The sequence below is a fragment of the Polistes dominula genome, unplaced genomic scaffold (assembly GCF_049000335.1).
Source record: "Polistes dominula isolate Pdom_NZ unplaced genomic scaffold, Pdom_raw_medaka contig_78, whole genome shotgun sequence".
Lineage (NCBI taxonomy): Eukaryota > Metazoa > Arthropoda > Insecta > Hymenoptera > Vespidae > Polistes > Polistes dominula.
In genome coordinates this window covers 1,034,721-1,106,809 of record NW_028301042.1, presented here as the reverse complement: position 1 = coordinate 1,106,809, position 72,089 = coordinate 1,034,721, and the positions used below count along the sequence as shown (strand labels likewise).

The window sequence follows — 72,089 nt, the reverse complement described above, 5'->3', positions numbered from 1 at the left end:
GTTTAAGAGAAACAGAGATAATACCTAAAGAGAAAGAGAAAGAGAGATTTTTTGTCGTTACAACCCTTCCATCCAACAACACTTTCATTCCATCTCTCTCTTTCTAACACTTTTACCATTCCTATTCCCAGTTAGACTGCTTATTTGCCTAATTGCGCGAGTGGCTGACTGGCTGGTTGGTTGGTTGGTTGGTTGGTCCGATAAATTTCAACAAATCGTCGCTTTGTTTCACAAATTTTACATCAACGCAATCGTGAGTTAGTCAGTTAGCCAGGTAGCCTGAAAAAGGGTAACCCTGAGCTACCTGAAACATTTCTAAAACAAGTTCAAAGGAAGTGGACGAGACTGACAAAAGCTTCCAACTGATATCTGTTCCGCTAACTCTGACCTAAATTTATTCAACACACACATACATTTAAATACATGAGGAGGATAATAATTTCAAACGACTCCAACTACACTCTGACTCATTTTGTTGTTCACAGAAACGATTATTCGCAGCAGAATAAGAAGAAGAAGAAGAAGAAGAGGAACGTCATCATTGATCGTCGAGGAAAGAATAAATATGAAAAATAAAAAACAAGAATAAGGGGTGCAAGCAAACGTTTGTATTATCTGTTGTAGGTTATGTTCGAGGGACAATCAACCGGTAGAACACCGCCGATGCGAACCGCGTAAATTAAAAGGAATCGCGAGAGCGAACTAGAGGTGTGCTCGGTTGAAAAGAAAAATCGTTTTCAAATGGCACCAACCATTGCAATCCGATTCCTTAAAGAAACGAGTCTACCGTGAATCATTTTTAGCGAGTGAGACATGAACATCTGCCTTGTTTTTCACAATCTCTTTCATAAACCTGCTAAAAGACGATCTAAAGAATTAAAAAAAAAAAAAAAAGAAATACGACAAAGAGGTAACTGGTTGAGATTCTTGTAGGTTTTTTCCCTTCAATCTTCCTCAGTTTCGTTCATGGAGATCGGGAAGGGGCTCGTTAACGGGGATCACGACCAATGCTTGTGAGCTTTGTCACTGGTTTTCGTAATTTTATGGGATTCTCATAATAACAACGAGTCGAGCGTATCCAACATCAGCTTTTACGTTTCCTATATCGAATGATATGATACGAAAGAAAGAAGTAAAGAGTAAAAGGAAGAAGATGAGTAGGAAGAGGAGTAGCTAGAGGAAGGGGATGGGATCGGTGAAGTGGAGAGTGAGTTTCATGACGGGAGATCGTCTTGTTAAAAGTAGCCCGCCTCATTGCCTCCGATATTTGGTTGGTACTGCTCTTATGTCAGAAGACCTTGAGACCTCGAGTATCATCTCAATAGCCACTCAAAAGCTTCGACCGTGTGCCGTCTTGTTACGCGGGATCGAATATATGTTCAGGGCACGCGTTAGCAATGATCCCAAAAACTGTATTTGGAAATATGTTTTTTTTTTTTTTAATTCATTTATAATCTATATTTGTGTGTAAGTACAAATGTTCAACTAATATTTATCTGTAAAACATGATTGGATTATCAGAAGTATTATTATTTAGGTTCAGTTCAATGAATAGTTGATCAATTTCAAATGGGTTCGAATGTTTTTTTAAAATACCAACCTAATCTTAGCAGAAATCAAGAAAAGACGAAGTGGTGTAATAAATAGGACGATAATAGAGAGAAAAGGGAACAAATGATATTCTCGTAGCAAGGATTTATTTGTTCTCGCGGACCTCTTACATGCCAGGAACGTACGAATCTGATTCAACCGTAGTGGCCCGAAGGCGAGTAACTGCGGAACCAACCACCACCACCACCACCACCTGGGGATCCCCCAAGCGCAACTTACCGCTTAGATTTTATTCCTTTTTACATATGCCAACGGACTCTCAGCGATAAGAAAATGCCCCTGATATTTCACGTTTTTATATGCTCTCGTTTTGCCTTGAGGTGTTGGCTGGGCTACTCGCATCCTATACAATCCCTACCCTAACCTCAAAACCTCACACCATTCTCTATAGGAATGTTATGTACCACCACCGGAAACTCTCCAGTCCTGATATGCGAAATAAGTAGCCTCTGGCATTGGAATACTTGGGGAGAATGTCTCTCATTAACTCATCCTTTTAATCCTTTTTTTTATTTCTATCTAAAGATGCCTTCTTCAATTCTTAAGGATTATCTTGTAGGTAACTACCATCCAATTAAAAAATTCCTATAACAAGTTTAAGTACAAGAAGTAGTTTGCATTTGGTGATGTTTACTGTGTTAAATTTGGGTATGCAGTTCCAGAATATTGATCTGGAATAATCTCCAGGTATACCAAACTGAACATCACATATTATTTATCTTTAAATAATTGAAGATTGAATTAAAAAATGATTCTTCGTAGAAGTTGGATCGATTGCGTTAAAGGGTCTTTCTTTTAGAGAACATCGAACGGAACCTTACGAATGACTCCCCGGAGATCTCTGAAAGAGAAAAGTCAGCCTAGAAGTAACCCTCCCTTCCACTTCTACAACTACTACGAGCAACAGGGAACGTCTGCCAATGTTGAAAACATGTGTGGTGTTCAAGGATAGCGTAGATACAACAAGCAGACCAGGTTAGAATCGTCTGACCCATTTGCAACGTCACCGGGACAATTTCCAGCTAGCAAAGTTCCATCTTCGGGGCTTCAGGGCCAAGTAAGCGCAGGGAGCTCCCGTGATATTAGAACAAACGATTTCATCTTCTCGATTCCGCCTACTACACACGAAGACAAGATTCTCTCTTTCCTTTCCCCTATGTCCTACCGAAACATCCAAAATATACTTGCCGTTCTACTGGTTACCCTAGACTTCGAATGTTTCTTAGTGTTGAACAGGATTTCTATGTGTTTCGTTATATCTTTTCTTTCCTAGGGTTTGTGTGTGTAAACCCGTTTAGTCGATATCAAATTTTGTACCTAGATTTCTTCTCTAAATTAGCGATATTAAAGTTTAGTTATTGTTAATAAATTAATTCAATATCAGGATACGCAAATGTTCAAACGACTAGTTCTAAAAGTATTATTAAAAATAATAATTAAAGATACTAACATAATTGCGATACAAATGATATAATAAACGAGTAATAATAGGAATGAAACAACATTGGTTTCGTATAGATAAAGGGAGAAACTTAGGAGAGGGTTTGGAGAGAATACGTTAGTATGAATTTCTGGTTGAATGTATATAGTAACAGAACAAATCGTTGAGATTAAATACAACCCGCGTAGGTAGCTATCCACGATTACCTTTCCACGTGGCACTGGATAAATCGGAATTGCGTAATATCGTGCTTGCCCGAGTGCGCTCGCGCCGCCAGTAGAATTGCGTAAAGGCAAATATGCAATAGACTACCTGAACGTCCCGTATTGTACGATTGTCTCCGTTCTCCGCTCCCGTTTCGCGGGAAATGCAAGGCAGGCATTTCCCAGCATTATAACCACCCCGTCGAGTTCGGAGTATTGCCAGCCTCAACGTTTGAATTGCATTACCTATTATTGCTTATTGTTCACCGCTCGCTTCGCATCCTACGATCCTCGCGAACCTCCTTCCACCATCCTATACCATTCACCAATCCTACTTCCCAACCTACTCTCTGTCTCCCCACCATTGCTACTTCTTCTCCCACCATTACTTCTGCTTCCCCCACTTTCTGACTCTGCTTTATGTTCTCTATCTTTGTCTCTCTTTCGTAATTCGACAATGTGAATTATATTTACTATCTTTCTCTTTAATTCTTACGACATTTTAAAAGATTTTCTAATGGTAAATTGTTTAATTTATTTTCTTTTTCTATAATTATATATTACAAAATAAAGTCAATAGATTGTACAGTACTTTAGAATTAAAAAAAAAACAATATTAAAGATTACTGATAAATAATAAATTTCTACAGGATTAATTAAATGAATGAATATCTATTTTACAGTAATAAACTACTTGATTCCGATTTCGTAAAAGGCAAACTTTCGTTAGTTGGAAAGTCAGAAACCAGTGGTGGTTTTAACTCTAAAAGTAAATGACACGAGAAATATAATTCATGGTAGGTCGACCTTTGAACTGGAACGAGTTCTTACCTAAAACCGTGAATGTTTTAACCAATACACAAACTTCTTCACACACACACACACACACACATACTTACAAATCTACCCCATACACCTTTCTTATTCCAAATTCTCTTCACTTTGTCAGTTTTATTAAACATATGTCAATCTATTTGAACATTGTCTTACCGAAACAGTTGATAACTATGACGATACTTAAAACTAAGATCGGTTAAATTAATGAAAACTTATGAACGCGTGAATTTCGCGAAACTGAAGGAACGGTTTGAGGAAAGGAAGAAGTGGGGGAGGGTGGGAGTTAGGGGATCTAGAGAAAAGGGATGAAATTTGAAAGTGGAAACCGGATATTCCAGACGGTGTGCATTGGGATGAAGAAGCGACAAGGGGGTTCGGCTAATCGTGACAAATACTGATCCGGGATTGCCGAATTATAAACTAATGTCTCGAGGAAACTTGTAACTCTAAATGACTTTCTACCCCCTTACCTTTCTCGATTATTATACTTAAACCATCCCCCGTTTCTATGATCTTCGAACCTTGCTCATACATTTTCTACTTTATTATATCTTCTAACATTTTATGAACATTTTCTTATTACAAGTTCAATAACCTTCTTTTGGGTTATCATGAGTGAACTTCAAAACAAACAGGAATGAATATTTTTATAGTATTCTACTTTTGTTTCTTTTTTTTTTTGCAAAAATGTTTAAAATAAGTTTAACAAAGATTATCAAAGTAGAATGATTTTCAAATAACATTAGACTTTTCGTTTTTGACTAGAAAGAAAGAAAATTGGATGTTATTTTCCTCAACGATCAAATCTTATTGCCAATTAAAAGGAGTAAGGTTCGCGGTACGTTTACCTGGAAAAATCACCTGGACGTCGAAAAAGTCTTGGTAGAAACGAAAATGGCTAAGTTTTCTCTACCAACATATCCTAGAAAATGTACGAAATTCCTATATAAACAGTATTATCTTAAAACAAAATTAACTTGATGCTTGCTTGTTGAACAAATTCCAAATAAATAGATAAGAATCCTGAAAAAAAAAATATTAATCAAAAGATGAAAGAATAAGAGGCAAAAAGTAGAGGTGAGGGGTTGGAAGCTGAGAGAGAGAGAGAGAGAGAGAGAGAGAGAGAGAGATAGAGAAAAAAAAGGAAACATACCCAGACGTATAAAAGCAATCCAATTTCGATGGGCACACCCCTAAACTCATAATTTCATCTATCAGTATCCGCAAACGGATATATAAAAACACCCTGGTAGAAACCATCCCGAGAAGAAGATTTTCTACATGAAAATACACAAACACCCACACACACGTACAACTACCCATCTAACTTACACATTTTGATTCAAACACACGTTCACAGAGGAGACATGTACACGAGTAAAAGTATAAGATATAATGAGAGGACCCAGAAAAGCGTCAGCGGCGTCTAATGTCGAAAATTATAGCATATTGGCAATAAAATCCCAAGCAGGGTTTGCCCCAATAGCCAGCGCCGGTTAAGCATGCTTTTCTACTGTCCATTGGGGGTGACCACCATCACCACCACCAAGAGCAAGAAAAGGGGGATATTAGGGGGGTCACGATTGGTAGGAGGATTGGGGGTTTCAGGGGAGGGGATTGCTAGCTTATTGTAACGAACGTAGGAACCACGTTTTGCCATTACCGGTAATCTTGTCCCATGAGAATGTCCGATATTACGCTGATATCACCGATCGATAATCACCTTCTTTTCTCTCGCGATACCCCAACTCCTTATACGTGAAATTAAGTTAATAACAATATGTAGGGAATAAATAATTATATTTTTAAAATGATAGAAAATCTTTCAGATAACTAATAGATAAATTCGATTATTTTGTGTTGATTAAATTAACATTTGTTCGTGTTCAACGATAATTAGGGTTTTTTTCTCATTATTTTTATGATTTAATATAAATTGGACTACCATTATAAGATATTTATGAATATTATTGAAATCTGTTATTGTTTCTAAATATTTTCTAATTTAAATCTTTAAATTATTAATACATAACATATTTAATTGAAATATTTTAAAAATTGTAATTACTTTAGTTAACTAAATCCAACTGAACGGTTTCCTTTCATAAAAAAAAAAATAAACAAAAAACACATTGAAACTAAACGATTATTTTTTTCTAAATGAAGAAAAGAAAACAATAAAGAAAATTGGATAAATCATTCGGATTGTAATCCAGTTTCCTAATGAAAAATTATGAATCGGATATATCACTATCCTCCAAATGAAACTCTGAACAAGAAGGTAACACAGTTCTACCATCGATTCTTCTTATTCTCATCCATCCAGTCATTCTGTTTCTTTTGATCCTAAATGAATTCTCATCAGAATCCTCGGAATCGTAATAGTTCGTTTTCGTCGAACTTTCAGTTGTGGTATCAACACGGGAATCATACGACTCGTACGAATCTACGTCGCTTTCTGTCTGAAACGTTGGTATTAGTTATACAAAAATATATTAAATAATATTTCTAATGAACCCTTTGATTGATATTATTATCCAAACCCTAAAAGATAAATCATTAAAATTTTTGTGGCTTATTTAATATTCGTTTGACAAAACTAAATAAACAAACTAACATTTCACACTATTTTACATTAATATTGACAAACACGTGTATGAAACTTTAACAAAACGCATATTTGCGTTCATAACAATCAAAGGGTTAATTGTTAAAAGAAAAATATTAAATCATTACGTACTCGACTGGTTAACATTTGATCTTCATCAATTGGTAATTGACAAATCGATTCATTGTAACGTTTTAATTGCGGATTATTTTCCTTCATTGATTCTACAATAGTTTCGTTCGAGCTCGTAGCTCGTTTAACAGAAAAATTACTAGTCGATCCTAGGGATTTATCATCGATCGATTTTTTTCTCAAATAATTAGGTCTCCTCCAACTACCGTCAGAATTTCGACCAACTCGAGTTAATTTTTTCAATGATTCAGATACTTTGAATTTGTTTGATGTACGAACGACTGAACTGTTGCGATTGATTTCTTTTAATTCTGACGTCTCAAGACGCGACTGTTCTTTGAATTTTTCTATCTCATCTTGCAATTGTTTAACCAAATATTCATATCTCTTGATCGTCGAATCTCTGTTAGTTTTAAACCAATTCATTTCATCTTCTTTACGATTTAATTGACTTCTCATTTCAATCAATTCTTCATTCTTCTCATTCAAGTCTTCCACCGTTCGTGTTAATAAAATTGAATCGTTTTTATAAATTGTTAATTGATTTTTCAATTCATCTATTTGTTCATTCGATTTTTTATCGATTTCTATACGTTTTCTTTCTGAATCAATCAATTCTTCCTTAATGGAATTCAATCTCTCTTTTATTTCGATTATACGAAGACCCAAATCTTTAGATTTGTCATTGTTACCAGTATTATCTTGAAAAATCATCGTAATATTATCTTTCATATGTTTTATCTCATCTTCCTTAGCTTCCATCAATGTTACCAAATATTTCAATTTTGTTTCTAAACTCAATTGAATTTCTTTACGTTTTCTCAACTCGTCGTAAAGATCGTTGTTGTTTTTTTGAAAATCTGCAGTGACGATCATCAAATCGTTCAATCTTTTCATTAAATCTTGCAATTTGTTTAAATCACGATTAGCTAGTGAAATTTGTTCATTAGCTTGATCAATTTCTTGCGTTTTCAATGACAATTCTTTCCTCAATTCATCTAATTTCAATAAATGTTCCGTTTTGCAATATTCTTTTTGTAAATCACGTTTTTTCTTTATCCATTTCAATAAATCTTCCAAACATTGACATTTACATGTTAAAAATTCATAACATTTCATTCGAACAAATTCATTGTCATCGTTCAATTGGAAATTTTCTTTCAATTCGTTATCATTTTCTTCAAATTGAATTTCCTTTGACAAATGTGCGTTGATAAATTTTTCAATTTCATTGAATTCCTTTTTATCGCAAATACTTTTGTCCGAATTAATACTTGAATAACAATTTTTATTATCGAAAGATTCATCGATCATTATACCAGAATCATTTTTACTACTTGCATTACTCTGACGTAAATCATTACCAGAAATTTCCAAAATATTTTTAGTATCCATTTCCATAACGTTGGAACAATCCTTTCCAATAAAACCTTTTTTACCAATATTCTTGAATTTATTTTTTTTAATATCAACGTGTGCTTGAACTACAAATTCCTGTGGTTCGTTCGAATCGTCACAAAAAAATGAATTTTCCATAATAGATGACAATCTTAGATGATTCTTATCAATTTGACAATTAATTTTATCATCCAAGGGTGACGATGAAACTTCTTCTAAGTAAAACGGTGATTTTGGTTTTGTCAAATTTTTCCTATCACACTCCATTACTTTGATAACATTTTCTAAGGATTCAATTTTTTTTAACAAATTTAAATTTTTATTCTCAGCATCCTTCCAAGCATTATCCCTGTCATTTAATGTCCTTTCACAGGATTTCAATTGCAATTGTAATATCTCAACGTTCATCGTTTTTTCTGATAATTGTTTCTTCAATTCATTGATTTCATCTGAATTTAATATTTCAATCTCGTTTATCTTTTTATCATCTAAATTATATTTGAATTTATTTAAACATTCGTCATTTGTAACATTTAAATTAGAAATATCAGATTTGGTTTGATCAAAAAATTGATTGAATTCGTTCAAATCATTTGTCTTAGATTTTTCCGTAATAATTTCACATTTTAAATTATTATAAATCATGCTATCATTTTCTCTATAGGTTAGATCATTAATTGCACATTTTTTGTCATTCGTAAAGTCATGAATACTGTCATTACTGTCAATTCGATCATCAATGTTCAAATTAGTATTAAAACTTTCATCACGAATTGTAGAATTTTGTTCCAAACTATGAATCGTTTTAGTATCATTCAATGATTTTAATTCATGACGTATTTCGTTAGTTTCATTGGTTCTCGTAGTATGAACATTAAATTCTTTCAGTTTTTCTAATCTCTTTAAATGAAACGATATTTTTCTTGCTAACGTAGAAATATTTAAAATACTTTTAATTTCATTAATAAGTTCTGATGAAAAATCAATGTTAATGATAAAAGTTGAACGTTCATTTCCAGACAAAGTTTTTTGAAAGATTCTCGTCAACTTAGATTCACGAAATGGTCCAGCAACATTTTCATTCATTTGTTTCATTGATTGCATTTTTTCTACACACTTTAAACATCTACCCAATACCAATAAACTTTTATTAATATTTTTAGCTTCTTGCAATCTTTCGATATTTTCACCCAAACCCTTGGAACGTCCAGAACCAGCCAAGTCACAAAATGTCAGAGTACTTGCCTCAGTTTCGTGGGGTGCGTAAGCTTTTTGATACTTTAACAAACCTATCGTAAATATCGTATGAGACCTTGAACTTCTAGGATTTAAATTAGTAAATGACGAACTCATTCGTGATTGTCCAGCAATGAGAATTTGACAAGCTTCGAAAGGTGTTGTCACGTAAATTGTCGTCAATCCATGAACGTAAGCTTGACCATTCTTATCACCGATTAATTTCAATGGTCGACTTTTAACTGGTTCCTCAAAATCTAAAAGATCGTAAATGTTTTCGTTATAAATTTCAGCAAACGATAACCAAACTGCATACATTGATTCGCTTTTTAATTCATCGTCTTCATGTTTAATCGATTGTTCTGAATTTTCCAACGATTTTCTAGCATCCGTAAATTTGTCAACATTTATTATCGGTGATCTCAATAGTTTGACTTTTTTTTCAGATTCCTCCAATCTTTCTTTATCATCTAAACTTATCAATGTTTTATTTGGATTTAATTTGTACCATGGTACTAGGGTGCAATTTATTGATGAAAAAATATATTCAATGCTACGTGGTATCAAACCAGGTTGTTCTGGTGTACCATGAAGTGTATACGTTTTACCAGAATTCGTTGTACCAAAACTCATGATCGTTGAATTATGTCCATTTAAAAAATCATTAATACGTTGTTTCATAATTGTATCAAAAAATTCTGCTTGACTTGTATCAGATTGAAATATTTTTGTGAATACAAATCTTTCACAATTTTCATATTCCTCGTGACATTTATTATTTTTCATTAATCTCGATAGTTTAGAATTTTTTTTACAACCATTAGAATTGAATTTGGTAATTAAGGTTGTCGAATCGATTACTTCGTAATATTTGCTGTTATCGTGAAAAATGGAAATACCTTTTTTCGTGGATGGTTTTATTTTTAAAAATACTTCAAAACTTGGAACCGTATTATCTTGCAAACTTTCGGAAATTGAATCATCCTCGTAATCGATCGAACCAAATTCGGATTCTTCGATTGAAATATATTCGGTTGATCGTGCTATAGGTGATGTTGGTTTATCATCGGATATCATAATTAATCTTGTAACGTAACCGATCAAATGTAATGGAAATATTGTTAAAGAATCTAACGTTATCAATGAATCTTCAAATTCGTGTGAAGGCGTTACGCATATATTTTTAATCAATTCAATCAAATATTTGTCAAACATTAATTATAATATAACAACATTTATTATTTAGACAAAAAAAAACTATTATAATTGCAAACGTTTAATTATTAACTTTTATACGAATTGTTTTAACCTTATTCCCGTAAAAAAAATGATTTTTATGAATTTGGGTTAGAATTAAATTAATCCCTGCCCGATTTCACAAAACGATTGATGTGAAATTGATTAGATAAAACATAATCGATATATATGACTGTCGTTATTTTATTTATCTTGTCAAATTTATAAAATATAAAGGGTGGTGAGAAATACAATAAGATTTTTAATTGATTATTAAATAAATTTAAATGCAAGTATTATAATTAGAAATATAACTTAGAATTGATATACCATTAAATTATCTAGAATATTATAAACAAAAAATATTATTATTAATATACAAAAAATTATATTAATATAATTTAAAATATATATTTTATATTATATATATTTAAAAATTAATTGAGATAAATCTAATAAATCAATCCTAAATAATTTATAATTCTAAATAAAACAACAAAACATTGTTTCTCTCTCAATCATCTGCAATAATTATTATTTCCAATTTTTTCCATAAAATAAATAAATAATTTAAAAAATACCATTTATAGAAATAAATAAATTGAAATGAAGTCCAGTGAAGACCACCCAAATTGGTCAAGAATAAAAAGAACAAAAAAAAACACACACACACAAACCAAAAAAAAAAAAAAAGAAACGTATAAAATAAAAAGAAAGAGAAAGAGAGAGACAGTTAAAGGGTAAGTAGTCGGTGAGCTTTAACGATGTTCAAAAGCATAACCGACTTAAGTAAAAAGAAAGAGATAGGATATAACTGCGTGCGATGAGCCGATATACTATACCGCATGCGGTATATAAAGCGGCATAAACGAAAAGCGAAATCTTGCTAGAAAGACGGATGAGGGTTATGCAAAGAGAGAAAATATTACTATAAGTAAGTAAGAAAGACAGAAAGAGAAAGACAGAGAATATGAGATAGGAAGAAGAAGAAGATGATGATGATGATGATGATGATGACGACGAAGAAGAAGAAGAAGAAGAAGAAGAAGAAGAAGAAAGTTCGTCGATACAAGGAGTCGATTGTAGAACTTAAAGGCACCGCCAATTCTAGCCAGTCCTCTTAAGAAGTACAGTGGTTGACTTATGTTTGAGCATACACGATACGATTCCGATGTTGAGATTACCAAGGAAGAACATAACGGAGGAAACATAACGGACAGACGGACATAACATACCCTCCCTCCCCTGCCCCCTCCCCCATTCACCCTCACTGTCTTATTCGAAACTGTTCTGTGTAAAAGTGAAAGAGTGAGAGACACACACACATACTGTTTAAGTATGTTTAAGTGGATATAAATGTACAAGTGAATGTATGTTGGTTAAAAGTGTGGGTGGCTATTAGCTTCGGATTTGATTGGCTAAGTTTAATGAGCCAAGCGACACGCTTATAAATTGCCGCAGCGGAGAATCTTCTTTGAAGATATTTCAAGATTCTCTTTTAAGCAAGAATTGCTCGACAATTTTCTGGATTCAACATTGGTACGTATAGTAAGTTACCGTGGGAGATTCTTTACTTTTATTCGTTCAAATATTTCGTCTGGAATTATTTATTTTTTTTGGGGGGGGGGGTTGTTTTAGTGGGGTTTTTTTTTCTCTTTCTTTCTTTTTCTTTTTCTTTTGAATGTTATCAATCTTAATCTTTTTTTTTTTTTGTACTGGTAATTTGACGAGAACATTTTCAAGATAAAATTATTAAATGACATTTTTCTTATTTTTGGAGAAGGGGTTGGTTATTTAGTAATTTATTTAATTAAATTAATTTAATTAATTATTTATTATTTAGAAAGATACGAACTTTTGTATGAAATTGAGAAATTAATTTTAAAGATGTGATTAATTTGTAATAAAAATCTTTTTTAGAATTGGGATATTTATATTAATAATAAGTAATAAAAATAATATGTATTATTTTATAGTACATATTATTTTATTATTATAGGTATATTTATATAGTCATTTATATAGTTATACTTTATAGTTAATATATTACATACTATAAAATAATATATATTATATTTACAATAATAATTTTTAATTAATATAAATATAAATATATATATAATATACATATTATTATTTAAATAATATAATACGTATTAATAAAATAATATTAATAATAAAAGTAATATGTATTATTATACACCCATAAAATAATTGTATTCATTACAAATATTGTATAATTTTAATCTATTATAAAAAATAATACAACAAAATTCTATTCTTCAATTAAATTAAAGAACAATATAAATTTAAAAAATATAAAAAAAAAACGTTTATATTTATAACATTTCGTTATTATTTTATCAAGATTACCTTCAAGCATTTTACGTCATAATAGACACATCACAATTTGATCTACGACGTATGTCTGCGATACGGTATAACGTGTAGATCGTAAAAACCTTTTCTTCTTCTTCTTCTTCTTCTTCTTCTTCGAGAAAGGTACGAACGAAAGAGGATAAAGAATAAAATAAAAAGAAAGAAGTAGTCCTATCTCTCTCTCTCTCTCTCACTCTCATTCATTCTTTCTTTCTTACTCCCATTCACTCTCTCTCTCTTTCTTTCTCATTTCTCTTTGCTTTCGAGAGAAAGATCGTAAGATGGTGGTATAGGCTCTGCTCGTATATAAAACGTTGCCGTAGTATGAAAAATAACAGCAGTAGAGTATGGTACCTCGCCGCCCCTCTTATATCGGGCGTTAATGTTTTCTACGGTGGGATTGATGTTCCACCTTTATGGGTTATTTATTTAATACTGACAAATTTCGCCCAGTCCTCCTAACATTCTCTTCACCTCTTCTCACCTATCATCTTCATTCCTTTAGCCACCAATTCCGACTCCAACCTACGACTATAACAGACCGTCCTTTCTTTTATGGGATTATTTAATGGCATTGAAACAGTATTTCCTATTTCTGATTCACAAATATTCTTCTATTGTTTTCTATTTTTTTTTTTATTATATCTCAAATAATTTATCAAGTATTTCGTCAATTGTTCTATCCCAATTTGATTAATATACTATTAATCAAATATTATTAAGTTGTTTAGACCCGACTTACGAATATTAAGACAAATCGTTGAAGAAAATGATCCCCTTATATATATATTATTTATCATATCTGGATGAATCTTGCGGCAAAGTTGGTATCAAAAGATGAGAGAGTGTATACCGACCTATCTAAACTCGGAATCAGTCTGGCTCGAAGTTCGAGCTGTTAGTACCATTTATAACTCATCATTATTATTTGAGTTGATTGGAAAGACTTGCGATAGCTAATCTTCCTCTCTCTCTCTCTCTCTCTCTCTCTCTCTCTCTCTCTCTCTCTTTCACTTTCTCTTTCTGTTTCTTTTTGAACGAGTATGTAACTATACTCATAGTCGTAAATGTCATCATCATCATCATCAATTCTTATTTCTCCTATAAACTCACAAATCCAACAAGCTCGTCCTAACATTCATACGTTCATATTTTAAATATAACGATTAAATTATTTAAACAATATTTATTAAAATAATTAATAATTAAATATTTTATAAATAATACAACATTAATATTACCTACCCCTAAGATAATTGATACAGTAACAAAACATAATTAAATATCAAAAGCTAATATAAATTAAAACATAAATTGTCCACATTAAAATAAAATTGTTTAATAAATAAAAACAACATAATATATCCAATATTAATAAAATAATAATAATAACTATAAATAAATAAATAAAAAGATAAATCTAATGATGTAGCAAAGTTTATTGAGGACAGATGTTAGATAGAAAGAGAGTAGTTTGGACTGCAAGCTGCATTTGCTAAATTTAAGCGGAAATGACGCGTCGTAAAGGATGGATGGATGGATGGATGGATGGATAGATGTATGGACAGACAAACGGACGGATGGTTGCCGATGATGATCTCACAGAGATGATACGCAACGATAGGGATCACTCACTCTTACTATTTCATTCGTGTAATTATATATACTATACATGTGTTGTATGCAGTTCATGTGATGACGTGTGTGTATGAAATTGTTTTAAAAAAAACTAACGATAGATCTGTTGCATGGCAACTGAACGTCACCCTAATGACACCAACTGTCACTACACTGTCCGATGAAGGTTCCCTTCATTCACGTGTTCACTGATGCGTCTTAATTGTCCTTACTATTCCCTCTAGTTATTTAATACTTAAAGTACCAGTTACTTTACTAGAAATTACTAGGATCATAGTTTTCAATTCGACGTCTCATATTATCACATATACTCTACTAACATTTTTATAATTAATTTCAAATTAATTTTCTTTTCAATCATAAGAAAATAAATCATTTTTTATTGAACTCAAATTACAATCATTCAAGCAGTAATCTAAGATTTCTAACAAGAGAGAACCTAATATAAACCAATCCCTTCTGATCGATCATAAACGATCCACCCTCCTCCTCACCCAAAAAAAAACACATATCCTAATCTTAGCAACCCAATGTAAAAAAAAAATTAAAGGAAGTAAAGGATAGAATGATGCTTAAGAACACACATACATAGAAACGTATCTAAGAAGTCCAAGTTACAGGTAAACGTAAAGAATAAGTAAAATCCCTTTTTCAGTAGTAGTATAAGATTCTGGTAGAAAATGGTTAGGGTATCTCAAGAAGCTTCGCCTTTTCGCCTCGAAGATATTAGATTTATCCATTTGTTTGCCGAAAGTCTCATAAATATAAGCTCCCTTTGACGGGATCCCACGGGTCTTATCCGGCGTGGTGATCTCGCGTGCTTGGTCCTATCTCTCACTCCCTCTCTCTCTCTCTCTCTCTCTTACACTCACACTCACTCGTTTACTATAAAAGAGGAATAAGGAAGAAGGAAGAAGGACGAAAGGGCTGACTATGGAGTGACTGAATTTGAAAGACGAGGATAGCTTTTCAGCAACGATGGGAAACGAACGAGGATTGCAAGAGAGGATTGAAAGAGGACAGAAAGAAGAAGAAGAAGAAGAAGAAGAAGAAGAAGGAGAAGGAGGAAGGGAATATTGTGAGTATGGGGGTTAGGGGGGTGGGTTGGGTTGGGTTCAGGAAAGGAAGAGAACCCGGGAAAAGGATCGATCCTAGCGCTCTGCCATCAGTATTCCCAATTAACGAGATCCTTTCATCAACCGAGCGAATATACGAAGGGGAAAACGATGGCTGGGTTACGTTTATAAATATGATGATCGTAAAAGGAGGGCATTACCATCGATGAGACGTAGCAGATTTTCCAGACTTTCTTCTATCTTTCTTTATTTCTCTAATATTCTACGGACAAAGAGAGAAAGAAGAGAGGGTGGTTGATTCAGGGTGTGGGAAGAAATTGATGGCAACGTCACGTCACACAGGGTGAAGGATCTTTACTGATCGTACGAAACATAATCTAGAAGAAAGAATAATTGATGTTCATCTGTCTCATTCCTTTCATTCAGATTCTATCATAATCAACATTATGATAACTTTGAATCGTAATTAGTAATAATATATTTCTGATAAAAATAATGTTTTATATAATTATGTAAAATACGAGCTCCCTAATTTCAATTATATTAAGTATGCTACTTGTACACGTTACGAAACTTCAAATGAAAAAAATATTAAAATACATACTATAGTAAAAGGATATAGTTACATTATACAAAATGTCAATCTACAATATTTACAAATTTATTTCTAATACAAAACCCTAATTTAAATTTTACCAAATATAATACACGTGCATGTTACAAAACCTCAAATTACAAAAATATTAAAATAGATAGAATAATAAAATGGTATAGTTAAATACACCAAATATTGTTAATCTATTTAGAAATGTATTTCTAATACAAAATAGAAAAAAAATATTCATATAAATAGAATCCCTTTTATTTAAACCTATAAATCTTTTTATAAAATTTTCTAAAATAGATAAAAGATTCTCTTGATTCTCTTTCTACGTAACGATACACATAAATACAAATATCCATCTACACATGCACATGCATTCTATGTATATAAATATATACACATGGAAAGATAGATGTTGCACCAGGGATCGACGTTGGCGACATAATAGGGGTGTGTAGCGAGACCTGATCAAAGACGATGGAGCTTTGAGGAGGAAAATTGGTAAAGAGGGACGTGTTTCGCTACGAGTTTCTCTACGAACCTTTAGATAGAAAGAGAAAGAGAAATAAACAGATAGCAAGAGAGAGAGAGAGAGAGAGAGATAGGTGTATATATCCAAAACCCTCCTGCGTCGATCGTGTAAAGAGGGGTTGGAAGGAAGAAGGGATCGTTTGGTGATGCTCTAAAGGAAACAGGAAAGAGAGAGAGAGAGAGTGAATGAGAGAGGACAAGAGACAGCATCAAAACTAATACTCTGTTATATCAGGAGTTAGAGGTGTTAGCGAATTATGTCGTTTACTGGATAAAGCAACGACCTTAGGAGAAGAAAGATTTCTTCCAGGAACCTCTTCACTTTATTAACTTGATCTAAACCACTATTTTATATATATATATATATATATATATATATATATATTTTTGTTCTTTTTATTATTAATTATGGTATTTTATTAATATTTTAATTTTAACGTCGATTAGTATTTCGTATTTGATTTAGATTTTAATAGAAACTGATTGTGATTGTGTAATTCGGGTGTAGGGGATTTTTTATTGGGTAGCTGGGTATTTTTTTTTAAAGATTGTTATTTTTTTCAGAAAACTTTTGGCTAAGCTTACATTGATATTTGGGGTTTTATTTCTGACGAGTAATGCAAGGTTTTGTATACATGCATTTATACATTTGTTCTTAATATAAGACAACTTTAAAATGATTCCTGAGAAAGTATGTGATCTATAAAGTGAAACATTTTCTATAAAAGAACATTAATTAAAAATAATTGATAAGTTTGATGAAAACATATAGGAGTTCGGAATAGGTAAAGCTAATCATCGAAGAGAATCCGGCAAACGGTAATCAGTGTTCATTAGAAGTAGGAAAACGTGTGGACGAATTTCTCTCGGACATTCGGGTTCCCATCTCCCATGGGAAGATCTTTTCAATAACTCTTGGTCGGGTGGTAATTGGTGGTCGACGATATCTCTCCTCCTCCTCCTCCTTCTCCTCCTTCTCCACATTCTAGGTATTCTCCACTCACTCACTCCTTTTGGTTTTCTCCATCTTGGCCCTTGGGTCCTCCACAATGTCGTATATAACAATATCCTAGCCCTGTCCTGTCCTGAACGCTATAGATAGAGAAACATTAAGTACTACGGACACATAGAATACGCGTCACCCTTCTTCTACTGTTTCCTTTCTTTTTTGATCTTATTTCTTTTCTTTTTTTATTTTTTTTTTTTTTTTTTACCTTTTCTTCTACGTAATGAACATTGGTGGCTTGATTATTGGAAAAATACTTATTGGAATTATTTGTTACACCGTGTATTGTATTTCAAATATTTGCGACAATATTAGTTGGAAAAATAATTATTGGAATTATTTGTTACATCCTGTATTGTTACAAATATTTCTTAAAGTTTCTTCAATTTTATCCAAATATTTCTTATTTTGTATTACATTTTGTGTACAATTAATTTGTACATCAACGAATTGTTATTTGACAATTTGATTGGTAATAATAAAATGGGGACAGAGTTTAAGGGATTTTGTATCGTAGAAACAAGGTTTTTATACAGGTCTACTGGTAAAACGATGTAATCGAAAAAAAAAAGCATACAAATAAAGATCGTCTCTTTTCGTCTCTCTGTTTCTCTCTCTCTCATTTTTTGGCTACCGATGTTCACCCTTCTTTCATTTCATGTCTTATAGTAGATACTTTTCTGACAGTAGTTCTCAATCAACCATTCCAAATTTATTATCCACAAAAATCTCTAATCTCATTCGAACAATTATTTTCAACTTCAATTACAATTTATTAATCTAACCAATCAACTTGTTGCATAAAAATGCAACGAAATAAAAATAAAATTGCAATCATTTACATTTCTACAAAAAAAGAAATGCATAAATTATTCTTAAGATTTGTAATCATTTTTCTGAAGTCTAATTTGTTTTTATTGTTGAAAATAAGACTGGGAATTGTTTAGTTAGAAATAAAATTGTTATATAAAAATAAATTGAGAGCCTCTGTTCGAGAAAAGCAGTGAATGGAACACGAAGTCGCACAGTTAGGGCCACGACCGGACGCACATTGGGTCATAAACGTTTATATTGCGTTGAGTACCCCAGTAATGCCGATATTGGCAAGTTATTGGTTCACTACAACCCTCACCCAACACCGAACTGCGATCGTTTCTCTGCTATCTGTAAGCTAGCCGCAAGCTTGGAACGTATCGTATCGTATCGTATCGTATCTTCCGTTTAATCCGGAAAAGTATCTAACAGTTTTGGGACGGCAAAAGCTTAATTACAAATATTACATCTTAAATAAATGACATTTCCTAATCAACCAACACAACATTAATATCAACTGGTGTTACAATATAAGTGAATTTAATATCTTATATAATTATTTTTTAAAACAAAATACTATAAACATTATTCGAGTTAAATTTAAGCAACCTATCACATAGAAGGATATAAAAAAGAAACCCTAAAGTATTTATTAGAAAAAAATAGTACTTCCCATCACAGTTCACTAGTTTACTAAAGAAACAAAAAATAAAGCAGCAACAAAAAAAAAAGAGAAAAAAAAGAAAAAGCTTTCGGGAGCTTTTACTTTTCCCAAGGATAGTACTTCACAAGACCCAATCAACTGATATCGCGAGCTTAAGCCGCCCCAAGAGCCGCAACTCCTGATAATACCACGGGGTAGTTCGACGGTGGTTAGGTGCTCTGATCACGAGTTAGTGGTTTCGAGATGGCCGATGTTCAAGAGAAACAAGAATAGACCAAGAGGTTAAATAGAAAGGAGAAGATAGAATGAAAGGTGAGGATGAAAAGAAGCAAGGAAGAAAGTTAGTAAGGAAGGAAGCAAGAAATAAAGGAAGGAAAAGGGCCAAGCCGACTTTATGTCGGTACGTAAGCCGGTTATAGGCGCTGCCGATGTTATTTGATGGCCAAATGCACTCAAACAACGCGAACGTCTCTCTTTACTCTCTCTCCCAAGCTTCTTCTCCTATTTTCTATCCGATCTCTATCGTCGTCCGGTGAACATTTTCTGAGTAACACCCCAACAACCCCCACAACCTTCCCCACAACTCTCATTCCCTCATTTTCGTTCATCTTCAAAGTTCTAACTGAAGAAAAGCTTTCTCACCACCACCCCATACAACTCTTATCAACATTTTCTCTTTAAAACTAACTGTCAATACCACTGTTGGGTTTACAACTTATGGGATATTACATTTTCTTGAATTTACATCATTTTTATAATACACTATGACAAAACGTTCAAAGACTTATTGATAAGAATTTATAAAATAATATCAAAAATGGAAAAGAAACAAAAAGAAAGAGAGAGAGAGAGAGAAATAAAAAGGTATAAGCAAGTAAAGCCGTGCTTCTGGCGTGGAAGGGAGAACAGGAAAAGGGATGGTAGAAGGTAGAGGGGTTAAAAAAAAGGGGTGGCTGAGAAAAGAGATCCACCTCCTTCACCTGCCTCTCCAACGCACCCTGCCTCGTGCTTAGCCGAGCACAAAACGTGCACTGCGTTTTCCACTTCTATCCTCCCTTCCTCTCTCTCTCTCTTTCTCACTCACTCTCACGAATCCAACCCGACAGCCCTTTCGCGTATTAATACCTAACCGCGTGCCGTAATACTTAATGAATTCTTTGCCGAGATCAAAAAAAATTCTCCGCCACGCCGTCGATCTCGTTCATCGTCATCGTCATCGTCATCGTAATCGTCATCGTCACGACGATGCAATTGAGGAATTATTTCTTTTTTCTTTTTTAATACGTGCCAAGTAAAATTGAACGACGATATTTTCTGCTACGATTTAACGATGACGCTCCACTCACCCCCCCCCCTAAACTCTTCTTTTTTTCTAGTTTTTTTTTCTTCTCTTCTCTTCTCTTCTCTTTCTTGTCTTCTTTCGTTTCACTCACCTCCCTCCTCCTCACATGTTCTTCCTTCCATCATTTCTCTTAACGAGGCACGTTCAGCAATGTTCCCTATCTGTGTCTCTTTTTATTTTCTGTTTCTTTCTTTTTTATTATACCAAGAGCGTGAGTGAGAGAAAAAGGGGGTTGGGGATGTGCACATATGTGTGCTTGTGTGTGCTTGCATATTACGAAACATCGATTCATTTTATTTTAAAACAAAATATTATCAATGATCAAATGTTTCTATGAAAAACTTGTGTAATTGGGCTATCATTTTAAGGTTGCTAAAATTTACTGTATAATATATAAAATGATGAGAGAGAGATGATTAATAAAATTGTTTAAGTATTACAATTTGTTAAAAAAAAAAATAAATAGAAAGATAATGAAGACACACACACACAATTTCTGTTTTTAATTAGAAAAATTCATCGTGATTTGTTGGACACTGTAATGAGGTTTAAGAATACTGGAAAAAACTGGAACAGAAGAAATGTTCTTTTCGTCAAAGAGAAAAGAAGAATAGTAGAATAGAGTAGTATAGTATACCGGGTGTAAGGGAATATACTAGGTAGAATTGGCTGCGACTGCATGCCTTAGGGTGATTGGAAGTTATGACTCCTAAACTGTGCTCCAGGGTGTTGGAAAGACTTGACACAGGTCAGATACCAGCCTCGTAAAATGTTATGAGAATTAATGTCACCCCTCTGTCCGTTCACGTCCTGCATTACCTTTCCTACCAACCATCTTATAACATCTTAAACTTCCCTTCTATTTCTAATATCTTTTTTTTGTTTCTTCTAATCAGGGATTGATCCCAATTATGACATCGATTTTAAAGTGTTTTGTTTAAATATTAAATAAAAGAATTATTTATAATATGTTGAAATTGTTCTGAATTTTATTGGCTCTGTTTTTATTGGCAATGTTGTTTTTTCAACAAAATTGTAAAAAAAAATATTACAACACTCTACTCTTATTTAATATAAAATATATATTATTATATTATAGTTAATTATATATAGTAATTATATATTATAGATAATGGATACTATTACATTATATAATTATTATATTATAATAACACAATAAATATATATTTAATATTTATCATATAATATAATAAATATATTGCAACAACACAAATTCAATACATTCTAAATAAAATATTTTCACTTAAATCATTCCTAAATATACTCAAAGTTTCTATATTTAAATCAGTAATAGAGTAATCATTCAATCCTATTCAATATCGTTCGATTATATAATACATATAGATATAATACATGTAATAGATATTAACACTATCATTGAGTATGTTAAATTTAAAAGAATACATCATGTTTGCTAGTACGGTTGATAAGTACGATCACGAAAATTGATTCGATCATCGTCAAACGCGTAGAAATGCTCGCGAGACGGTCTATAAATAGTGGCACCGATGATGGAAGGTTATAAACGAGATGATATGGCCTCTGATCGACCCAATCAATGCATCCACTAAATCATCGTCTAAACTGACGGCCGCAACACGTCGTTGTTAATACATACACACATGCTTATTGAACGTTGGTGGGTGACCGGAAGAATCCACTCATCCAACGATTGCCGATTCATTGCGTCTTTATGAACCTAACTTTACTTAACTCATTTTCTTTCTCTCTCTCTCTCTCTCTCTCTTTCTGTTTATCTTATTTGCTGTTGAATATCTTCGAGAATACACTGACGGTGATATTTTGTATTTGTTACAAATAAAGATAAATAGTTTTCGATTATATAACAGTCATTAGATAAAAAAAAAAGTTTCTAATTAGCAATCGGAAAGTATCGTAAGTGGAATTCAGTAGCTCATTCGTTACCAATTAATTAGCACATGTAGTGAGAATCGATGCCGACACCCTTCGAACGACCGACCCCCTTAACTGGGAGTGAGAAAAGAGTAACACCCTCGCAGAAAAAGAAAGAGGAAAAAAAAGAAATACGAGAAAGAGAGAAAGAGAGAGAAAGAAAAAGTTCAAACAACGATGTGGTCTACTCACCAAGGGATCGGAAGGGCAAAGAAGGGCTGGAACGCGCCGCGACGATCCAACTGATTGCGCAGGGAGAGAACGAGCAATTTAATTAGTTGAAAAACAAAGGTTACGACCACCTATCGGTATCAGCACCGTCGTTTTATTTTTTATTTTTATTTTTTATTCCTCATACGTAACTTTTAAATAAATCTAACCTTCACCCAATCACCCTTTTACTTATTTGACAAATTTTATAGGTATATTATTATAAATAATATTTTTTTCTATTTTTTTTATTAACGTTCCAGTTAATGTTTTATTAACTTATAATTACTATATGTTATTATATTATTAATATTATTATTTTGTTCATACATAACAATAAGCATAATAAAAATTAATTGATAACTAAATACATAATTATATAAACCTAATAATTAAATAAAACCTTTAATTTATAAAGTTATTTTTTAATGTTTATTTCTTTAACAACATTGTTTCCTTCTTTGTCCTATCAAGTTCTTTTCGATACCCTTTTTATCATTTTCTTTTTTTAATTTTTTGCCTAACACACACACACACACACACACACACACACACACACACACACACAAGAGTCTCGAGCAACGAAGGGGTGGAAAGGGGTTCGTCCAATATTTTCAAATTAGCGCGAGAATGATTTTTTTCTTTATTCCTATCCCTTTTTTTTTATTATTATTACTATTATTATTATTTTTCCTATGCTTCCTTTTTTCTTTCCTTTTATATTTTCTTTTTTCTTTTTTTTTTTTTGACGATGAAACAAAGCGTTCCTCACCTCCCGCCGTTCCACATTTTAATCAATATACCATTCTCCTCTCTATCTCGTATTTCTCTCCCTCTTCTTTTCGAACCCGCGTCACTAAACCCCCACCCCACGCCCTATATGAACGCTGTTTTTCGACTACAACCCCTCTCTTCACCCTTCTGATATTTCTCCTCTCTCTCTCTCTTTTTATCACGTTCTGCCTTTCGGTCTCGATAAAAATTAATATTAGGATCCGTGTTTCTTCATACAGAAAATATTCGATGCCTCCTTTCGATTTTTCTGCACTACGTGGTATTGTCCCCTTTTATTGGCCCTTCCAAACACCCCTTCTCTTGCCTCACAACCTTTAGTAACACCCCCACACTACTCTTATACTTTGGTCTACGTGCATTCGACTATTATTTTTCACCCTGATGCAACCCTGTTTTATTCGCATCTTCTATCTATCTCGCTCTCTCTCTCTCATTTTATTTTTATTTCGCTGTACTTTTGAATAACACCCCCATATTTCTATTTAGATACCTTTGTTAAGCTGTTTTCTATTTAATTATTTGTAAACAATGATGATTTAACATTAATATGAATTATAATTTTTAATTTAATCCTAGTATTGCAAAGGTTGACCTATTGTTCACATCTATCTGTCTCTCTTTCTCTCTCATTTTTATTTTTTTTCTACTATACATTTCGAATAACACCCCCATATTTTTATTTAAATACCTTTGTTAAGATGTTTTCTACTCAATTATTTTAACCAATGACGATTTAACATTAATATAAATTATAATTCTTAATTTAATCTTAGTATTGCGAGGGTGAATTAAAAAAAGAAAGATAAAGTTGACGTTTAAATAGAAGGAAAATGGTTTCATCTTTTAAAAAAAGAAACACAAAATATCCGAACTCGATATTCCAAACTCGTCTTCGTCCTTTGGCTCAACTCAACCCTGGAATTATCCACCGAAGGGTAGGTTTTATCTCTCTTTCTCTCTCTCTCTCTCTTTCTCTATCTTTCTTTCTTTTTCTACGTTGGAAAGAATTAAGGCTTCTTGCGGCATAAAAAATCTGTGTAATCAATTATCGAACCTTTTACCCCATATTTCACGGCCAATGAGTCGGCACCCTCCCTCTACCACCCCATCTACCCCACCCTACACCCCAGTCTACTCCTTTAAACGTTTCTCCACGCCGACTATACGAACCCTCCCTCGACACTTTTTACTCGTGATCTCTTTCCACCCCTCTTCCCTTCTCTCCACCACTCTTTATTCTCCTTCATCCCCCGTTTATATCGTTCTATCCTTGTCTCTCTTTCTTTCATTCTTTCTTTCTTTCTTTCTTTCTTTCTTTAATCCCTTGTTTCGTCTTTATCTCGATCCCTTCGTTCTTTTTTCTTATTTTCTTTTTTTCTTTTGGGTAACAAAGAATGGCTGATATATACGCCAATTGAAATTGAGTATTTGATTATTTATTAATTAAATTTATTTATATTGTTTTCTTTTATATTTTGATAATGTTACTTTTTAATTCTTTAAAATGTTAATTAATAATTGTAATGATGCAATAAAATGTTAGAGAATTTTAGTGGAATTTTAAATGTTCTAAGAAATTTGAATCAATTATAAATAATTATTGTAACAATTGCAAAAACAATAGTATATATTTTTAATTTATTAAATTATTAATATATTATATTAACCCTTAACGCTCCGATATTAATTTGTGATTATCTACCGGCAACTCCAACTTGTTGTACAATTGAAATAAAGCGCCGTACGTCGATGGTGCCTGAGAGGCACCCTTGGAGTAGAACTCTGCTCGTTGATGGTGCCTAAGATGCACACTAAGAGCGTTAAGGGTTAATTAATATAATTAATAAAAGAAATATTAAATTAGAAAATTTTAAATAATTTCTAACATATACAAAAACATCGTGAAAATAAGTGGATGATTTCTGCTCGACTACTTGGTTTCTTTAAAAAAAAAAAAAAGAAATAAAACAAGAGGGGTTGTTTTGGGGGGAGGGGCTAAAGAGAAAGATACGAAAAAGAATGAGAATGAAGATGGAAGATCGAAGAGATAAGAGTTGCTTGTTGTGGGGGTAAAAGAAGAGAAAAGCGAAGATGGGAATGGTAGTAAGGGATGAGTTTGTAAGAAATGTCGAAATGAATGAAAGAAAAAGATGGAAGCAAATGCGGCCAATAATCGTTGATAATTTATTAAGGGAAAAGAATACTCGCGGATTCGTCCCCCTCCCCCTTTACAGTAGGAATACTCTGCGTTATTTAAGAAAATAAATATTTGATATAGAAAACACAAAGACTTCTTTCACCCACCCACTTCATGGGAAACGGGGGTTGTTGTATTCTTCTTTTTTTTTTTTCTTTCTTTCTTTCTTTGACTAAAGTCAAAAAGAAATGGTTGAAGTATACAAGAAAGAAAATGTATTGGTTCAAGATATTAAGTAAATAATTAATATGTTAAAAAAGAAAAAATATTTTTTAAAATAAATGAATCATAAATTGGACAGAAAGTGCGAGACGTTAAAAAAGAATAAAAAAAAAAAAAAAAAAAACATATAAAAAGGGAGAGAGAGAGAGAGAAAGAGAGACAGACTATAAACGAAAAATAAATATAAGTAAAGAAAGTGGCTAGGTTGTGTCGGGGAAGACGAAAAAAAGAAAAGATAGAGACGAAGACAGATTTACAGAAAACAAAAAGAGAGAGAGAAAGAGAAGAGGTTAAAGAGTAAAAGAAAAAGAAAATGAAAGAAAGAAAGAAAGATGAAGAAGAAGAAGAAGAAGAAGAAGGGTTTAGGTAAAGCGCGGAGTTTCCCACAGTTTTTAAAAAACTACTAAGCATTCCGCGTGTTTGTTTGAACGCTCACAATACCATTAGAAGTGCCTTTTAACCCCGTCAGTTGTTGTCGTCATAGTCTGCGTCGTCTACCAACGTCGTCGTAATCGTCGTAGTCGTCGTCGTCGTCGAGACCAACCAACCACCACCCACCCTTATCCAAAACTCCCCCCAACAATCCCACTCTTCTTCTGCATCCTCCTACTCCTCATCCCTTGTTCTCTCGTAATCCTCCTGTACACCCCCTGGACCAGGTTCACTACGAGCACCTAGTCTCTTTCTATTTCTCATTCTCTTATTTTTCTTTCATTCTTTTTCTTTTTGTATGTGTGTGTGTGCGTGTGTGTATGTGTTTTTTTTTTCTTTTCTTCCTTTATTTTTTTTTTTCTTTGCAAAAGCTCGGTTCGGGCTCTTCTCACGATGGAAAACTCAGTCGGGTAAAGCACAACTCGGCAAAACGCATTCCTATACTTTCCCGTGGTCTTTCGCACACCATCAAATTCTTACACACATACTAATACACATACACATACACAGTTTAGCAACGATTCCAGATTTTTTTACCAAGTAAAAGTAAACATGGAGTAAAGCTCAGTGAGAGTAGTTACGTTACACGCGTATAACTGGAATACATAAAAAACACAACCTGCGACCTACTACCACTCTATTACTTTACACATATATACATATATGTATTTATATATAAATATAATTTCGTACTAACTTTATACTCAACACGTTCATCATCCGTACCACCAAACCCTCTCGTCTCGACCGTTAAGTCATAACGTTTGTTTTCATGCTTACTTTGCGTTCGCCGAACGAAAAAAATCTAACAAGTACCTCTCCTTAGAGTCCCGTGACGTACGGGGAATAGACTAAGGGGTTGGTTATGGTTGTGACCCTGTCGACATGGGAGGTTTAACTCTTGTTAGAATTGTCGAGTCATTTCTTCTATTTTTTGTATTTTCTTTTATTTGATTTATTTTTCACCCATTTCCCATAATTTATTTTTTATCATTTATTTATCATTTTTACATATACACAAATGTTCAGGTGTGTGTGTGTGTGTGTGTTTGTGTGTTACATTTTATTTGTTAAATTTTTTATATTTATATTTAATTTTTTAATTACATTTAGAAAATTCCCCATACTTGTCAACCAACATTAAAATATCAACCCCTTGTTCAAAGTTTTATTTTTCAAACAAATTAAATAAATAAATAAATAAATAAATAAATAAAATAATAGAAAAAGAAGAATGGTTTGAATGATAAATAATGAAAAAAGAGACACGTAGAAAAAAGTAAATTGATGGTAGGAATCCAAAAAGCAAGAAGTCTTTAGGGTGGTGGGTGCTTTCCGCAATGCAAAGGAACCGCGGAATCTCTCATCCCATCATGACTGAAACGTTTCTCAAAACTTTGCTAAATTTTTGGTTGAAGTTCCCATACTCAAATCCTCTACCCATAGAAATGTATCCCCACCTCAACAAAAACCCCAACATCTAACCCACCCCAATCCAAACCTAACTCTAACTCCTATCTATATTTCTATACATGCACGATTACATACATGAATACAAATATGTATAACACGTGTATGAACACGAGAAATTTACGTGTATATAAACGTGTATGTGTATGTATGGTCGTGTGTGTGTGTGTGTGTGATTCCAATGGAAAAGTAGGATGAAAAGGGGGGACGATATATTTACGTATGTGTATATGTACGTGTACCTATACATTTATATGTTTCAAACAAAATACAAAAAAAAAAGAAATCTTTGAGAAAAGGAAAGAACGAACTAAGGTGTGGGTGGGGAGAAGGGGGAGGGGAGGGGAGAAAAGAAAGAAAGAAAGAAAGAAAAAAAAATAAAATAAAATATAAACGTCACGCGAAAAGCTCGATGAAACTTTCAAACGAGTTTTTCTTCTTCTCCACCTCAGTCCTTTCCTTGCCAACTTCTTCTTCTTCTTCTTCTTCTTCTTCTTTTTAGTTTTTTTTTTTTTTTTTTTTTTAGTTTTTTTTTATTATCTTATTTTTTCTGTAAATATATATTTCGTCGTCAACCGTTGTATATTCTTTTTACACATGCCAAAGAGATTTTGTTTTCTATCTGTTACGTAGAAATAAACAAATCTCAAAGTTTCTTACTCGATGATGATTTTCCTTTTCTTCAAATTTTTTTGTTGTTCTTACTCGTCAGATTGTTTAAAAAAAAAAAAATAAATAAAAAAAAAAATAAAAAAAATTCAAAAAGAAAAGTAGAAAGAAGAAACGAGACAAAAAAATAAAAAAACGCGGAAAAGAAAAACTATGGGGAGAAAACGAAACAAACAAAAACAAAAAAAAACACCACAAGAATTATACCAGACGAGGTTACCAAAAAAAAAAAAAAATAGAATGAGAAAAGAAGAGAGAGAGAGAGAAAAGGGTTTGGAAGAGGAGGGGAGAAGGGGGAAGGGGAGAGAGAGGAGAAGAGAAGGGGAAATGGGAAAAGGGGTAGATTTCTTTTTTTACTTGGCTTCGTCGTTTACAGGATTCCATGTAATTAATTAGAATTTTTATAAGAGGAATAAAGATAGAAAGAAATGAAAGAAAGAAGTGAAAGAAAGAAAGAAAGAAAGAAAGAAAAAGAGATAGAGACAGTGGTAAACTCGCAACTCGCGTAGGAAACGTACGAGTGTTGTTTATATAAAAATGAATCATATTTTATAATTCGAAAGAGCACCAGAAAATAAAGAATTAAAAAAAGGAAAGATGAAAAAATGGTGAGAGGAGAAGTGGTACAAAAAAAAAACGGTGGGAGGAGAGTAGGAGGCAGTGATGAGGGGGTAAGGTGGGGGCCGGTGGTAAAAAGAAAGAAAACGAACGAACGTGAAACGAAAAGTAGAAGATATTTGTGAAAAAAAGAATGGTCAGGGGAAGAAGATGGGTCCTGAGGAGAGGTGGTGGGGGGGGGAGAGAGGAAATGTGAGGTACGAGAGACGAAAAGGTAAGAGTTAGAGAAGGGCAAATGGTTGGTTGAGGGGTTGGGACGGACGGAAGAAGATGAAGATGAAGGGTAGGAAGGAAAATAGCCAACGCAAAGTAGAAACTCTAACAAACAAACAGAAAAAAAAAAAAACAAAAAATAAAAAAATAGAAAAAAATTCGCAGAGAAAAACAAAGCGTAACCCGTCAGAGAATTAAGAACGATATTTTAACGCTCGACTTAATTGTATTAAATTACGAATATAAGGGTGGTAGTGATGGTGATTGTTATGACGGTGGTTGAACGTTTGAGAATGAGGATGAGAAACAAGTAACAGAGAAATGATGAAGAAAATATGAGGAGAAATGGAAAGATGAAAAATTATTACATAAAATCATGAAGATATTATGTATATAAATGTGTATGTGTGTGGGCTTGTGTGTGGGTGTGGATGTGGGTGTGTACGTTTGTTCAATTTCAACGAGGTTATTTTATTTTTGGTGTGCACAGTGGAAAAATATTTCAACGTATTCACTTGGCGTTTGATTTTTCTTCTATATTTTTTTTTTGTTTTTTTTTTTTTTTGATTTTTTTTTTCTATTGTTCTTATTAATTTATAACAATTAATAGTAAAGAAATAATTACAATTACAATTGATACAATATAGTCGAAAAGAAAATAATATTATTAATAATAATAATCGGTGGTTGGGTCAAATTGTCACTGGAGTGTTTGTTTGTTTTTTTGGGTTTTTTATTTTTCATATATTTTGAAAGAAAATATATGACAGTAAAATGAATAATTATTTTTATTTATTGAAATAATAAAATAATTATATTATTATATTATTTTAATAAATAAAAAGATGGAATACAGTTTTTTTTTTTTTTAGAATAATTCGATATTGGTTTACTTTTCTTTTCTTTTCTTTTTTTTCTCTCATTTTTTTTTTTTTTTTTTAATTAATTGATTTCGTGATCGATGAAATCGTTGAAACAAATCAAATAGAAAAAAAATTAATGGAAAAATGAAAAGAATATTGTGCGACAAATATGTGATTAGATTTGTAATGAATAACGCGAAAACAAACATTGAAAAAAGTTAACATCTTATAAATGTATAATTAATATAATAATTAATCAGCGTGATGAAACTTTTTATGATTATCCAAAGTAACTTGACCTTTGAAATATTTGTCACAATCCTCGCAATAAAAACGTAATTTGTTTTCGTGACACTTCAAATGTTTGTTAAGAAGATCCTTTCTGGCAAATGTCTTTTCACATGACGTGCATGGAAACTTATCAGGATTCACGTGAAACGTATTATGACGCGTTAGATTGTCCATTCTAGTGTATTTTTTCGTACAAATGTCGCACGTAAATTTGTTCTTTTCCAAATGTGATTTTTGATGATGACGCAAATACTTCTTACGTGAAAATATTCTTTTACATGCGCAACACGTTATTTCTGTAGTAGTAGTAGTAGTAGTAGTTGTTGTTTCTGAATTAATCTTACCATCCATGTGTTCGCTCAAAATTAAATAATTGGAAAATTCCTCATGACAAAATGGACAAATTGGTTTTTTCGGTTGCAATTGTTGTTGCCTCTGTTGTTGTTGTTGTTGTTGTTGTTCCAATTGTTTTTGTTGCTGTTGTTGTTGCAACTGTTGTTTCTTATTTTTTTGTATATTTTCTAAAAAGGTCGGATCTGTCATGATTTTATAAAGAAACGTGTCTTTCAATTTGTCAGCAGGATCTATCGATGATTGATGATACGTCGTCGTTGATTCGTCAACGTTTTTATCCAAACTTTCTTTCTGTTCCTCAACAATATCACTTTCTTTAACTTTAACTTTGGTTACCGATTGAAGATTACAATCACGAATTGATAAATCTATTACTTCTAAATTATTTTTATTATCGTCTATGGGATATGATTTTGATTCTTCTATGGTATACCATTTGAAACATTTGCAGGTCGATGGTCCAGCAACTGCATCCACGAAAAATTTCTCCTTTTCCTTCTAAAATATATATATATATATTTTTTTTTTAATTAATCAATTCAACCAAAAAATAAGATCAATTAATTTTACGTACATAAATCAACTTCAAATATTATTATTAAATATTAAAAATTAGAAAAAGATATTAAATTATAATTGACAATAATCAAAAAAAAATAATGAAATTAAACTGATGGAAAGAACTGTCAAAATTTGCGAACTAATTTGAACTTTTGTCTCTTAAAATGAAATATGTAGAAAAACATTGACGCCTGTGTGTATGTGTTTGAGTTGGACGTTTACATCGATAATGTGAAACGTGTACAAGTTTCTTATAAACGTATATCATTGAAAGGACACCAATATAACCTTACATATATATATATATTTATAGACGTTTAATAAGGTGAATCTAAAATCGTATAAAGTAATATAAACCTGTGTTATAGCTGTCAAACGAAATTTCAATCCTACCTCTCTCAATTCTGTTACGTCTTTCATTATTAACGAATTATTAGAAATAACTTTTTCCTCATGGTGATTATTATTAATATTATTGTTATCCTTTTTATTCAATGTATTAGAATTTTCCGTGTTTGATGCGGTAGCACCTATGTCATTTTGAACGATCATGTGTCTCGGTACAGTTTTCACTCTCATCTTAATTAATATATATTTTTTTCTTATCTATTTAATTCAACGTAAACGTTATGTTATTACATAAAACAATATATAAAAATATAATTATTTATAATAATAATAATAATAATAATTTTTAATAAAAATTAAATGTTACCTTGATGAATCCGAAACTATCGTTCGTTTTTTGTTGAAAAAACTTTTATGCAAAGATGAAAAATCTTCAACTGAAAGTTATGTTTTTGTTGTTATTTTCTATTAATTATTATTCACACACTTAAAGATATATTTTAATTATGATGCACCATTTAATGAATATTTTAACGTAATAAATATAATATAATATTTAATAATTATTCCGATAATAATGTAATCATATTGTTAAGTGTTATTATTCGTGATAAATAAGATAGGAAATATAAGAAGACCCATCGACACGACTGACGAAGATCAACTGACATTCCATACTTGACTTATGATGTCCTTCGTTTCAAATGACAACAAAGATCTTTCCGAATTCAATGTCCTTATTGATATGAGGTTATTTATCAAAGAGATTATTTACTTTTTCTGTAACGCTCTCGTATACCTGTATATACACGTTCCTGTTTTGTCTACACAATACATACACACTATGCTATATATAATAAGTAAGTTTGTATATGTACATACATGTATGTTTATATGTTTGTATGTGTATACACTGAGGAATATACTGTGTGTATATTATAATAGTATATATCAGACATAATATTACTTTATTCTCTTTTCTGTTCACACACACAAAAAAAAAAAGATTCAACAATATTTTCAATATTGATTTATATATTAATGTAATATAAATAAATGCAATTATGTTTAAAGTTTAGTATTTTTATTTTTATTTTTATTAATAATTGATGATTCAGTTTTAAGGATTTTTCTTTAAAAATAATAATTAGTATTTTATATATATATATATATATATATATTTTTTTTTAATTTTTGTTATGATGATTAACAAATTTGTTTTTTCTTCAAAATTAACTTTATTACAATATTTTTTATAATATTTTATTTATAATAATTATTATTCACTTAATTAATTAAATACCAAAAATAATTTTATTATAATATTTATTATAATATTATAATTAATATATAATATTATTTACTTAAATAATTAAATACCAACTTATCCCATAATTATTAGAACACCGCACATATTAGCTAATAAAACTAAAAAAAAATAAATAACAAAATCAAACATAAGAATAATTTCAAAATATTTCACACACAAAAAATAAATAAATTATACAAGTTTTGATAAAAAAAAAAAAAAAAGGAAAAAAGGTTTGATAATAAAGAATTGGTATGGGTGTGGTCTTTGATAATTTTTATTTTTTTTTTTTTTTATTTTTTCGGAGGAAGTGAGTTTGGTCTTTTTTTCCACCATTTGTCCCCCAGTATTTTTTTCTTTCTATTTTCATTTGGTCGTTAATACGGCATAAGAAGAAGAGGTATGGGGGTTAAAGCGAGGGTTCAAGCAAGGATTTTTAATTGTAGTTCACTCGGTATAAGCTTTTAGCTCGTGCCTTAGCCAGCAACCGTAGTAGCACCAGTACCAGTACCAGTACCAACGCACCAGTACCAGTATCAGCAATAGGAGCAAAAGCAGAAGCAGTAGCAGTCGGTATTGTCATACCGAGCACCGCTTTTTCTTTATTTCCCCAGTGGCTGGATGAGGTTATACATTTTTTTTTAACTACGGCAATGCCTCCGTCTTCTTATTAGCAAAGCTAATTGGAAATACAAATGGTTATTCACGGTAGTAAGATGGAAGGTCGCTGCGCGAGAAGATCGGTGCTCCTGAAGTTAGGGAAAAAGAAAAAGAAAAAGAGAAACGAAACGAAACGAAACAGAAAAGAAAGAAAAGAAAAGACAAGAAAAAAAGAAATAAAAATAAAAATGAATGAGTGAATGTGAGACAGATAGATAGATAGATAGATGGACAGACAGACAGGCAGACAGACAGACAGAAAGAAGGAAGATCAGTGAGGTAAGGGTGGAGAGGAGGGGTTGCTGCTGCTACTACTGCTGCTGCTTGGCGCACACTTGTGCGTATTAAGCTTGTATTTGCCCCGGATAATTAGGACTTTTTTCCCGGCCAATTCGAATGAATAATTGATTTTCTTCTTTCCCGTAGTCGTACCTAAACGAAAGTCCGAATACCCGTCGACTCTTCCAATGACAATCACACAAAAAATAAGAAAAAAAGCACAAGACGACGAAGAAGAAGATGATAAAGAGAAGAAGAAAGGAAAGGGGATGTAAAAATAAAACGAACGTGAAAAAACGAACTCAAAAAGATAAAGTAGAATCTTTAATATGAAATATTCAATGCAAAACCCCATACCCAAACTACCCCATCTCAATCGTGTTGTTGATGATGCATCTGTATTGGGGTGTGTTCTGAAAAGGTTCTTATTCGAATGTTGTTCAAGTATTATTGTTCTTAATAATAATTTAATTGGAAATCAATAAAGGTTAGTTTTAATTTTACTGTTGTTCGATAACATGCCAGTCAAAATCTTCAAAAAAAAAAAAAAAATACTAGTATTAGTAACAGTTTTAGTAGTAGTAGTAGTAGTAGTAGTAGTAGTAGTAATCCTCTAAGGAACAACCTTTTTTCTGTTTCCTTTCCTTTTCTATTTTCTCTCTCTCTCTCTCTCTCTCTCTCTTTAACTTCGTCGCGAAAAGAAAAGAAAAAAAAAAAGAAAGAAAAAAAGAGAAAAATGTAAAAGTGCCCGCGGCGGACCTGCTAACTTTTTTTCATCAGCATTTTACGGTTATACCCGAGCATTAATAATGCACATGCTTAATATAAAGGAGAGAAGCAAGCCCGCGAGTCTTCGTCTAATAAACTGGAAGAATGCTTTATAACCAGGCCGCGGTTTCGGCACGAGAAGGTAGTTCGAAGAACGAAGAGGAGTTACGAAAAGGGGGTAGGAAAGAAGAACTGTCGAAGAAGGGTGATGCTAGTGGTGGTGGTGGTTGCTTCCTTCGTTCCTTTATATCCCACAAAATAGCCAATCTTTCCACAGCTCGCGTCGAAGGAAAGTGGCCAAACTTCTTCAGACGCAACTAGACGGTGAACTCGTTCTGCAAAATTTTCTCTTTCATCTAACCGCCCCACCCCACAACCCCCATATTCTCTCCTACTCCCTTCCAATCCACCGTTTTTAACATTAACCAACACCACCCCTTTTTTTTTTACCGATGGAATATTATCATGGATCTTCATACCAAAATACTTTGATGAAACTAATCGTGAAAGGGGTAATATTTTTTAAATAATTTTCTACCCTTATATATATATATATATATATTTTTTGGTTAATTAATTTTGTAATTTGTCGTGCATTTAGGTATAATTTTCAAGTAATATTTTATTATTATATTTATTTGAAATATTATACTTGAAATGTAAGCAAAAATTAATTGCATTATTTAAGATAACCTAAATATGTGTCATTTAATAAAAATTATGTCATCCCTTTGAATAATAAATAAAATCAAAATACGTGTATTGATTTAATCAAATGAATTATTTCGTTCATCATACAAAACAAAATGAAGAATAAGAAAACGATGGATGAGGAGGAGAAGAAAGGTGGAAGAGGGGTGTTAGAGTTTGGTGGTGCGAGATAGAATAGGTGAGAGTGTAATGTTTTCTTTTTTCTTCTTTCTTTTTGAAAAATATGAGTTTAATAAAGAAGGAAAGTATGATGTATGGGCCTCGTGCCAAGGGAAAAAAGAACGAACCAGGATCAACCGACTTCGATACACAGATATTGTATACGTAATATAAGTAGATGGTAGTAGAGAAGGGGAGAGGAAAAAGAATACTGTGTGATGTACTGGGTGTCGAAAAGTCTCGTGGGACGTTCGACGGCCTTTTCATGCTCGAACAAAATTGCCATAAGTTTTTATTAAACCAACCAAAGAGGACGACGAAACTTGATAACTGCGTATCTTCTTTTATTTATTTTTTTTTTTTTTTACTTTTTCCTTTAACCCCCTCCCAATCTACCCTTATTATCTTTTTTTTCGGTCTAATCTCGAATGCATTTCAGTATACAAAAAAATCATCTAAGCCTTTGCATTCATCTCGGTTTTGTAATCTGTGTGTGTGTTTTTTTTCTTTCTTTTTTCATAAAATATGATTTTCGTTTGAACTTAAAGTAAGAAATTTTTTAATAATTATTAAATAGAATTATTGATTATTTTTATTATTAATTTAGAAACAATTCTATCTTATTTAACAAAATATAATATACGTTTGAATAGAAACAAATCCTCTTTCGTTTAATATTCATTCACATTAAATATCTCTCATTGAAATCTTAAATTCTCTGTTAAGATTAATACCCATAGAAATATAATATTTCTATGGAAATTTTGTGACACCCTCGACAAATAGGAAGATAGTAGAATGACCTAACTTTCAATGAAGTTCTCGAAGTACAAGAGAATAAAATATCTTTGAGTTATCTTCCAATATCCATTTCAACCCCCTTTAAAAAGTATTCAAATAAATATCAAGAAAAATAATCAAAGTATACATACATCTACATACAATAAAGAAAACTACTAGATACACACATTCATAAATATTTGTCTGTGTGTGTGTGTGTTTAATAAACTAAAATATAATCTAATTATTATTTCAATAAGGATAAGACATCATCAATGTTAGTTTAATGCAACTAAGGCGTCATCTCGATCTTATTTATCACACGTGTTGCCAAAGTCGAAGTACAGGCATCTCTCTCACCCTTTAAACTCACCCCCCTTTTTACCCTCCTTACGCTTTACTCCGTCAATAGCGCTTCTTAGCTTATGCATAAAGCTCTTTCCTCGTGGCTCACTTCCGAAACTTCCCAGCTCGATCTTTCCTATCCTCCTCCCATGGTTCAGCTCTCGCGATTTCCAAGCACCCTCCGACGTCTTCTCTGGAGGTTTTATCGAGACTTCAACCCCTTCTTCGACCGGTAGTAGTAACAGGGCGTATTTCACGTTCCTTCGTTCGGTTCGTTCGGTTCGTTCGTTCGTTCGTTCGTTCGTTCGTTTGCGAGTGTTTCCGCCAGGATGTATCTCGAAATCTATACGAAAGGTGGTGGGTTTGTAGGGGGTGGTAGCGAGGGGTTGAATCCGAGGAAGAGACTCGATGCCGATGCGGAGGGCAGGGTGGTTCGAGAGAAGGGTGAGCCCCGTCACATTTCACTACAGACTAATAACTTCTGAATATTCATTTCGTGTTTCTCCTTGCCTGCTTGCGAACCCGTAAGCAAAGCTAATGCGACGCTCACAACGCGTGCCATAACAGATTCGAGAAGGTATCTTGTGATTGTTTGCTAGCTGCTAACACCCCCTACAATCTACCTCCCCTCCCAACCCCCATAAACCTTCAAGCATTGATTTAACATTTTAACTTAACCCCTTTCTATTTTACATCACCCATTTCATCCATTCTTTTATCATTGTTTAATTTTCTTTTACTTATCGTTGCAATTATTTGATATTTATTGTTGTATCAGAAATTATAATTATTTATGGTTTTTTTTAATAATTTTATTAATATTTGTAAGTTTTGTTTAGAACAATTTTATGTGATCTGAGTGTAAGAATTTTTCTAAGGGTTGCATCTGTTTCATTTTTTAATGATTGGTTTATTAGATGAATTTCATGTTGGAATTTTTGATTGTTCAATGTTTAAATATTTTAAATAATTTGTTATTTAGTTATAATTATAGGGAAGTTAATGTTTACGAAGTCAAATTTTTCGTAGATTCGATTTAGTGTGAAAAGAGCTTAAGAGGTACGTATTTTCCTTCATCGAAGCGAGAAAAACGGAGCAACAAGGGAAGCAAGGGAAAACTGAGAGACAGTCTCCATGGTAACTATGAATTAAGTAATCAATGAATTATTATTGACATTGATGTCAGTTCTCTTCTTCTCCCATTTCTCCATCTTTCTATCTTTATCTTTTTATTTTCTACCTTATATACCTTAGCAAGTTACTTAGATAGCATTTTAATATATTCACGTTTTCGATATTAAGAGAAATGAGTTTGATTTTGTTACATGAAATTATTAATGGATAATATTTTATTGCATTTGTTTTTTTGTACTTGGATCTTACGATGGAAAAACATACGAAATTTTTTTGTCATTGGTAATTCGATAGGATTTCTCGTAGAAAATACGATAGAAATAAAAGAAAGATATCTCTGATATGGGGGTAAGGGGGGGGGAGTTTACGTTGAAGGAAAAAGAAATGTTCATGGACCAATTGAAGGGACATTGTGCCAACTTCAATTTCGCGATGTCTAACACAAATTAACTTGGACGATATTTCACCCTCCTGCAACACATAGACACACATACAAACTTCGAAGTATTTTCTATTATTGTCTGAAACGATATCTAACAAAATGGTAAAAATAAAATAATACTTTCAATCAAATATTTATTAAATTAAATCAAATAATTAATTATAAATATTTCTATGATGTAAAAACAATTCCTGATGAAGAATTTCAATCAGATAAACTCACCCTGTCTCTAAAGTAAAATATTTTAAATTAAATTAAATTAATTTTGATGACAAAAAAACGTGGTCATTTTTTGATGTATTATTTTATTTACATGTTTGAAATTTTTGTGTACATAGATGACTATTCGTTGGCACCCCCTAACAAAGACCCTGCATAGCTAAATGAGTAAAGCAGTCGTCCAGGAATCGAAAGATCGTGGGTTCGAGTCCTCCCAGGGTCTCTCTCGAAAATAAAAATTTTTACTAGGATGACGTGATGTACGAAGAGGGTGGCACGTTATCGTGCCACCCCCTGGTATATCTTATACTCCTGTTAACAATATTTTTTTTTTGAAAAAAAATCATTACAAAAAAATTATTACAATTTTATAAAAATAAGATTGTTCACGATGAACAGAAATAAGGGTTGTTTGTCAACACATATCAAATACAATTTTTTGAACATGCACCAATTAACCATGCGAATTTTTACATTCTCCAATTTAATTGACAACAACACGGTGACATGTTCACAATCTTTTCTTTTATTCTCATTGAAACAAAAATATTCTATAAATAAATTTATATTAAATAAACATGTACAGATACAACGATAATAATCGAAAATGTAAAAAGATAAAAATGGTGTCTCAGTCGAATCTGAACATAATACATAATGTAATCCTCCGGAGAAAGAATAGATGACAGTGGAAGGGACATGGTGTACACCAGCGTCTCTTCTATTGTCTCTCCTACAAACCATCCCAACGGTTAGGAAGCGTGTGATAATAAATATAGAGAAAATGAAAAATTATTAAAAACTTCCTTTTTAGCCTTGGTAATCCTCGTCGTCCCCAAGAGATGGCGCATTAAAAATCTCTCCCATCCCTATTTTGTTTTTTTTTCTCCAACCTCATCTTCCCTCCGTGCTAAACCCTCCAACCCACCCTCTTCGTCCTTCTTCTCTTCCTCATCCAACAGCAGCAGCAGCAGCAGCAGCATCACCACCACAACTACCACCACCACCACCACCACCACCCTTCACTAGCTAGCGTCTCCGTTTGTCTCTCTGTTTCTGTTTCTCTTTATCTTTCTCTGTTCTTCGTTCAACAACCAACTAGTACAACCCGAGGTCGAGGTTCAAGGGAGTTGGGAGACCGGACACGCGAATTATTTATACGCGGGAGTCTCTCTGACGACATTACCACCGTGTTAGCATTAGATCATAATGTACGACCAAGCGTTACGAGCTAACCCGTGATTTGACCTTACGCACTTTCCCACGTTTTCCCACCAATCTCTCAGTTCATATAACCACTGATGCGACTAACTAAAATTATTCCGACATTAAAGTATGACTTATTTTTGTTTTCATACTAAGTATTTATATTCATCTAAAATAATTATCAAACTAAAAGTAATAATCAAATTAATGGCATGGAAAACAAATGAAAATGTAGATTGCTCAGTGTTGTACACACATAACCTCAAAAAATAATTATAATAAATGGAAGGAAGAATCGACCAATCGATGAGCATTCAACGAACATAATGATCGATAAAAAGTAAAAAAAAAAAAATGGTAAAGAAAGTGGATGAGGATATTAGGTGGAAAACGAGGCACTAAATATTCTTCCTCAGTGTACCATATAAACCATGATCTTTTTTATTTTAGTCAGATGCATCAACTCTTTTCTCCGGACGGTTATCGGTGAAAGAAGATCGAATAACCTATTCAGAATCACCGTCATTAATGTCGTTATCGCCCGTAGACGGGATCGTGGTAAAAGCAAGTTACCTCTTCCTATTGGTGATGCTGATGGTGATGGTTGTTGAAGGTGAAGTTAAAGGTATAGAAGTAGTAGTGGTGTTTAAAGGGTAGTGGTTTGTGATGGTGAAGGTGGTGAAGGTGATGCTGATGGTAGTTGTGGTGGTTGTACGCGGATTAGCGAGGAAAATGGAAATCGTTGAGTTGATGCTCGCACGTTCACGAATGTAGTATGCGAGACTCGTATCGTCGCTTTCATCCTCTCTTCGCGCAACTTAGCGTACTACCGAGATATATAAAGGGATATAAACCGCATCTCCCGCGGCACTGTCGACGATTGGATTCGCCAATTAATCAGTGAACGGGGTGAGGAGAAAAGGAATTAGAAAGGGGTGGATGAGGAGATGGTTCAGAGAAGGGATTGCAATAGACAGAGTATAAAAGGAAAGAAAAGGAACATTCAAATGAAAGAGAAAGATACTGAATGTTATATATGTACATATGAGTATGTATGTGTATTGTAGAAATGGTTGGTAGATCTGAGGGCAGCTTTGGCAGCAATGACGACTCGCCGGAGCGTGGATGAAAGAATAACGATGCGGAAACGAAACGAAATTTAAATATTCTCGCGCTTCCGCGAGTAGTATCGCCAGGGCATTCCTCTTCCTAGCAGCAGTAGCAGCAGACCACCACCACCACCGCCACCACCACCCAACTACCCTTTCTACGATGAACGAGGAGAAAGGGTGCCCAACTCGGTGTAATTGCAAAATTGCGTTAGCTTTGTGTTCTTCCGCCGTTCGTCCAGACGTAAGAGATACCACCGCCCCTACTGTGCGTTGAGTTCACGTGTGTGCCTACCATATGATGATTTATATATATATATATATATGTATATCTCTTTTTATGTATTCTTTTTTTCATCTACCTATCGTTCAAGTAACAACTACTCTTTAACATTCCTACAAACTGTATACGACAATTTTTTATCAACCGCATTATTTTACTGTAATATTTTATTTCTATAAAATTGAATTTTTTGTATATTATAATAAATTAACTAGAAAACGTTGTTGAATTTGTTCTTTTAATAAAAAAATTCGTTACTAAAAGTATTTAATACGTGCTGACAATTCTCCATGCGAATCTTGACATTCTCCAATTTCGGTTTTCTACAGTAACATAGAAAAATCTCGAAAGAATATAATATTTTCTCGTGGTCGAGTAAAAAAGAACAGAGATAGATATGAAAAGATAGATATAAAGGTTAGGTAGATATAGAGGTACGAGTAAGAGGTGGGGTTGGTGAGGGGGGGTGGAAAAGGGAGGAAGGAGGGTATACGCGGTTCGTCCCCGCTGTATTAGATTTGCTTTCTAGGACACTTTAATCAGAATGTACCTATGTAAATTTTTGAATACACATCCCTTCTCTCTCTTTTTCACTCTCTCTCTCTCTCTCTCTCACTCTCTCACTCTCTTTCTCTCGTCATCGTCTCCCTCGCGATGTTTGTATAGGTCAGGCAAAGGTATTTTCCTGGCGATGGTGAGGAGGACTGTAGAAAGAGAGGAGGAAACTCAGAGAGCCGTCGGCATCGCGTACCGTGAATTAAAGAATTTGCAATTCTGAATTTCAGGTGATCGCATACATACACACATACCATACACGTATACATATACAACTACTAACTTATACCTTTTTCAAAACTTTATCTCGGACCATCGTTCTTCTATCTACGAGGACAGTTTCTAACAATTCGTCTTTCCTGTATCAACCTTCTTTAATCAACTATATATATACTTTTTTCATAATAAAAACAATATAATTATCATATGTACATATTTGTTAATATAATATTTATGACAATGTATTTAAATTGCAAATATTATACTTTAGAATGTCTAACCGATTGATTGCAAGAAAATATTATCAATAGGGTTATAAGAATTACTGATTAAAAACAATTTCAATTCCATTACTAGAAAAATGTTTAAAGAGAAAGAAAATGAGGCGCCTGGAACGCAGTATGATGGGGGTTTAAGGGGGTGAGTTTGTCGGCACTGAACCGTTGTTGAAGCTTCGCGACGAAGCTTCTTTCGCTAGGCACGAATTTCAAGATTCATTCCGACGGACAATTACGACATTTTAATTGCACAATACCCCGGGGCCACGCGGATAGCGTCGAACAGGCAAGCAGGGTAGGCAGGGCAGTTCAGGGCAGGGTAAAGCGAGGTGATGCAAGTAAACTGAGGCGAGGGGCGTGGATCGTGAAGAACATACACCGGGGGGTGGTGGGGTAGTTAGAAGGGTTTCATATGTGAGAGGAAAGGAAGGAAGGAAGGGATAGGTGTATAGCGAGAAAGAGAATGAAAAAAAAAGAAAATTCTTGCAAAGGGAAAACGCGCTCGAGCGAAAGAAAGAAATAAAGAAATAAAGAAATAAAGAAAGAACGAAAGAGTGTGTGTGTATGAGAGAGAGGGAGAGAGAGAGAGACAGATAGTTGAATAGGGTGCAAAAGAGTTAGAAAGAGTTTCGGTGAGAAAGAGGAAAAAGATGAGAGATACTCGGGAATGAGGAAGGGGTTAGTAGAACCGGCAATAGGGGTGGGGTTAGAAATGGGTGGGGGTGGTTAAAGGGGGAATGGACGGGCCAGAAGAAATGACCGAGCGAGCACACACGCGTATAATTATAATAACATTACTTGACAGAGATGGCGGCGAGAGGCGAGTCCAGCAACCGTTCTCTCTGCGTTGCCTCACCTCTACTCAGCTCAGCTCAGCTCTGCTCAGCTCTGTTCTACCCTGGCTTGGCTTGGCCTGGCCTGGCCTGGCCAAGCTTCTACGGGCCGAGCATTGAAATATTATACCTACCAAAGAGAAAATAATTAAAATTCAACCCTTGCGCTTGCTCGCTCACTCGCTCGCTCGTTCGCTCACTGAGGCGAGCTGAACGAGTGAGTGAGTGAGTGAACGAACCTGTCTGTCTTTCTCTTTTTCTTTTTACCTCTCTTTCTTTCTCTCTTTCACTCGATACTCGTGCGAGAGTGCAACGTATAAATGTGTTTATGTAAGTGTGTGTGTGTGTGTGTATATGCGCGTACGTCGTTCGCTTTTCTACTTTCTGCGTATCGTACGAGCGAGGCGGTAACTACCCACCCTACCCCACCCAACCACCACCTCCTCCTCCTCCTCCTCCTCCTCCTCCTCCTCGCCTTTTTCCTTCTCCGAAGGACGGCTTTTCCCATATTTTTTCCAACCCCGTAGGTAGCAGGTATTCCAGAAACGTTTGTTCGTTACGTACGTGCTTCTGAACGGCAAAGTATATACGTATTCGTCTATCTACGTGTCTGTGTCTATGTTTATGGGTATGTGTAAAAGTATGGATGTATGGTAGTTCGGTGCACGAGGAGAAAGCATTTTCGCGAAAGCTTTCCTAGTGTTCTGGGATTTACAGGTCGAATGAAAATCGAGAATCCTATTTGTTTTCTTTCCAATTGCTGTTGTTTGTGATTGGTGAAGTATCGAGGTACTTCAGATATATTTCAATAAATTATGATCCTACTCTAATGGCATTTGACAGCTATGCTAAAACTTGCTGTCCCTCATTGCAAAAAAAAAAACGAAGAAAATCGTCGAAGGGACATTTCACAAGGGGTGGGTGGATGTTGTACTTGAACGATCTCTTACTTTTCTCTTGCATTTTCTCGCACTTTGGATTCCATTAATTCCTTTGTTTCGTCATCCCGTCGCGGTTAAGGGACGGCTGATTTTCAAGAACCTTTTTACAATGAGACCCATTAAAATATCAATTAAAACGTTCATCCTATAGCTTCTCATTCCGTAACCCAATCGATTCCAACCCCATTCCATCGTCCAACCCAACAACCACTTTGCTTTTCTTCTTTACCATTGTTATGACAAAATCGTCTTCATTCACTTCTGGATTTTATCTTTCATGGAATTCAAGGTGTTCGAATATTTTGCAGGGACACTTTTATTGGATTAATCAATTAAAAAAAAAAAGAGGGGGGGATGATAATATAGCTATTGAGATTGCATATAAAAATAAATTTATAAATACACTATTAGATAGAAATAATAAAAACTTAAATTCAATTTGACTTGCAATTAAATTTAAAGATAATTATGAAATATTGGGTTGGCAATTGAGTCATTGGTTATTTTAGAAAGCCACCTATCGACAAAATCTGCAATTATTTACTTGCCAACCCAATAAAGTAAAAAACTAATAAAAGATAAATAAAGATTGTTACTTAGATATTTGTCTTTGAATTTGATTTAATTTAAAATTAAACATAAAGATAATTATCAAATAAAATAGAAAACATTTTCTATGAAAATAGAAGATAGGAAATTTCGTCGCATTGCTATCACGATCGATAGTATCACCAAAGCCATCGAACCTTAAATGGAAAGCTTTCGTAGTAAGAGGGTGCTCGAAGGAGAATGTAGAAGAGAAAAGGAGGAACAAGGGTGAATCAGGGGGTTAGTGGGGGGAGGGAGGAGGATTCGAGTAGAGGCGTTGCCGCAAAAGCTGAATTGCGAGAACGGTATCGTTGTCGTTTCTACGAACGTTATTTGTACTTGCTATCGAGCAAAGATCCCTTTCCCTTTTCCTTTCCTTGTGTATCTCTCTTTCGCGATTCAATGTCGCCATTTCCCCTTCTCGTTTCGTTTCCTCGTTTCGTCTTCCGACAAATAAGCAACGTTCAAATCGAATAAGGGATGCTACTTCGAGACAACATCTTATTCTTTTATATGCGACGATCTAACCACCCCCTACCCCTAAAAAAAGAAGAAACAAAATTGAAGTCGTGCACAAACGTTTGGTTCTACTTTTGTTTAGTGAATACTAGAAATTCCCTATACCTAGTGTTTCTTATTTTTTGGTTATGCATTTATTTATGTCATAGGTTTATTAATAAATTAATTTATAAATTTTTACTGATGTCGTTTCCTTTAAAGAACTTTTGCTAAGATTATGTAAAAAGTAGGATCTTCCATTAAATTTATATTCCATAGAAACCATAATCCAACATATGTATACATGATTTGTGTTTAAAATATATTACAAATTTCATTACATTCACAATTATAGACTACTTCAAATGAAAAATATCGAAACGTCGCGTGTTGGGTTTTTAATTAGAAAACTTTCGAAAAAACCAGATTCTATTTTTTATATGAACACACACACACACACAGATACAAACATATACATACATAAATATGTATAATGTAACACGTTGGTAGATATAAACGAGAGGAATAAAAGTTTCGAGGGGCTTTATTTAACGGGACGATGTCTTTTCAGAAATATATCTGCCCATACAGATATACACGCACACATTTATATATAAAATATACTAACACATATATGAATACACCTATACAACACTGTAATGTGAAGGATAAAGGGTGAAGAAAAGAAACAAAAATATGGAAAAAGTTGTTTCGAACGTTGGATCCATTCGTGGAGTCTCACGAGTCCTAGCAAGTACAGGATATGCTAATGCTCTATGGGGTTTTTATGGGAAAACTGGGCTCCCTACACTCTAAAGAACAAACAAAGGTTTCTATAGGTTACATGGTTTGAGAATCAAACTTTAAATCTAAATTAATAAATCATATTTTTATCCAATTCAAAATGAGTATTAAAATTTAACAGCCCTTAATAAAAAATTGTTTAAATTTAATTACAAATGACAAATATGAATAATTTTTTTTTATCCTGGACAGATCGATTGCAAATTAATTGAAATCAATTTTTGGTTGGTTGAACTATTTTAACCATTGACCCTCAGAAAAAGATTTCATCTTTTAACCTCGTCAACCACTGTCATCACCAACCCTAAACCTTTTCTTCTTTCCCTTTTGCTTCTCTGTCTTTTTCTGGGTGCTTCTAAACTCGAAGTACCGATCTATACTTGCCTGAGCATTCCCGTTTTATCCTTTAAAATCGTTAACCCTCCTATCCTGGCAGACATCAAGGGGAATGCGAATTAGCTCATGCCTCCTTTTACTTGCGACGATAAAAATGACGATGAAAAAAAAAAAAAAAAAAGAAAAGAAAAGAAAAGCCGCTGGTCGTTTCGTTATCATATTCCTTCATCCATCCCTTTAAAGATCATTCCACCCTACCCGCCACCCCTCCACCCTCCATTTTCCAGCCCGTTCTACTCGCTTTCTTATTCTTCATTTTCTTCCACCTTGACGCACTAAACACCGCTTTGTTAAAAACTCACTCGATCGATTCGGTACCTTCAGTTACCTTACCCCTACCTCTTCCTACCCCTCCAACAATTTTTCCTTTTTTTCATCTTATATTTATCCCTTACTAAAGGTAATAATTTTCTACGTAATCTCATTTGTGAGGATATTTTTGATGATCACGAACGATAAGATTAAGAAAATAAAGAACCTTAAAGCAAAAAGGGTTACCAAAATAAGAATAGAAGGAAGGAAGGAAGGAAGGAAGGAAGGAAAGAATGAAGGTTGCAAGCATGATCGATTATGCATTATAGACTGGAACCTGACACCCGGTGATAGATCGTCGTAATTAAATAACTCCTAGCGATATCAACCAAGCTCGGAGATTTCCTAGATGGTATACAATCCCTTCCATACCCTTCAATGTCCTCACGCAACCTTCCTATATAATAGCAAGGTATAAACTGTATCGAGGATATATAATAGGTGGGACTGAGGGGGTTGAAAAGGTTTTAGCAGCATGTGCACGTCGGACTTTAGACGGGTTGTAATTGACAAGGCAATTGATAATCGCCGCCAGCTTGACATCATCTCTTAGAATGAACCCTTAACCATATTCCCATATTGAGCACACATATCTTAATCCATAACACAGCTCAATTTAAAGGTGTGTGTGTGTTTTTTAAAAGAGAATGAATGTATACAGCATTATAAAACATTACCTGATAAATACCTTAGGCAATTTATGAAATAAAAATGTACAATATGGAATATATAAATGAGAACTAAATTTTGAACATATGGGAGGACTGAAAAATCTCGAGTCTGTGAAAACATTTTAAGTAACAGATTGACTATGCATCATAGTTTGTACATAGTTTGACCCTTCTTATAGAATCATAAGAATGAACAATGAAATAAAACTATTCATGAACAAGGACCTAGCCGATTAATAATCGCAACGGTTGCACGCTTGAACTCTCTACTGCTCGAGTACCGAGCAACTTCGAGTCGCCAGTTGAGTCAAGTTGAGTTGAGTTAGAGTCGAGTTGAGTCGAGTTGGAGTCAGGTCGAGGTCGAGTCGAGTCGCGGTCCAGCGTAGTTTAATTATTTCGACGTGAAATATGTATGGCGTACAGTCTGTAGAAAGGCGTTAGAGGAATAAAGAAAGAAAGAAAGAAAGAAAGAAAGAAGAGAAGACGAAGTTAAAGTGAGTGTAAGAGAGAGAGAGAGAGAGAGAGAGAGAGAGAGAGAGAGAGTGACGGGTGAGGGTATGGGTGGTGGAAACGGGGGTTTCACGGTGCGACCGAGCAACCTTATTCGCCATTGTCGGCTCGAGGAGTAGTTAGTACGAAGGGTAGTAGTAGTAGGAAAAGGGGTAGGGAAAAAAAAAAGAGAAAGATAGAAAGAGAGATAGAAAAAGAGAGAAAAATGGGAGAGCAAGGGAAAGAGTGAGGAGTAGAGGGTGGTTTGAAGGTGGTCGTGAGAAGTAAGGGGTTACGGGACGAAGAGGGTAGGGTATGGTAGGGTAGGGTGGAAGGGGGACGTTGTAGGCGGCGCGCGGTGCAAAAAATACTGCCTTCTGTTTAATTTCATTTTTAACTTGAGGCTATATTTAATTAAGAAATATCACGAAACGGAGAATATATACGTCGTGGCAGACGAACGGGGTTAACCTACCCCCGAGGTTGGTTGGTTGGTTGGTAGGAAGGAAGGAAGGAAGGAAGGAAGGAAGGAAGGAAGGAAGGAAGGTTGCAGGAAGGTAGTAGGTTGTAGGTTGTAGGTTGTACGGGCACGGGTTCGGTCGTCGTCGGTTGCGTCAGAGAAAGAGTGCGGAAGGAAGGCGGTTGGTTGCAGCGCAGGCCGAGTGTAAATTAAAAAACCCACGGCCAATTTGCGCGGGACAATCTCTCGAGCTTCGAAGAGAGGAATGAACGAATGAGAGAGAGAGAAAGAGAGAATATAAATATACGATAGTAAAAGAGAGAGAGGGAGGGAAATAAAGTAAAGAAGGCGCGACAGAAATAAGAGGTAAAGGGGTAGGGGAAAAGAAAGTTCTGAGGACTACGACGGCGACGATGATGAATGGAAAAAACAACGGGGGTGGATTTTTATGGCTATGTATACGTGTGCATCTAAGTTTGTGTGTGCTTTGTGTACTACATACGTAGTACTAGCAAAGATCCTCTGACCCCAATGCGCCAGTCATTTCTACTTCCTCCTATAAATCCGTTTGTATTTTTTTATTGTTGTTGTTTTTCTTGTTTTTTTATTTAAGATTCCTGAACTATTTTTAGATTTATATGAAACTTCTAAATATAATATTTGACTTTGGGTTACCTCCACAAGGAACTTGTCCCATAAAATTGTACTTTATTAATGAACAATATAATGGTTATAAATTTAATTAAATAATTAACAATAAATTCTATATGTTTTACCAATATTTTCCAATTTTTAGCCAACACAATTTTTTTGTAGAATCATCGATATTATCCTCACGTAGGTGACGCCTCAAAAGTACCCCAAGAAAGCTTTTCTTATCCGAAGGGGTAACTTTTGAACGAGGACGACAAGAAGTGGCGGTGGTGGTTGTGCACCTTACCCTTCGACTGGGTGGGGGATTGAGGAGCAATTTTCACGGCGGCAGTGACGACGATGGTAAGGGGTTAGGGGGTTGAGGGTGGGGATTGGATATATCCGGAGATCTTATAGTACCGAAGGGTTGGCGGCAAAGATCACAAGTAATTGAATGGGGGAGAGGGGTGTAACGCTTCGGGGCCAACCCCCGTGAGTGTTCAACCAATTAATCCACTTCAATCCCTAAGGCAACCGCGCGAACATCGAGAAAGGATATCTTTTTCTTTCTATATTACGTTCCAGACTCAACTAAGACGTATTGAGATCGAAAGACTTTTACCTTTGGGATTTAAAATAACCCAACTCTGTCTGTCTCTGTGTCTGTGTGTTTTTTCCTTCTATTATTCTGATACTATTTTCTCATTTTACTTTTCTTTCCATTTTATTTCGATTTTTTCTTTCTTCCCCAATAATTTCTTGACTTATTTTACCATCGCAAGGAATCCTTGGAAATTGACAGAAATATTAGCCATGAACAATGGTATAGGAAATTACAAGATATTAGGGGTTAGTTTTGAACTTTTATTTGGGTTAAGATTGAATTCCTGATAATTGAATTTTCTTACAAATATACTAAATATAATATTTAATTTTTAGTTAAGGATATACAATACATATATGATTCCTTGGGGTTATAGAAGCTTAAAGTAATTTAGCAACAAAATAAAAATCATTCATTGAAAGCTACGAATTGAAGAATAATCTGAAATGAATCTGTTATTAGTAGGATTACTTTTAGATACGTATGTGTACGACTTGATAGAAACGGTAGCCAATCTTTGGATTCGAATTCGTGCTAGATTGGAAATCTGAAATAGGAGGAGTTCGACGGACGGTAGAGCAAGTGGAAACGGCAAGCTGGCGTATCAAAGCGATCTCGCAACACCAATTAAGTCCCTTTCAGACCGTAGGATCGGAGGTGGTCTGGCCAATAAAACAAGGTAAATCCGCATCTACTCTAATCTTACGGATAGGGGGAAACACTTACAGATAGAGACAGGATTGGAAACGCTAGAAATACGAGTGAGAGATGGTAAAACGTTACTAAGGGTTGAATAGGGGTGAGGTGGGGTAAGATAATGTGTATCTAACTCTACTCTTTTGCAAAAACTAACGACTACAACCATGTGTTCTTCAGATAGGAAAGCAAACAAGATTTTAACCCGATCCAAATGAAATCCTTCTTACATCCCTCTAATGACACTCAATTTCTATGCTGGATTTAATGTATACTCCTCCCACTTCAATACTCTCAAACCAAACCCATTTCAACCTTTTCCTTTATCCAACTGAAATCTATGCTTTAGGAAAAAAAATGTATCATTTTATATTACTTAGTGGAACCTTAAACCGTCAACATCAGTGTTTCTCAATCTATGAATACTTCAAATTACCAACCCTTAAATTAAAAAAGACAATTAATAATTAATTAATTTAAAACAAATACAAATGAATTAACTCTCTGATATTACGAGTTAATAGTATTACTTTTGTTTCTAAATAAATGATAAGTGATAACATAAAAATCAAAAAAAGAGAAAAGATTGACAATCGCTGTAAAATGGCAGGGTAATAAAAAATGTACAGGGAAAAAAAAGGGGCGGTTTAATCGAGCTTCAAAAATATTTCAAGAATAATTTTTCCGAAAGATCGGACGCTCAGCGGAAGAGCCGAAGTTTATGGTAGATTGTATGAACCGTGGGAGGTGGGTCGGTCGGAAGGGGTGGTGAGAAGGGTGAAGGGAATGGTAGGTACTACGTAGAGATTGTCGAATCGGGAAAGAAGAGGAGAGGGCAGCATGCTAATTTATGGCACCCTGGCGCTCCATTACGAATATTTATCCGCGGCGAGTTTAATCTAAACTTGGGATAGTACTCGTTCGTAGTTGTCGTAGTTGTCGTCGTTGTACTTGTCGTAGTCGTCTACTTTCGTTGGTATCAGAGCCCTTATATTCCTCCTCAAATTCTTACAAGACTTCCTACCAATCTTATATACTTCACCCTTCACCCTTCTCCACCCTATTTGAGAAGAAGTGATGTTGCTTTCTCTAACGTCTGCCTTGGTGCTAACCAGAGGCCCTTCTTAACGACGTATTGTCTCCACAACTTATCAAAACAATTCCTTTTACTGTCCCTTCTGTCCCTTCTCTCATACTCTTTTACTTAATTCTTAAATTTATGACTTTTTATAATAAACAAAAATGTATTTAATACATTTCACTTGATTACCCGATAAAACACGGTGAGCTGATTTGCAACTGAGGTTACTAACATTTCAATATAAATATTTTTACAATATTTTTAACATTTAATATAAAATTTGTATAAACAAATCTTTTAATATCGTATTGAATCTCTTTTGCTAAAAAAAAAGAAAAAATAAAAGTACGATACGCGTTCGCCAACTTTTCCTACGAAGATTTAATGAAACCGAAAAAGATGTAAAAAAAAAAAAAAATATGAACACTCGCAGAAGGAATTGAACGGGTAAGAAGAGGGGGTGAAGAAGAAGGTTGGGTAGTAAATGGGAAATTAAGGGTATATTCGAGGGAAGTTGCGGCGGGTAGAGTAGCAGCAGCAGCAGCAGAGTTGAGCGCATCTCTTCGAGCGTTGAGCGTAAATAAAATATTGATTATGGCTTTATTGCAAATATGTAGAGAGACTGTGCTTTCTCTCTAACTTGAGACCAGGTGAAAAGGCGTAGCGATGAAGATGAGGATGAAGATGATGAGAATGATGATGGGGGGTGAGGTGGGGTGTGGGAGAGGTTCAGAAGAGGTGGTGGCAAGGGGAATGGAAAAGGTAATAAGAGGAGAAGGTTGAGGAATACAGTGGGGTTGTAGGGGGGAAGGAGTATCGCGAATCAGATATGGGGGTGCGGTGCCTTTGTAGGAAGTTTGAAAACTCGACGAGTGGATTAATATCGCGGAGTTCTCGTTACTCGTTGTTGATTTTGTCTGTCTCTCTGCACCCTTTCCGTGCATCCTCCTCATCCCCACCCTTTTCGTCCTTTTCCACCCCGTTGCCACCCCCACCGTCACCCCGTCGTTTCTCTCTTGCAGCCTGACTGAACGAACGAATGAACGAATGAACGAACGAATGAACGTTTCTACCACTCCAAGCAAGCAACCCTGCTTGCCAGCAGGCACCTTCGTCCCTGAGCCTCAACCACCACCCTATACCACCCTTAACTCCCGACCTAACCCCCGTTCCTACTACTACTCCTCGCGAGAAGCTCAAATGTGTCTAATGAACCGGCTTGTGTGCTTATATCTGCGGCTCTTCTCTAACCACTTTATACGGGCATTAGTTCTCAGTATGTATATATATATTTAAATATATATGGGTGCGTGGGTGTGTGTGTCTGTACTTCGGGTAAATAATGTGACAAAAATAAAAACACTATGAGAAAAATAGAGAGAGATTTTATTTTTTTTTGTTGGTTTTGTTTTTTTGGAATTGAAATTATGATATTTTGTGTTGCTTAACTGTTTAATAATTAGGAATTAATATTAGGGGGGGGTGATGTTTTAATTTTAAATAGAGAATCCTTAAGAAGTGAAATTCCCCATAGACGATAATCAATAAATGTTAAATCTTTTTGGAAAAATATAAATGAAACATCGATTAAGTAATAATCATTTATTATTAAAGAAATATAAAATAATAACGTAAAATATAATAATAAAAGAAAATAATCTTTTCGAGTTAAAAATATATTTCTATGTTGAGGGATATAATAAAAAATGTCTCATTTCGTCGTGTCCTTTATGTGTTCCTTTGGTACGCGGATACGCGTATGCGTTAGAATGTCAGAAAAAGAGAGATAGTTGTTAGAGTGGGTTGTAGAGTAGGTGGTCGAGGGGGTGATGGTGATATGGTGGTGATGGTTATGGTGATGGTAGTTGTAGTGGTTCGACGTCTCTAAGCGCGTATTCTAGATGCGTGTATGCGTGACTGCGTTTCTCCCCCCACTCCTTTTACATCGTTCTCGTCCCCCACTCTTTCTTTTTCCCCCCACCACTATATCTCTCTTTTCTAGTGCGCTCGACGAACGACGAGGCGCCTACCGTCGGTATTACGTATTAAAAGTTGCAGCCGACGTGAATTTTTCACAAAGGAAAGTATTCTGCGTCGCTCTCGTATCTTCTATATTAAAATCTAATATGCGAGCAGGAGAAGCTGTAATATCTATTACAGAGTAATATCGCTCTCGAAAACCTTCCCGTGAGTACTTTGTCACATTTACCCGTTGATATCTGGCACGCAAAGCCAGTACTGCATACGACTATGGCGGTGCTGCTGATGGTGGTGGTGGTGGTGGTACAGCATTAGGACGAGAGAGGGGAAAGGTGTGGAATGTTGAAGAAAAGGTTATGTCAAAAAGATGTATAAAAGATTCACAATGCTACTAACAATGATGTTGTTGATGCAACTTCAACATTTCATTTATAAAATTAACTGTAATAGTGTAATCTTTATTTAATTCATCCTAACATGAATTGATCAATTTAGCGCACTACTAATAATAAAAAAATAAATACCAAAAAATGTGCTTTGATTCATATTCCATGAGTACCGATCATTCGTTTATTAACATTGTCAATCGGGTCACCGCCACATTGTCTGAGTTGAGGTCACCGACGGGTGATAATACATGCATAATTCGTGATCTAAATATAGAAATGATTTACGATCGAAATGCGTTATTTGTCGATAATAATTGGTCTCCATTTCGAAGCTGACGTAATCCTTTCAATTTTACTATCTTTCTTTCACTTACACCCACACACACACACACACAGATATAAATATACAACTTGTAGACATACGTTGTCTTGCTTGTCTCATTTTTTTTTCTCTATTTTCTCTTTGGCACCAGTTTAATGGATAAGTCAGTAGATCGGGAACGTTATAAGCACCGTGTATGGATTGGTGGCGCGTGCCATAATTGATAAGGAACGGAATGAACGAGACAGAAATAATCCCCACTACAAATAAAAGCAACACAAAGGATGCTCCTCGAGTGCACGTATCGGGTCAATTGTTAACGATGAATGATAGTCTTAAGTCACTGACACTTGTCAATGATTTCAACGATTCACCTACACCGGTTTCTAGTATAAACGAACTATTACTATAATCGTGAATTCCTATTAGAAAATACCACCATAGATTTTATTATTAGTTTGATGATAGATTGCTATTCCTGTTGGTTAGTTCAAAGTATATCTGTGGTTTAATAAAATAATAATTGTCGATATTTATATACTTTGTTAAATATTAAACTTAACTATTGCCAATTTAAGAGTATCTATTTATATCGTAAGTGATTAATAAATTGTTCTTTTTTTATTATTGTGATTAAAATTTAATGAACTTAATTGAACAATATTTTTAAATGAAATGTGAATCACTATTTTGATAAAACAACGACGGACAAATGTGCAATTTAAACAAACCCAAAAAATTACAAATAACCTTGAAACAAAGATAATATCTTGACTCGGCGGTGTATCCCCTTTCCCAAATCGAAGTGCCATAAGCAGGCTTGTAATATTCGCTCGACAAGATAATTCTTTTTTAAAAAGGGAGAAGGAAAGAAAGAATGAAAGAAAGAATTCAAGAATAAAAAAAGAAAAGAAAAAAAAACAACCTATAGAAAAAGACAGGGAACGATAATTTCATCATCATCATCCCCCGTTCCCTTTTCCATTCCCCCACCAAGTTCTTTCTATCTCAGCGAGTGTACGTACCCTTATTTCTCGCCACCCTATTTTACCGAAGCTCCTTTACATATTAACAATATCGTTCTTCGAAGATAGAGCGGTTTTAGGATAAGAAAAAAAAAAAAAAACGAAATTACGGAAAAGCAGCAGGTCTTACTAAACTGAACAGAATCTTCCATCTCTCTTGCACTTTCATTCTCTCTTACCTTTTTCTATTTTATTTTTCAAGGATCCGATGAGATGCTCTCTTCCTATCCCGTTTTTTTTTTTCCATCCAGTGTGTTACATCCCTCTCGGTACTTTCCATCCAACCCCTCACCCTTCCTACACCTTTCCTACAACCACTACCACTACCATCACCACCCAACTCCCCATTCCATTTCGCTTCTTGACTCGCTTTTTTTACGATACTGCCAATTACATGCCCGTTTGAATTCACTATCCGACCGAGGCGAATATCGTGGCATAAATTTTTATCGTTTGCCACAAGAAGATTCTATCGTCTCGTCCCTTTTTTCTTACGTTCATCTTAAATCTTCATCGTGAACAATGTATGTGCGTATTTTATGATGACTACGACCCTTTTCTCTCTCTCTCTCTCTATCTCTGTTCTTTCACTTATTTGAATATGACCAATATATAGAAGATACTTTAAAATATTGAGTTAGCAACTAAGTCATTGATTCTAAAAAGCCATCTATTGACAAAATCTGCAATTACTTAGTTGCCAACCCAAAAAAGCGCCTTATTGAACACAACTACAATTTTTTATTAACATCAATTTATTATTATTTTGAATAATAAAAATAATGCTATGACGTCCTTGACAAAACATATGATTCCGATGTGCCAGTCAAAGGGTTAAACTAATTTCAATTTTTAAAATACGAATAACAAATATTTTTATCAGACATCATACATCAGGGAGTGTATTCGTGAAATGTTAATAAAAATGATTAGAAATAACGTAAGAGAGAGAGAGAGAAAAAAAAACCTAGAAAAGTAAGGAGCAGGGGATTGGGGTTGGGGGGGTTGGGGGGTAGGAGTAGAAGTAAAAAGAATATATATGATATAATCGGACAAAATCTCGGGTGGGATCGAAAGTCAGTGTAATAGTCCGTTCTCGTAAGACTCCTTAAGATTCGTTCGCTCGTAAATTTCTCTTCCTCTGGCAAAGGGTTAATGCGTCTGACTGTGTACCCCAGGAGGAAATCTTGAAATGCAATATTCTACAATATTCACTGACGAAGGAACGAAGGTCGGAGAAGCTAAGGGGGGTGGAAAAGACGCTTCAGGAGTGAGGGGTGAAAACGCGAACAGTAAGAGAGAGAGAGAGAGAGAGAGAGAAAGAAAGAGAGAAAGAAAGAGAGAGAGAGAGAGGGAGAGTTAGACTTTTACCACGGCTCAATATTGGTACTCCGACAGCATCCTTCTTCTCTCTTTCTCTCTTTTCATTCTCAATCTTCCCTCTTGCCTATCTCTCTCTTTTCATCCCTTCCCCATTTTCTATCTATTCGTCTCTCTCTCTCTCTTTTTATTCCACTAAAAGGAAGTTACTTGACAACTGTTATTTGCATTTCTATCCTATTGAAGAAAATATCTAATAAAGTTTCGCGAGAAACGCCATCTTGACGAGAAATACCCTTACCCCATCCTCCCACCAACCCAACCCAACCTTCTTCACCACCACCACCACCACCCTCTTCCATTCTATCCATCTATTTTCGTTATTTCATCTCATCTTTCATTTCTTTTATTCTTACTTTTAAATTTTTATATTTTTTTTCTTTTTCAGTCCTTCATTGGTATCGAAGTTACGAAACTGTTTAGTAAAAGTTTTAAATAAATTCTAATATTATTTGTTAGGATGTGAACACAGTTCAGAAATATCTTAACTCAAATCACAATGAATTTTAACCAAATGAAAACGAAAGAAAGAATAAAAAATGACTTCTGTTCAACGGTGGTCTTACTATCCTTTAAATCCCTAACTATCGTTAGTTCCACGCCCTTCCTAACCCTCAACCTTATTTTAATTAAAGCTCTAAGAAAACGAAAGAATTCCCCATGAGAATTCGTTACTATTTATTTCTAATTATCTTCGATTTGGAGTAGTAGAAAAGCCAACTCTGCAAAAGAAAATACTTCGGGTAAACGACAATACAACCCCCTTCCCCCCACAAAACCCCTTTTTCCATCGAATCAACCCCTCACTCTAACTCTCGAGTTTTTTTTTCCTCTTTTTTTCTTCTCACAGTCCCGTCGCGAGTCTCCTCCGCAATGTAATCGAATAATTAAGCCGTTGATTGGAGCTTTATTACCCAATCCGCGAAGTGAGTTTTTATTGGCACTCTCGAGAGGACGACGATGCTCGGAGTATTTAAAAAAGGGCTGAATTCCTCTGCCTGCCTACCTTCCTTCCTGCCGTTTCCGATTGGGAGGGAAATCAGCCGTGAGATTGGACGGTGCATAAACAATCATTCTATCTCTTTTTAACTGTATTCTTTTGCTTTTCTTTTTAATTTAAGTGAAAACATTCTTTACATACTTTTGTTCAATGTTGTTTATAGGAATTTTTAAATGTTGAGCATGTTTTAACACTATGACGTCCGGTGGCTCCACATTGGTGTCATGGAAAAATGATATATACCTTCCTCTACGAGATTCACCTTCAGACTGAGATACTGTCATCTATGCAAATACTTTTATGCAATTTATGTTCACATAACTTTTCTCTTACATTTTCTTTTCCTCGTGTAACCCCATCCTCAATTCCTCTGGTGTAACATTTTTTTTATGTTCATTGATATCAAGTTACCCCACAGCTTTAACGTTAACGTCTATCAAATTTCCTTTCCTCTTTAAAAAAATTCTGACGCCATTGCCGCCGACTTTCCCCGGCATAGGATCGAAGCTTTCGGCTGTGAAATCGTGCAATTAATTCGATACTTTAAATTTCTTTCTCTTCCCTTTTCTTTTTTTATTTTTTTTTTTATTTTTTACTGTATTTGTCCCTCTATTTCTCAACCACAAATACTCACACACATATATATATATTTAAACTTACTCATACTATAAAATTCTAATCGTTGAACAGAGACGACAACCACGTCGATCATTTTCAACGTGAAAAGACTATCGAAATGTGTTTATCGATAATTGTACGATTTACTGAAAAACATAAAATATATATCCAAGAACCGATCGTCGAACCCTATCCCCACACCACCCTAAACCCCCTATGTTTCCCTTATCTTTCTTTTGTATAAAAGTAAACGTCGAAAGAGCAGCACCAGCACCAGCAGCAGCACGTCGAAGGGACGTGCCATCTTGATGTTCCACCATTGATTTTGCAATGTAAAACATTTCAGTACGAGTCTGTAAGGAGGGGTTGGTTGTGGTTCTTTGTAAAATCGAAGAGTAGAGTAAGAGGAGGAGGAGGAGGAGGAGGAGGAGGAAGAAGAAGAGGTGGGACTGGGATAAAGTTTGTTCGAATAAGGGTAGAAATCTTTTCGAACACGTTGAATTTTCCTACCAAGTTTACAACACCACAAGAACGAAAAGATATTGATGGTTACGGGAATTTGATGGCATATTGCTAGCGTCATCCGATACACCTCCTCACCCCCTGTCCCTAACCGATGTTCTATACTAAACCACCCCCTACTACAAGATCACTTTGTGATGTCTTTGCTAACGTTTTCCGATGTTGTTTGGGTGGTAGAAAAGGAAAGAAAGAAAGAAATGAAGAAAGAAAGAATGAGAACTGAACGCGCATTAAGCTGAACAGGAGGATGAGGAAAAGGGTGGTGAAGGGAGGAGAAGAGGGGAGAGAGAGTTAGATGGTTTGAACGAGAATAACGGGCCAGTGCGATTTCAAAAACTATACGTCACTGTCACGGACAGGGAACCAAATCGAACACGAGTCGGCCATGCATTAGTTTTAAAACGATTTTTGCCGAAGCGAAACACGCTCGAGTCGAATCGATTTTATCGTCCGTGGCTAATAGCACTGACGTTGAAAAGAATACTGACATTGTTCTACCGGAAATGGGAAGGTGATATTTTCGTGAAATCGTCTACGACAGAAAGTGGAATCGAATGTTGAGGAATTTCTTTCCTAGGTGAGGTGATGGATACACCGATCAAACTTTTTTACCTTTTTTTTATTCTTCGATCAAATTTTCATTTCAATGCATTCATTCCTACATCTACCAACTGTTTTACATTTTTTTATTTTTTTTTACTATTAATATTTGTGTAGTATTATTTATTAATGTGTTAATATGTACAGTTGATATTTAATTATTTGTTTTAATGTTTGGTTTTTTTTAGATAACTGGACTGTGTTGTAATTATGCAACTTTGTTTATCAATTAACAGGGCTACTTTTTTCCGAAAAGTAGTGAGGTTTTTTCTGAAAAATAGGAAGCATAGCATAAAGAGGAGACCGAAAAAAGGAAACACTGTATAGCTACATTCCGTCTTATTCTCTCGCAGGCTCAATCCTATATGTTTGTCTTTTTTTCTCTATCATTATTTAGTATACTAGCTATTTCATAGCTTCGTTACATAGCTCCGTTTTCGTTTACTTACTTTTCAGATCACTCCCATTCTAAAGAAGTTTTCACTTCAAAAAGTTTAATTTTTATAAATAATATTCCTCAAAAATATTTTGGAATTATTATTTTATGTATTAAATAATTAATAAATAAAAATATATATGTATATTGGTTAAAGTTTATTTTAGTGTATAGGGAATACTAATATTTGTCATGAAAAATCTTGCAATGTTCTTTTTATTTTTTTTTCTTTAGTTGGTAAGGACAAGGTACGATATAGATCGAGCATGACAGAAAGAAAGAAAAAAGAAGGAAAAAAAAATAAAAGCAAAGAGAAATTGAGAGAATCTCGGTTGAGATAGGAATGGGACCGGTAGAATCTCTTGGAATATAAAGACGATCCGGAAGAGGAACGATCCAAACGAATCGCTCGTCCGTTTCCGGTCGGTGACATTTCATTCGTTGGACAGACAAGATGGCATTGTCTCTCCTCCCTATCTGATTTTCTCATTTCGTTGGCTCACTGCACCCCTTACCATCACCACCACCACCACCACCACCACCATTACCACAACTACCACCACCAATGCTACCGAAGAGGTGTACGATTACTTTCTTTTTGTTTTCATTTAATTACAGATGTCAAGGGGTTGTACCCGGCCTTCCTCCATCTTACACTCCTTCGAAACAACCCACCCTCTCCTTTTCCTTTCCTTTTTTCCACCACCACCCTCCCCCCAACCCCTTCTTTTACTCCACTTCCCATTCTCCATTTTCCTCTATTATCCTTTATTTATTCCAATTATCTGCACGACGTGAATTTGTCATTGCCTTTAATTTCTTTCTCTCGGACTCCTCTTTCTTTTCATTTCTTTTCTTTTCTTTTTCTTTTTCTTTTCTTTTCTACCCTATCACCGAACTTAGACTCTGATAAAAAAAAAAAAAGAAAATAAGATGAACTTCATTCTCATCTGGACCCTCTCTTTGTTAAACGTTTATTTATTACGTGCCGATCTTTAACGAAATATTTTTACAGTATTCTAAAAAACAGTATATATATATATATATATATGTGTGTGTGTCAAGTTTTACATTGAAAGTATGAATAATATTAATTATTATTACACGTACTCTTTTACATTCCTCGAAGCATCGTAATTATTTAATTAAATGAAATATAAACATTTGTATGAATTTTAAGAAGGCTAATTGTAATCGTCAAGAATTTTGGGTAACACATTAAAAAAGGTTAATAGAATATTTAATTAATTATTTAATTAAACAATGTTGAATTTAGCAAAGATGAATACCAAAAAAACAAAAAAGTGATAAAAAAATTGACACTAATGATGAAGTTATATTTTTTCAAATTTTGAATTAGTTAGAAAATCGAGTTGATATAAAAAAAAAAAAAAAAACAAACAAATGAAAATTGATTTATAAATGACAAATATGGTGTCCCATAAGTATTCATCTTTACTTTTCTTTCATCGTCCGATATATCGGCAATTCCCATTTACAAAATTGCACGAGTTCTCCAAAGGTTTTCCTTCTCTTTTTTTATTTTATTTTTTTTTTTTTTATTTTCGTTCTCTCGTCCTTTATTTTTCTCGTTTTTTTTTTTTTCGTTGTCATCTTCGGGGGTGATTCTAACCGATTGCTACTCGAAGAAGGGTGGGTGGTGGTGGTGGTGGTGGTTGTTTTCAACCGCTAATATCTTTTATTCGTCGGGCTGCATATTCGTCGATGCTTTTCATGCTTAAGGTGGTTCCTTCCTCCCTTCCTAACAGCCCCCCCCCCCACCCCACCCCACCCTTCGCGTTACCCTCGTCGAAGAATAAAGAAACGAAGAGAGCAAAGCAAAAAGAAAAATGCGAACAGACAGTGGAAGCAGAAACCGAGTGTCGAGCATAAAGAAGTACCTCTTCCATTTACTGATATTGAAAATATTGATTTGTTTTAAGTAATGGGAATACAAAGAATACTTCCAAACAATTCCACCAATGTCTCTTTTTAGATTCTTATTTTTTCATGTAAAATTTTTATCAACCAAATATAATCTTCCAACCAAGTCTCAGTTCCACCAATCTTTAAATGAAAATACAATTTTCCAATTATTTTCAATCACAAATATATTTTAAATTTATTTCCTTTTTTTTTTATAAAATAAAACACCTCTAACATTTTGAAAGATTCATAGGAACGATTCGTGAAAAGCAAAATGGAGCATGAAGTATACCTACAGTCAAGGAGAGAAGAGATAAAAAGAAAAAAAAAACGTGAAGAAAGGAAGGTAGAAAAAGGTACCTCGTACTAGTACGTTGGTTGCACTTGCCGCGTGCGAATGTTGCGTTCAAAGCAAACCTCACCAGATGCACCAACAGATGCAGCAGCAGCAGCAGCAACACCAAGACCAAAGACTTCGATATCAATATTCTAAAAACACCCTTTGTCGTTTGCGATGCGAAAAGAAAGAAGCTCGGTAAAGCTCGTCCGCCTTGCAAATCGACACTCTACTACTCCACTGACTCTTATCACACATCCACCTACACATATATACACACATATATATAAGTATACACATACGGAATGAATCGATAAATGCAACGATCTGTGAAGGAACATTTTTATCTTCAAATAAAATATTTCAAATAATTTTACAAACATTTTTTAATAACAAGACAAATCAAACTCATTAATGCAATGCATCTGATCGATTTGAACAAAGTTGCAATAAACTTAAAAGGTTAATTGTTTCCTAACTTCGATTCAAATTCATTGTTTAACTGTGATACCAGTCGAAGTGAGAATTACGATAAAAAGAATGTAAAAAAAAAAAAGAAGGGGTAGGAAAAGAGACAGATGGATATGAAACGAGCTACGAGTTGTCACTCTCTTCTCTTCTCTTCTCTTCTCTTCTCTTCTCTTCTCTTCTCTTCTCTCGTTGTTCAAGCTTAATTACAATTTCTTTTAACGCGTAAAAATTCGCCTCTGTTCGAGTCTACAGTCTACTTTCTCTCTTTGACATTTTTTTCCATACTCTATCACGCTCCGCTTTCCATCTACATTTCCACTACTACCAGCATCAGGTACCAACCATACTACGACCACCACCACTACCAACTACTACTACCCATACCGAAGCTGGTGATACGCACCGCTTCTACTTCCACCCCTTTTGCATGCATTCGCACGAGCCAGAAGGGTTGACGCGTATAAACCGCGTGTACGGGGAGGACATCAGCTAACACCTGTTTACTCCCTACAGTAGGAGGATGCTGTTGAAAGAGGAGGATACTGTTCGAGGACAGTGCTAAAGGATACTACTACCGCTAGTCGTCCTGTTCACGGGGTTGCGTGTGCTCAATGGGGTGACAAAATCTTCTTGTACTTCACCCCCCATATTCTACAGAACGATTCCAAAAGTGTTTTATTTCACACCTATCTATATACTAGTACTAGTACTAGTATACTAGTACAGTATCTTTCTTTTCTCTTCATGAAAGTTATTTTAATCGATGTTGAAAAAATCTTTAGCTTTTCAGTGATCATTATTAACGTTAACAACAATTATTTGTTATGTTTTATTATAATAAACTTTACAATAACAAATGAAATAGTTGAACTGTGTTAGTCATCAGTTACTAGTGCATAAAGAAATCTTGTATATTCGAATAAAAATTAACAAAGATGTTAATTAATAAATCAAGAAGAATATTTTGATGCAAAAGAAATATATATTGTTATTCTGTTTTTTGTTTAATACGACAACGATTGAAAAAGAAACTAGTAACGACGATTAGAACTTAATATTAACGTGTTTTGTTTGACGTGGTGCAATGGGGGTTGTACCGACGAGAGTTTTTAATGTTAGTGTCTGTGTGTACGCGTGTATGTGTGTGCAAGAGAGAGAATGTATTTTCTTTCCTGGAGCTCTCTGAACAGGGCGCGAGAGAATAATTAAAGGCACAAAAGAGGAACGCGCGCGCCTAGCGAATTACTCGGTCGCTGGCGGCGCAGCATGCACCACGATTGGACGGTTATACTCGCCATTCCGAGATTTTCCTTGAACGCGAGCGAGGTCCACGTCAGATGCGGAAACATTCAAAGGGTTTCGGCGCCACGCCGACCGTTTTCTACCAACGTTGGGTAGAGTAGTAGTAGTAGTAGTAGTAGACCAGTAGACCTGATGGGAGGAAAAAACTAATTAACTTTTTTTTTCTTCCTCTGATTTCCTTTTTTTTTACTTTACCTTACTTTTCTTTTCTTTTCTATTCGGAATAATTAAGATAAGGTCAAAGAAGAGATCCGACCGATCGCACGGTGATCTTTCTCTCTTTTTTTTTTTTTTTAACCCTCTTTTTATACCCAAAGCACTACAACTTTTATTTATTAAAAAGATTTAAATAATTTATTTAGTCGAATGAATTGAAACGAGTAACAGGAATTTGTACAATGTTGTTAAGACAAATGATGTGTAAGGGTTAGTTTGGATAATCGTGAAGTTTTTCTTCCAGGGTTCAACCCGTTTGAAAATGAATTTTTGTTATTGCAATTCACCTATGAAGATGCAGTTAAATAAAATGATCAGAAATCTTTCCTATAGTCCAGATGTTCAATTCTAATCAAACCCAACATGTACTTAACTTTCAAAACAGCGTACTGCAGTATATTGAAGATAAGAAATTGTCTTTCAATTGAAGACCTCAAAACTCGTTGATAAATCTTATCCAACGAGATTAAAAGAACACGAGTTGATAAAAAAAAGAAAAGAAAAGAAAAGAAACGAAAAGAAAAGAAATGAAAAGAAAAGAAAAGAAAAGAAAAGAAAAGAAACTAAATGAAATGAAATGAAAAAGAAAAAAGGATGTAAAATTGTAGAAAATCGCAGTGTCTTTCGAAGGAGTCACTCGACGACGGGCGTTTGAGCTTGGTCCTACGTTGATAATTAGCAAACTCTCTCGCAAACTCGCAAGCAAGCAAGCAAACTCGACGTAGGACAGATAATTCTCAACAATGGTTCATTACCATCGTTTAAATGTACACGACAAGTGCATTCGAGTGGCTGCCGGAGGCTTCATTGGTGATGGTGGTGGTGTTGGTGATGATAGTAGCCCCGAACAGTAGCAGGGTATGAGACAGCAGTCAGAGTCTCCTCCTCTATCTGGCTATTTCCATACATCTTTCATTGTGTTCTTTGTGGCGCCTAACTATAGATTCGCCAACTGACATTTTTATGGCGGAACAATAGGGGGCGAGCTTATGCCGTTGGGAGAAGTAAAGAGAAAAAGAGAGTAACCGATTCGCCATCAACCGGAGCATCGTTATCCGAGTAAATAGGCTCCTGTTACTGCTACTGCTACTGTTACTGTCCTCCTCGTAGTCGTCGTCGTCGTCGTCGTCGTCGTCGTCGTAGTCTTCCACCCCCCAACCCACCACAACCACCACCACCACCATCACCAACATCACCTTTTCCTCCTCCTTCATCTCCACCTCTACCTAGCAAACGAATGAACGAACGAACGAACGAACGAACGATGACGTCGGTCCCCGAACACAATCCACAATTCGTATTGTTGTACTTTATTCCCTGAGTAATCCACGAGTACCCACGATGAACAGAATAAGAGAGAAATAGACAGACAGACAGACGGGTATAGAAAAAAAAAAAAGAGAAGAGAATGTACGAGAGAGAATGATTTAAAGTTCTATGGACATCTTTTCTAACTCCATGAATATCCCCAGTTATCTGAGTTCTAGAATTAACGATTTTACTTATCGAATCAGAATATATATTCACTTGTTTTTTTTCTTTTTTCAATTTATTCTGTTCATCTTTTGTTCTCTTATTCAATCGTTTGATTAATTTCACAAAAGAAAGGAAGGATGTTGATCCCTGAGATTTTACCCCTGACGCGATTGCTTCTCAAACGATTCACCGGAAATAAGAAAGAAAGAAATACACTTTATCCTACTTTTTCTATTTCCGCGATTCTCCAATTATTTTCCTTCATTTTTTTTTTCTTGTTTAATAAAACGAGAGTTTTCCCAATGGTTCCTCACTCCAGTTTAATACTTCCGTGGGACTTCATACTCTTTGTAGCTATTTATAACTGCAAACCGGAATACTGGCTCACGTAATCTTCCATTATAATTGACCTCTGCTGCTACTTATTGTTCTACACAACCCCAAAAAAAATAAAAATAAAAAGAGAAAGAGAAAGAAGTGGTTGATGCTTGATGCTGATGTGATGGGGGGGGTGAGAATGGGGATGAAGACTTTGGTCTTGGTAATAAACTGGCGTAAAAGTTGAAGACTACCTGTCGCCTTCATCACTGTACCACAATGAAGTACTATACTAAGAAACAATATACAATAATACTAAGAACTAGACGACCACCACCAGCAGGTTTTTCACGTAATCATGTTTCCTATTTGTATTTTATTTTTTTTTACAAAACGCAACTTTCTTCTTCTTCTTACTCTATCTCAATGGATTCATCTATCCATGCGTTAATGTATGAGTGCATATGTCTCTTTCTATCTGTGTATACGCGTATGTATTATGTCTCTCTTCTATTTCGCGACTTAATGTACCACCCGAGGTATTAATTATAAAAAAGTCGTAACTAAATACCCGTCAGAACGGAGTTACGTTCGTGAAAAGAGACGGAAAGCGAACGGGCGCATGGACACGGGGCTTTAATTTTCCTATTTGTTAGAAAAAGTTAACGTCTGAGCGAACGTAGAAATCGTTAACGAAGTAAAACCGAGCGACTCTCGTTCTATCTCGTTTTATCTTACTCTCTCTCTCTCTCTCTCTCTCTTTCTATCTTTATACAACATTTCTATCTCTCTTTCTCTTTCACTTTATCCCGTATCTTCGTTTTCTCTATGTCAATAGCGACAGAACAAAATCGAGACAATGCGTCTGTCGCTGTTAATTAATTCTCAGAATTAATTAGGAGAACTAAAAGGCGCTCGATAAAAATTCGACCCTCTGTTTATCCTACGATAAATCATAATAATTCATCGTCCTATCCTCTACTATCATTCTAACATTCTTAGTTTACTTTTAACTATCCTCTTACAAGAGACAGGGTGTCTATTTGATGATAATGCTGATTTTATTTTATTATTTTCTACCAAAATTGAAATATCATACTTTGCATTTATTTTCAATCTTTTTTGAGGTTATTCAATCGATTTTTTATAATTAAATATATTTATTTATTAAACAATCTTACTTATTTGATTTTATTTTATTATTATATAACCAAAATTTAAATACCCTAATTTTAATAAAATTGTAAATCTTTGTCAAAATAATTCGATCAATTTGTCATTATTAATGTATACTTATTTTTATTTTTATTATTATGATTATTATTATTATTATTATTATTGTGCTATTCGTTTATAAAAAAAGAGAGAGAGAGAGAGAGAGAGAGGGAATTAAATAAAAAAAAAGGAAGAAAATTTTTATTCAAAGAATACGTCGCGGTCGTCTAAAAAAGTTTTCTTCTTTTCTTAAAACGCGAAATTATTTAAACTCCATGAAATCAGAGGCATTCAATCCAACCTGCTTCTTCCTTCTTTCTTTATTTCTTTCTTTCTTTCTTTAATTCTTTCTCATTCTCTCTCTCTCTGTCTCTCTTTCTCTCTCTTTTTACCTCATTAAATTCTAACGAGTGGCGATTAAAGAAATATAAGAGAACGTGAGTCGAGATAATTCCACCATCGAGCTACCTTTTTTTCTTTCTTTTCTTTTCTTTCCTTTTCCCTCCCCACTCCCCCCCTCATCCCTCAACCGCCCCCCCCCATTTTACTTTTATGGAAAGAAAGAAAACGAAGAGAGGAGAAAAAATTCGTTGTCGAAAATTCGTCGATTACGTACGTAGCTTTTTCTGTTTTTCTTTTTCTTTTATTTATTTTTTTTTTTACTTCTACATAAATTATAAGTAAATTATTAGAAAGTCTTTTTATTTTCTTCCCTTCCTCGTACTTTAAGGAAACCCTTTTTTTTTATTTTTTTTTTTTATTTCTTACCAGTTTTCTTTAAAAATTTGTTCTCCTATCTCTTTCTTACCTTTTTCTTTACGAACCAGTGAATGGCTGTGATTACCAGTTAAAAGGTTTCCTTTTTCTATACGTTTGTAAATGGTTTACACAGTGAACTTTCAAAGGATACAATTTTTTATCAGATTTTGGTCATCATCAGAAATATAAATACTCATATTTTTACCAAACAACCTTTTAATTAATCTTATTCATTAATAATTGTATTCTAAATACTTCGAAATTAAAGAAAATTACTTTTTTGTATCCCATTTCCCATAGATAATCGTTCATCCTACCCAATTATCATTCTAAATAATATTAATTAACATATAACATACACGACTTATAAAATAAATGTTAAGCCAGTAAAAAACACACACACGTTGAAAAGTTTCTTACCATTTCTCACCAAGTACTGACTGGTACTGCATGTTTCTATTTACTTGTCCTCATGTAGAGGTCCCCAACCAATCCACGTATTATTTTATGTCAGTACGACTTCAAATTCTCTTAAAAATAAAAAAATAAAATAAAAAAAAAAAAAAAACAGAAAAAACAAACCCTAAATGAACGTAATCGATACACGTAAATACACACATTTATACAAATTCAATTCCATTGTAAATCATCGAACAGTATAAAATATGCAGTAACATCAAAATACATGCAACTGTACTTTCTGCTTCATAAATTTTCGTATATTTAATACATACACACACACAAATATATACACATACACAAATTAATATAAACGATGTTCGAAAATGAGTGACGAGTATACGAGAATTAAATGGGGTTAAGGTTTGGAGGGAGGGGGGTTGGTTCTTGTTATTACGGTATGTTAATTCATATGAATGCTATCGAAAATGCGAACATTATAAACCTTTAATCATAACTCGATAATGTTCGAAACAAAATGAGAATCACTGTATACGTTAATGACGTTGGTATGGTGCACATAGAAGTTAGTATTAGTTGGTAGTGGGATATAGTCGTAGCAGTCGTGCATAGTTAGGGGTTTAATAGCGAGTATTATTGATTATAATATCGCATGATTGGTACAATCACGTCGCATTGTACCTATCAATGCGGAACATGCAATCGTCTGACCGTGCATCGTTCGGGATCAGCGATGCACGAAAAGCCGACTACTGTACCGGGCTCGATTATTTATTAGCGAGTACCGTTTAAGGGCAATAGATTGAAATCGGTAATTATCGAGATAAAGTAATATCTAAAAAGGTATCTAACTCTTTCTATCTATTATTATAATATTTATATTATAATTCTATTATAATAGTATTTATATTATTTATATTACTATTCTATTATAGTATTATAATATATATATTACTATAATTTGTTTTTTTTTATTTTACATCAATCATTAAACATAAATGAAAAGAAATTTTTAGAAAATATTTTCTAGAATTGAAATTAGAAAAACAATTCCAAATATTACCATGCTTATGCATTTGTTTAACAAAATTATTAAATTAAATAAAAAACTTCCTATCAATTTAAGAAACAAACAAAACAGATAGGGTTGACCCTAATGGGTGGTGGGATTTTTTAAAAAATCCAAAGATTATAATAATGAAATGTATACCTAAAAATTGATATAAAATTTTCCTACTTTACTTGATATACGTAAAAAGAAAAATGATGAAGATGTTACAGTAAGAGTACACATATGATCACAGATAGAAATCTGGTAGGTGTATTGGTGAATGTGTTCCCATGTACGACAAAGACTTATTCCATTGTCCTTCCGCCCTGCTCTGCCTCTTTCCGAGACAGTCTATATAAAAGGAAAGAAAGAAACGTTCGCGAGAAAAAGAGCTGTGAAAAAAAAAATATCACGTAAAAAAGAGAGAGAGAAAGAGAGAGAGAGAGAGAGAGAAACATGGACAGACAGACAGACAGACAGACAGACAGAGACAGGGTAGCATCCTTTGTACTCACGTGTACCCTTTTTCTTCTTTCCTTCCACCCCTCCTCACTCTGCTTTCTCTTTCTCCAGTTTGCACATACACATACCCCCTTCTTCACCCTCTACTACCACCCTTGTAAAACCCCTAACTTCACCCCCGCTATTTCTCTTTTCCTTCTTGTTTCATTTTCCGTTTCTTTCGAATCTTCCTCACAACCCTTTAGTTTCCTTTTACTTTTACTTTCTGTTATCATCCTTTTCTAGTATCTTTGTCTTATTCGCACGCATCCATCGACTGCCATTAGGGGTAGGGTAAAAGCTATTGGAAATGTGCAACACTGATCTTTAGAAATTGCAAGGGTTGGTGTCGACGATTTTTATGCTACCTTTACTTTCTTTCTTTATTTTTTTTTTTTTTTTTTTAGGACAGTTGGTATTTTACGAGTCTCTGATGTAACGAATACAAAATATGAAATTTTATTTATTTATTTATTTATTTATTTATTTAATTGATTATTCTCATTTTCTTTTAGTATCAAAATGAAATTCTAATGGATAATAAAATTCTGTGAAAGTTTGATGAATGTTAAGGGACGACGATGTTCAAAATAAATATGAAAAAGGGGTTGCATCAGGGGTTAGTATATCGCACGATAGATATACGTGACAACTGCCGAAGATATTTGCTATCTTGAAAGAGTCTAAACTTAATTCACTGTCAAAAGGGATCAAAATATGGTGCGATATTGTCTACATCTATCATCCAATTCTTTTTTTTTTCGACAAGCAAAACCTTATAACGACCCTACCAATATATTCTCCTTCTATCTAAACCTGTCACGAACATGTATATAAAAAAAAAATAAAAAGAAAATCAAATAGGGCATACAATAAAAATATACTTAAAAAAGTATCGACATGTATTATTTAATAAAAAATAAAAAATAAAAAAGAGAGACCTTACATTGCAGCATCAAAGGGTTTTCATGAGATTTTGAAATGCTAATTTTATTATATATAATAATAATAATAATGCTATATTAAATTATTTTTTCATACTTAGACGATACCAATGGTCCTTTTATTTATGTATTATAAAAATATAGAACTTCTAATACATATAGGAATATTTCTAAGTTGAAAATTCATCATGTGGAACCTTTAAAAATGCGAAAACTGCAATGCCTAGAAATGCTAATTTTGTGTGTGGTATTTATAAAGTTGGGTCAGGATTTTTTCATACTTAGACGATACCAATGGTCCTTTTATTTATGTATTATAAAAATATAGAACTTCTAATACATATAGGAATATTTCTAAGTTGAAAATTCATCATGTGGAACCTTTAAAAATTCGAAAACTGCAATGCCTAAAAATGCTAATTTTTGGTGTGGTATTTAAAAGGTTGCTTCAGGGTTTATTCATACTTACAATACACCAAATCTCATTAAAATCCATTGGTGCACCAATGTAAAGTCCCCTTGTAATATTATTCTGATTACTTTCAATTGTAAGTCCCAAAGTTTCAAAAATTATTTTATTAATCCATGATATTGTATGCAACGAAGAAAGAGATAGAACAATAATATAAAAAAATAAAAAGATGTTTTAAAGTAAAGCACAAAAAAAAAGAGAGAAAGAGAATGGGAGGTTAGGTTTTGAGGGGTAAAGAGAGTCGAGAGAGGAGTGAGTTGTGCTGCAAATTTCCATTTAACATCGGTGCAACGAGTAGGCGTCGGTTTTAGTCGTCGTAGTAGTCGTCATCGTCGTCATCGTCAACGTCGTAGTAGTCGTCGTGGAGTTGGTTAGCGTTAATTGTAATGCTTTTTGGCCCATACGCGATTACACGATGAAATAATCCCTCATTTATGAGTTAAGTGGTCTGTGGAACTCGACGGCGCTTCTGATGAAATGCTCGTGGCGAGTAGTAGTACGCCGCGCCGCCAGTTCTGAGGGTCGTTCACGAGAGAAAGAGAAAAGAGAGGGTTGAAGGGTGGGAGGAAGGAAGGAAGGAAGGAAGGAAGGGAATGATGGAAGAAGAGAGGGCTGGAAGGTCAGAGAGGGTGGTGTACATACGGTATAACCGCGTGACTCTCTCTCTCCCTCTCTCTCTCTCTCTCTCTCTACGTTGGAGTTCAACCTTTCCTCGTATTATAATTACATTCTGCCATCCGTAAAATTGCAAATAATTAAGATCCGGTCGATCCAAGTGAAACAGAGAAAAATAGAGAGAGAGAGAGAGAGAGAGAGAGAAAGAAAAATCCGTTCAACCCTTATTTTATTCTATTTCTTTTTTACCTCTTTTAAAATTTATAATATACCGCACATTCAATTAAACCTACTATTTATTCAATAATTCGAATTAACTAATAATCATATTATTTATTATTTAAATTATAATTTTAATCACGCGAGTAATTATTTATTTAAATTAATTAATATTTTTAA

The 72,089-nt window shown here is 34.2% G+C and overlaps 2 protein-coding genes across 2 annotated transcripts; both read right to left on the bottom strand.

Annotated features, from left to right (window-relative positions):
- Positions 1–6,323: 6,323 nt before the first annotated feature.
- Positions 6,324–10,681, bottom strand: LOC107066730 (uncharacterized). Its single transcript, XM_089174907.1, has 2 exons — positions 6,833–10,681; positions 6,324–6,554 (listed from the first exon to the last, which is right to left on the bottom strand). Exons 1-2 carry the CDS (start codon positions 10,679–10,681, stop codon positions 6,324–6,326), a joined length of 4,080 nt encoding a protein of 1,359 aa, XP_089031033.1.
- A 19,790-nt stretch (positions 10,682–30,471) lies between these two features.
- On the bottom strand, positions 30,472–32,716 carry LOC107066731 (uncharacterized). Its single transcript, XM_089174920.1, has 2 exons — positions 31,979–32,716; positions 30,472–31,522 (listed from the first exon to the last, which is right to left on the bottom strand). The coding sequence occupies exons 1-2, from the start codon at positions 32,162–32,164 to the stop codon at positions 30,632–30,634; spliced, it is 1,077 nt and encodes a 358-aa protein (XP_089031046.1). The 5' UTR covers positions 32,165–32,716; the 3' UTR covers positions 30,472–30,631.
- Between the last annotated feature and the right edge of the window lie 39,373 nt (positions 32,717–72,089).

Excerpts from the sequence above, each read along its gene's own strand:
- LOC107066730 (XM_089174907.1), bottom strand. The coding sequence starts at position 10,681 with ATGTTTGACAAATATTTGATTGAATTGATTAAAAATATATGCGTAACG. Across the intron at positions 6,555-6,832 it reads ATCAAATGTTAACCAGTCGA|ACAGAAAGCGACGTAGATTC; the intron begins GTACGTAATGAT and ends CCAACGTTTCAG.
- LOC107066731 (XM_089174920.1), bottom strand. The coding sequence starts at position 32,164 with ATGAGAGTGAAAACTGTACCGAGACACATGATCGTTCAAAATGACATA. Across the intron at positions 31,523-31,978 it reads ACGTAACAGAATTGAGAGAG|AAGGAAAAGGAGAAATTTTT; the intron begins GTAGGATTGAAA and ends TATATATTTTAG.